This window comes from Carcharodon carcharias, chromosome 9, assembly GCF_017639515.1.
Source record: "Carcharodon carcharias isolate sCarCar2 chromosome 9, sCarCar2.pri, whole genome shotgun sequence".
NCBI classification, from domain to species: domain Eukaryota; kingdom Metazoa; phylum Chordata; class Chondrichthyes; order Lamniformes; family Lamnidae; genus Carcharodon; species Carcharodon carcharias.
In genome coordinates, this window is record NC_054475.1 from 165390077 (window position 1) to 165462165 (window position 72089).

Genomic DNA, 72089 nt, shown 5'->3' on the forward strand with positions numbered 1-72089 from the left:
CATTGTCTGTAACCATTGTCAAAAAAAATGAACTGTTAAATTTTATCTCTATAACTTAAACTTTACCCCTTCTTAACCTCTATACACAAACACACAAATACACACACACATACCCCCACACAAAACATGGATTTTAAGGGTGAGGTAAAACAGTTCAATCACACCATTCCAGAGTTCAGGATTAGATGGGTTGACTTTCATTGCTTTCTTCCAAATTCCTTGCAGGTTGTTGTGGCTGACATGAGGTGGTCTCCCAGCTCTTGCTGTCTGTGGTTCTCTGGTTGAAACTTGCTTTTAATGTTTCTACTGGTGATTTTCCCACTTTTCTTCTTGACAGGGTTTTCTCAACGAAAGCAGGATGCAGCGATGTGAGGTATAGCCAGCTTGCTGCTATGGCAAGATGACTGGAGTCTTACCAAACACAGGAGAGAAAGGTTTCAGGTCTTTGCTCTTTTCAGGCTAGGAGCTGATCTACTGCACTATCTTCACACAGAGCCTGGCCACTTGGTCAGGAGCCAATCAAACGCTGTTTCCTCTTAAATCAGGTCTCCTTTCCAGCACCATTCTGTCCAATCTGGCGCACACTGTTCCAGGAGATTTCAACAATGTAGATTTTCTTTTTACTGCACTAGTGAGCGTCTCTTTTAAACTGCAGCCATGGTAGTTTTTAAAGCCACAGTCCAATCTGAAAGCCATAGTCCAAGAAAACAGAAAAATATATTCTTTACAGTCCATTGTGTTCTTCAGATTGCAAGGCACGATGGAGGAGTCCACCTGCCTTCAGGCTGAAGTGATAATGCTGGCATGGCAATGCACCGTGGTCAACACTGGTAGGATGGAGGCTGCCATGGGGGCCTTGTCCAGGATGTCGCTTCTGCACTCAACTCCATTGCTGATGCCACAGTTGGCTTCCTACAGTGTGTATGTATGAGGGGAGTGGGGTAGCTCGATCGCACTCCAGCTACCACTTCTCCTCAAGGAGTCAGCCAAGGGCCCTCGGGCACCCATAGGGAGGAGGATCAGCAGGTGTACACCCTGGGGCCATTCACCCAGGTTACTCCAGGAGCATCCGGCCCATCTGAATCCCCTCTTCCTGTGACATCAGCAGCTCCAGCTCCACAGCCAAGGAGGGTGCCACTGCCACACAGCAGGACTCGAAAGGAGGCCGGGGGCCCTCCAGGTCTCGGCCCTCCAGAGGACACTGGCCAAGGTCATCACAGACAGGGTGTAGCAGTCAGCAGGCTGCCTCTGCCTCCATGGTGGATGTCTGGGGAACACCAAGACGTAGCGCAGTGTTAGGAAGGCTCAGAAGATGCAGATGCACAGCCTGGGCATGGGTGTTAATCACTTGTACATATTGTTCACTATTGCCAATAAACTCCCAAGAATGTCTCCCTGTCTATGGCTCCTTGTTCTGATGAGCAGTGTTCGTGTCACTCAGATGTGAAACCTTTCTGCACAAGATAAAGGCAGGTGTCTCAGTCCAGGGCCTCTTCCCTGTGCTCTGTGCAGCCTTCATACCACAGTGATGGTCCAGCCTCACACTCCCTATACACATTACTGACGCCTGCACCTTGATGGTGCTGGTCATTGCTCCCAGAATGTAATGGGCAGGCGTCACGGAGTTCCGTCATTCTCTCTGTGTGCTTTCAGCACCTTTAAGGTGGGGCTGGCCCCATCTCTTCAACATCTGTGACCAGTGATGCTGTGCTCCTGAAGGGGTCAGTTGCTGAAGGTGGACAAAGATCAGATGCTTTTAAAGTTTCATGGCTGCGTCTCTGATCACAGAGCGCAAGCGAGCTGCCCTCAGCCAGACAGGAGCTAGACATTCTTAGGGACTGTGTGAAGATCTATGAAGTGTCCTCACATCCTCCTGCAATTCAGTGACTATTAGGGCCTCCACTGTGCCTCAATGATAGAAGCATTCTCACAGAGGGTGTAAATGCACCCCTCCACCCTGCATGTGCTTGTGCACTACATTCAACCGCAAGGCAGCCCCACCCCCCCTCCACCCCACCCCCCACAACATGCCTCAACCTCAGGACAGCCCTTACTGCTATTCCCCTCGCCCCTCCACCTCCCAACGCACCTCAATATGGAAGTCCAACTGGCCAACCCAGGAGAGCACTCTGCAACATTACTGTGCACTCACCTCCAATGTTCCCCTCAAAGTGCAGCCTGCCAAGCGTACGCCTTTTATATGTTGTTGTGAAACATGTCGGCGTGTGGGTGGGTGATCCAGCGGGGGTGGGGGGATGAGTCCTGCGGACTGGCCTTATAACGCTATGCAATGGTATTACAGTGAGGTGCCTGATGTCTGATGGTGGGGAATGCAGCCCGCCATCAATGGGCTGAGTGGACGATCACAAACTGGTTTCATGGCGTCGTCAAACCGATGTTTGACCTTGTCGCCATATTGTCCGCTCACGTCACCAAACATGACCACGCCACGGGCCATGAAAAATCCTGGCCCTAGTCTAACTCCTGGGTAACTGTACAACTGAACCCACAATCACTCACACTGACTTCCCCTCGACCCCCCGACTCCCCCACAACTTCTCCTGACTGCCCCCAACCCAAGCCAACTACACTCCCTGGCACAACCTGACTAACCCCCAATTTGACACACCCCACAACCCACCATCCAACCACCTGCTCCCAGACATGACGAGCCCAGCACCACCCGATTACACCCCCTCCGACCTGACCTGAGTAGCCGCCTAGCCATTTTGACGCTCCCACCAACCAACTGTCCACCCCACTCCTGACCAGGCCTGACTAGACCCCGACCTGATAAACCCTCCTGACCCAACCCAGCTGTCCTCTCATCCTGCTACAGACCTTGCACTTTATCCACCTGTCACCCCGCCCACCTGTCATTCTACCACCCTACCCACCTACCTCCTCACCCACCTGCCACACTATCCCCTTGGTCCCTCTTAGATGTGACTCCAGGTTCCCTCTTGCTCTGGCTCTTGTCTGCAGTGCTCAGACACAAAGCGATGGAGTGCAGGTCAAAACACAAACCCTTCCGTAATCTGCTGGGTTTGGCCCTTCATGACAGTCATCAATCTGCCAATGGAGCAGGTCGTGAATTACAGTAGAGTGGGTGATTGCATCACTCATGGCCTGGATGGACTCCTCCAATGTTCATACCAGAACACGCAACCCCCCCCCCCCCCCCCCACCACCCCTGGAATCTTTGCCACATCTCCACAAACCTTGAGCCATACATCCAGCATCTGCCATCTGAAGGACAGTTCCAGAGGCTCAACATCAGCCTGGGGCTCAGCACCTAGGTTGCCTCCAGAACTCCTCCAACTGTCAGAGGCCCTCTCCATCTCTCTGACAGCTGTTCCTGTGACTGTAAGGTGCTCTCACCAGTGTGCGTATTCATTCTTCCTGAAACACACATACCCACGTATCTGTATAGGTACTCTGTTGTAATGTAGGAAACTCAGCAGCCAATTTACACACAGCAAGAGCCAAAAACAGTAATGTGATAATGACTAAATCACCTCTTTTTTTCGTGATCTGGATTGAGGGAACAACATTGGCCAGCGTATTGGGAAGAACTCTCCAGCTCCACTCCAAAGTAATGCCAAAAAGAAATCCTCCAGAGAAGACAGATGGAGCCCTGGTTTAACATTTCATTCAATAACTGCTGGCCCTGGCCAGTGATACCCACATTCCCAAGGACAAATAAACAGAGGTTTTTTTTTATACCAGCAATCCTCTGGTTTGTAAAAACAGCTGATCAGAAAAAAAGGAGAGACGGTTCCACAGGATCAGAAAGAAAAGGCTGAAGACATTGGAGACTCACGAGGATTTGAAAGGGTCCACACCCAGATAAGGTGGAGCCTGCAGTTTCCAATGGGAGCAACAGGATCTCTCCTTAACCAAAAAGATTTAAGAACAGGGAAATGAAGGCGAAGGAAACAGAACGACTTGGAGACAGATCGGGTACAGAAGGAGAAACAAAGAGAGTGAAAGGAAAGTCAGATTAAAAGAAAGAAAGAGAAACAGAAAGAAAAAGTGAAATAATTTTTTGTTTGATATTCTTAAAATATCAACTTTATCATCTGCAAGAATGGGATGGAATGGTTTCAATTGTTCAGGTTCTCAGTGACAGGCAGATTGATTGGCATTGTGTTGATAATTATTATAGTGCTAAAATGATATGCTGATTTGCAACTACTAGCTTCTCTCTCACTCCCCTGAACTTGTTAGCTGGGTTTCACACGCATGTCATTAAAACAATTATTCTTTCAGCAAGGCACAGCCCTTTACTTCCAATGCAGTATATTTTTTTATCAGATGCAGTTGATCAATATTCTATTTGCATCATGGCCTCTAACTTCCTCCTTATTGTGCTGCACAGTCAGGATTAGTTCAAGATGGTTTCAGATTCCAGATTGCTAATCAGCAAAGATAACTCAGTATCACACTGACGTGCACACAGAAAATGTGGCTAAGCACTTTGAAGAGACACAAGGCCAACACAAAGAACGTTCTTTAGAAGATACCACTGCTATTGGCCTTTAGTATCTGTCATTAAAACAAAAGCTCTCAATTATGTGCAACACTGGCAAGTGGCTGACATTTACTGCCTATCCCTAACGGCCAGGAGGAGGCGGGCTTTCTCCATGAATCATAGAGGTTGTTACAGTGATAATACTGATGATGTTGGGCAAGTATTTCCAGTATTTTGATCCATTAGTAATTATAGAAATGGAAATATCTATCAGGATAGTGAGTAAGTTGGTGTGGAACTTGTAGGTGCTGGCTTTTATTTTATTCTTTCACGGGTTTGGGCGTCGTTGGCTAGGCCAGCATTTATTTCCCATCTCTAATTGCCCTTCAGAAGGTGGTGCTGAGCTGCCTCCTTGAACAACTGCAGTCCACGTGGTTAGGTACACCCACTGTGCTGTTAGGGAGGGAGTCCCACAATTTTGACCCAGCGACAGTGAAGGAAAGGCAATATATTTCCAAGTCAGGATAGTGAGTGGCTTGGAGGGGAACTTCCAGGTTGTGATGTTCCCATCTGTTTGCTGCCCTTGTCATTCCATATGGTAGAGGTCGCAGGTTTGGAGGATGTTGTTGAAGGACCCTTGGTGAATTACTGCAGTGCATCTTGTAGATGGAACACACTGCTGCTACTGTGCATTGGTGGTGGAGGGAGTGAATGTTGAAGGTGGTGGACGGGGTGCCAATCAAGTGGGCTGCTTTGTCTTGGATGATGTCAAGCTTCTTGAGTGTTGTTGGAGCTGCACTGATCCAGGCAAGTGGAGAGTATTCCATCACACTCCTGACTTGTGCCTTGTGGATGGTGGGCAGGCTTTGGGGAGTCGGGAGGTGAGTTACTTGCTACAGGATTCCTAGCCTCTGACCTGCTCTTGTAGCCACAGTATTTATATGGCTAGTCCAGTTCAGTTTCTTATCAATGGTAATCCCCAGGATGTTGCTAGTGGTGGATTCTGTGATAGTAAGACATTTGAATGCCAAGGGGTGATGGTTGGATTCTCTCTTGTTGGAGATAGTCATTGTCTGGCACTTGTGTGGTGGGAATGTTACTTGCCATTTGTCAGCCCAAGCCTGGATATTGTCCAGGTCTTGCTGCATATGGACATGGATTGCTTCAGTACCTGAGGAGTCACGAATGGTGCTGAACATTGTGCAATCATCAGCGAACATCCCCACTTCTGACCTTATGATGGAGGGAAGGTCATTGATGGTTGGGCTGAGGACACTACCCTGAGGAACACCTGCAGTGATGCCCTGGAACCGAGACGACTGGCCTCCAACAACCACAACCACCTTCCTTTGTGCTAGGTATGACTCCAACCAGTGGTGAGTTTTCCCCTTCATTCCCATCGACTCCAGTTTTGCTAGGGCTCCTTGATGCCACACTCGGTCAAATGCGGCCTTGATGTCAAGGGAAGTCACTGTTAATTCACCTCTAGAGTTCAGCTCTTTTGTCCAAGTTTTGACTAAGGCTGTAATGAGGTCAGGAGCTGAGGGACCCTGGCAGAACCCAAACTGAGTGTCAGTGAGCAGGTTACTGCTGGGTAAGTGCCACTTGATAGCACTGTTGATGGCCCCTTCCATCACTTTACTGATGATTGAGAGTCGACTGATGGGGTGGTAATTGGCTGGGTTGAATTTGGGCTGCTTTTTTGTGTACAGGACATACCTGGGCAATTTTCCACATAGCTGGGTAGATGCCAGTGTTGTAGCTGTACTGGAACAGCTCGGCTGAGGCTGCAGCTAGTTCTGGAGCACAAGTCTTCAGTACTATTGCTGGAATATTGTCAGGGTCCTTAACCTTTGCAGTATCCAGTGCCTTCAGCCGTTTCTTGATATCATGTGGAGTAAATTAAATTGGCTAAAGACTGGCATCTGTGATGCTGGGCGTCTCAGGGTGGTGTAGTTCTTTTGAGGGCAGACGTTTAGATCACGAGTATTTCTATACCTATCACAGATGTTTAGTGTAAATAAAAGTCAAATACTGCAGATGCTGGAAATCTGAAATTAAAAAAAAACAGAAAATGCTGGAAAAAGTCAGTAGGCAGGGCAGCATCTGTGGAGAGAGAAAAGAATTAACATTTTGTGTCAACCTATCTGAGTCCACTTATTAATCAATCAGCACCTCATACAGTATAAATAGTTGTTTCCCCTTATATTGCTATCCTTGCAAAGTGTCCTGATGAGTGCCAGACAAAAAGCTTTGACATGTCTCTTTTTTTCATCAATACTCAAGTTCTGTACTTGCAAATGGCTATTAGCTATCACAATATTGTCTCAGTCTTTCCCTCGGCCAGGACCATGATCAGCTGTCATGTTCTTTCTTCTGGATGATAATTGACTAGTTTGACACGTTTAATTCCAACTACCTACATGGGTTAAACTTGAAAATACCTGAAAATCCCAAAGAAGTATAGAGTGGGGTCATTAGCTATATCCCAAAATGTTATTATCCCCACTGTTGCAATCTGAAAGGGTGAAAGTTTGCTTCAGTAAAAGTTTTCTTTCTATATCATTCATCTGAAAATTTCTATTCGCCACATGTGGACTACTTATCAGAGTGGAGAGTTTTTATTTTCTGCTAGAGATGTTAAACTATGATTATTTCAGCTGATCGCTGTGTTAACTTAAATTTCTGCTCATCGGGAAAAGCTAGTAATTAAAGGCATTTAACATCACACACCTTTCTAAAGGGACCAAATGGCTGATGGACAGAAAATAATGGCCTACATTTCGAAGTCAGAACATATATTAATCGACCCTTTTGAGCAGCTTCCTTTAACCTTACTTTTCCATGCATCTGGTTTTATTGACTAAGACACATCTCATTTTGTATTAATAGATAGCTTGATGGCCTACAGCATGTGACTGAGCTGCGGAATTGCATATCAGAAATCCCAGGCCTCGTTGGGAGTCTAATGTTGGGAAATGATCCTTCATGCCTTCCTTTGAAACTGATGGATGCAAATTTAACAGTGTATCATCTTGTACTTTATTGTAAATCAATAAGTATATCAGATGTGGCTGCTCTCTTAATCAATCAAGATTTTTGTTTGACAATTGGTATTGTCTCTCAAGGACGATCTAATTGAGGTGTGTAGAATTATAAAGGGACTAGATAGAGTAGATACAGCAAAACTATTTCCTGAGAAATCAGAAGTTCTCTCCCCACAATAGGCTGTGGATGCTGGGGTTTACAAGGCTGAAATCAATAGATTTTTCTAGTTAAGAGTATCAAGGCGATAGGAAACAAAGGTGGTTAGGTGGAGTGACATTCAGATCAGCCATGATGTAACCGAATAGTGGAACAGGTTCAATAGGACAAATGGTGCTCTTCCACTACGATACTCATCGATTCCGAAATGCCAGGAAAATATGCAGCAAATACTATTTATTAGGCACCATGGCTTTTACATAGGCTTTCAGGATTATTAATAGAGCATCTGCCTTTCAGACACATCTCATGTCATTTATTGTGAGAAATTTAATCAGTTTGAGGCTTGAGTGAAAGTCCAGAGAATGGTCTGAATTATTTGTTTGTTTAATTTTCTCATAAGCTCTGGAATAGTGTCACCATGTCACGCTTGAAGGAGAGTGGGAATCCAGATAGGGTAAATTGGAACAGGGCGAGCATCTAGGCCGGAATTTTACAGGCTGGGGACGAGGCCATAAAATGCGGGAGGCCATTCTAAACTCCATTGACATCGGCGGGAATGTAAAATCCCGCTGTCCTAAAATTCCGCTCTTAATGTGTGGAATATGTTGCCCAGAGATTCAGATGGAATAGAAGGAATGCGGCCCAGGTATTTGAGGGAGTAGGCAATTGAGAGACATTTCTGAGAAGATGAATTGGAAATTCTTCTCTGTCCTGCACTGTCCTAATAGCCAATCCCATGTAAATATTACACAAGATTACTGATGTAAATGAGGATGGAGGGCCTGAGTCAAAAACACTTGGGAGAAAATTTAGAACAAAAGTGTAGTAATTCTGGTTTTATTTAGTGTGTAATGTATTGCTGACAGGATTCATTGAAAAAGAGCATTTGGGAAACTTAGGAGTCTTAAAAGCTTTCTTGCAAGCAGGAGTGCATTTTTTAAAGAAGTACTTGTTCCAAGCGAGGGAGGTAAGCTATCTGGTCACTGAGTAGATTCACAGGGCCTCCACCTGGTTGAGGAGAAAGTGAGCGCCAGAAGAGAGACACTTTCGCCAAAGAACACCTCAGAGCTCAAATCATCCTAAGAATGATCAACTATTATGGGCAGTTCTTAACCAACTTGTCTACAGTGCTGGGCCCCTGCATCCTAAGACCATAAGACCATAAGATATGGGAGTAGAAATTAGGCCATTTAGCCCATCGAGTCTGCTCTGCCATTCAATCATGGCTGATAAGTTTTTCAACCCCATTCTCCTGCCTTCTCCCCGTAACCTTTGATCCCCTTACCAATCAAGAACCTATCTATCTCGCTCTTAAATACACACAATGACCTGGCCTCCACAGCCTTCTGTGGCAATGAATTCCATAGATTCACCACTCTCTGGCTAAAGAGGTTTCTCCTCATCTCTGTTCTAAAAGGTCTTCCCTTTACTCTGAGGCTGTGCCCTCGGGTCCTAGTCTCTCCTACTAATGAAAACATCTTCCCCACGTCCACTCTATCCAGGCCTTTCAGTATTCTGTAAGTTTCAATCAGATCCCCCCTCATCCTTCTAAACTACATCGAGTATAGACCCAGAGTCCTCAAACGTTCCTCATATGTTAAGTCTTTCATTCCTGGGATCGTTCTCGTGAACATTCTCTGAACCTTCTCCAGGGCCAGCACATCCTTCCTGAGATACGGGGCCCAAAATTGCTCACAATATTCTAAATGTGGTCTGACCAGAGCCTTATAAAGCCTCAGCAGCACATCCCTGCTTTTATTTTCTAGTCTCTCGAAATAAATGCTAACATTGCATTTGCCTTCCGAACTATCGACTCAACTTGCAAGTTAACCTTAAGAGAATCCTGGACTAGGACTTCCAAGTCCCTTTGCACTCCAGATTTCTGAATTCTCTCCCCATTTAGAAAATAGTCTATGCCTCTATTCTTCCTACCAAAGTGCATGACCTCACATTTCCCCACGTTGTATTCCATCTGCCACTTCTTTGCCCATTCTCCTAACCTGTCCAAATCCTTCTGCAGCCTCCCCACCTCCTCAATACTACCTGTCCCTCCACCTATCTTTGTATCATCTGCAAACTTAGCCAGGATGCCCTCAGTTCCTTCATCTAGATCATTAATGTATAAAGTGAAAAGTTGTGGTCCCAACACTGACCCCTGCGGAACTCCACTATTCACCAGCCGCCATCCTGAGAAGGACCCCCTTATCCCCACTCTCTGCCTCCTGCCAGACAGCCAATCTTCTTTCCATGCTAGTACCTTGCCTCTAACACCATGGGCTCTTACCTTACTGAGCAGCCTCCTGTGCGGCACCTTGTCAAAGGCCTTCTGGAAGTCCAAGTAGATAACATCCATTGGCTCTCCTTTGTCTAACCTACTCGTTACCTCCTCAAAGAATTCTAACAGATTTGTCAGGAATGACCTCCCCTTGATGAAAACATGCTGACTTTGCCTGATTTTACCATGCACTTCCAAGTATTCTGAAATCTCATCCTTAATAATGGACTCTAAAATCTTACCAATGACTGAAATCAGGCTAATCGGCCTGTAATTTCCCGTCTTCTGCCTCACACCCTTCTTAAACAGGGAAGTTACATTAGCGATTTTCCAGTCCTCTGGAACCCTCCCTGACTCCACTGATTCCTGAAAGATCACCGCTATCTCCTCCACTATCTCTTCAGCTATCTCCTTCAGAACTCTGGGGTGTAATCCATCTGGTCCAGGTGATTTATCCACCTTCAGACCTTTCAGTTTTCCTAGCACCTTCTCCTTGGTAATGGCCACCATACTCATCTCTACCTCTCGACTCTCTTGAACTTTGGGGATGTTACTCGTGTCTTCCGTCGTGAAGACTGACGCAAATTACCTATTCAGTTCCTCCGTCATTTCTTTGTTCCCCAATACTACTTCTCCAGCGTCATTTTCCAGCAGCCCAATGTCCACTTTTGCCTCTCTCTTACCCTTTATATATCTAAAAAAAACTCTTGCAATCTTCTTTTATATTAATGGTTAATTTACCCTCATATTTAATCTTCTCCCTCCTGATTTCTTTTTTAGTTGTCCTCTGTTGGTCTTTGTAGGCTTCACAATCCCCTGGTTTCCCACTGCTCTTCGCCGCATTGTATGCTTTCTCTTTAGCTTTTATACTGTCCCCGACTTCCCTTATCAGCCACGGTTGCCTCGTCCTCCCTTTAGTTTGCCTCTTCTTCCTAGGGATGAATTTTTGCTGAGTCTCCCAAATTACTCCCAGAAACTCCTGCCATTGCTGTTCCACTGTCTTTCCTGCTAGGCTCATCTCTCAGTCAATTCTGGCCAGCTCCTCCCTCATGCCTCTGTAGTTGCCTTTATTCAACTGTAATACCGTTACATCTGATTTCCTCTCAAATTGCAGGGTAAATTCTATCATATTATGGTCACTTCCTCCTAAGGGTTCCTTCACCTTAAGCTCCCTTATCAAATCTGCCTCATTACACATCACTAAATCTAGAATTGCCTGTTCCCTAGTGGGCTCCACCACAAGCTGCTCCAAAACGCCATCTCGTAGACATTCCACAAATTCCTTTTCTTGGGATCCACTACCAACCTGATTTTCCCAGTCTACCTGCATATTGAAATCCCCCATGATCACTGTAACCTTGCCTTTCTTACACACATTTTCTATCTCCTGGTGCATCTTGTGCCCCACATCCTGACTACTGTTCGGAGGCCTGTACATAACTCCCATTATGGTTTTTTTCCCTTTGCGGTTTCTCAATTCTACCCACACAGATTCCACATCATCTGAACCTACATCATTTCTTGCTATCGATTTAATTTCATTTCTTACTAACAAAGCAACCCCACCCACTCTGCCAACCTGCCTATCTTTTCGATAGGATGTATATCCTTGGATATTTAGCTCCCAGTCCTGATCCCCTTGCAGCCATGTCTCCATGATGCCCACCACATCATACCTGCCAATTTCAATCTGCGCCACAAGCTCATTTACCTTATTTCATATACTGCGTGCATTCAGATACAACACCTTCAGTCCTGTATTTCCTGTCCCTTTTCTCATTGTCGTCCCTTTATCTGATGTGCTTGAAGTTAGATTCCTAGCCCTTTCCAAACACTCTGTCCTATTTTGTGTTCCGGTCAGAGATGTCCCTCACCCTGGCACTGGGCAGGAAACATACCATGTTGGACTCTTGATCCTGCTTACAAAGGATGCTATCAATTCCCCTAATTATAGCCTCTCCTGTGCTCGCCTTTCTTTTAGTTTTTCATAATTTTCCATGAAGTTGAATTCACTCCCCACACGCTAACCTGCTGCTTGGTTTCCCATTACTCATACTTCTTGGAGTTTTATCCTTCCCTTCCCCCCCCCCCCCACTTTCTAGTTTAAAGTCCTGTTGACCACCCTATTTACCCTTTTCGCTAGAACATTGGTCCCAGATTGGTTCAGGTGGAGACTGTCCCAATGGTACCGATCCCTCCTGCTCCAATACCGATGCCAGTGCCCCATGAAATGGAACCCCTCTTTCCCACACCACTCCTTTAGCCACGTGGTTACTTCCCTTATTCTCACGTCCCTATGCCAATTTGGACGTGGCTCGGGTAGCAATCCGGAGATTATAACCCTTGAGGACCTGTTCTTTAATTTAGTTCCTAGTTCCTGATAATCCCCAAACAGGTCCTCTTTCCTAGTCTTACCTATGTTATTTGGCCCGACGTGGACCACAGCAATTGGATTCCACCCCCCCCCCCCTCCAATATCCTTTGAAGCCGGTCAGAGATGTCCCTCACCCTGGCACCGGGCAGGCAACATACCATGTTGGACTCTCGATCCTGCTTACAAAGGATGCTATCAATTCCCATAATTATAGAATCCCCTACAACTACCACTTATCTTTTTGCTCCCCCCTCTTGAATGGCCTCCTGTGCCACGGTGCTGTGGTCAGCTGGCTCATCCTCCCTACAGCCCTGTTCCTTATCCACACAGGGAGCAGGTACCTTGTACCTGTTGGACAAGGTCAAGACCTGAGGCTCCTCTGTTCCTGAACACAGGATCCCTCTACCTGTCTCACTTGCAGTCACACCCTGCTGACCCTGACCACTGACCGAGCTTGAGGTACTTAATCTACCGGGTGTGATCCCTACTGAAAAGGAACCAACGATGGTCTTGGGAGGCGCCTCAGAAAGACGCTTTCATAAAGGTGAAACAATTGTTGCACTGGCCCAATCTATTAGTGCATTATGACCAGACAAAAGAGCTGTTGCTGACATGTGACTCATCTCCCTATAGACTGGGAGCAGCGCACTCTCATTGGATGGATGACAGCACGGAACGGCCAATAGGTTACATATCAAGAACGCTCAGCACAGCGGAAAAGGGATACTCACAGATAGAAAAAGGCCTGTCCATCATTTTTGGTTTCAAGAAATTTCACCAGTACGTACATGGCCGCCATTTTACATTCATTTCAGACCACAGACCATTGCTAGGATTGTTTAGTGAGGACAAGGTCAGTAAGCAAACAATGATGGGCTTTAATTCAGGCAGCATACAAATACACTTTCATACATAGATCCGGCAATCAGATCACAAATGCCGATGCCCTTAGTCGTTTGCCTTTACAAGAAAATGATGAGCATGTCCCAGTTCCACAGGAACTTGTTTTACTGTTAAATTTCTTAGATACCTCACTGGTCTGTGCTCGACAGATCAGAGACTGGACAAGTCAGGACCCAGTTGGTCATTGGAACCCATATCTGGTTACATGAAATCGTACTTCAACAGAAGACATGAAATAACCAGCCAAGATGGCATCTTATTGTGGGGAGCACGAGTGTTACTTCCTCCAAAGGGAAGGGAGCCCCTGTTAATTGAACCACACACTACCAACCCAGGAATTCCCCGAATGAAGACCATAACATGCAGCTATCTATGGTGGCCTAGGATGGATGGCAAAATAGGGAGTTTAGTAAAGCACTGTGTGCAATGTCAGCAACTGCAAAAGTTGTCAGTGACAGCTCCATTTAACCCATGGGAGTGGCCAGATAGACCCTGGGTGCAGTTACACGTTGACTACATGGGACCTTTCCTGGGAACAATGTTTCTGCTCATTGTCGATGCCCATTCAAAATGGTTGGATGTATATGAGGTGAAGTCACCAACGTCGGCCGCTACAATTAAGAAACCATGTCAGAGTTTTGCCATTCACAGACTACCAGAAGTAGTCGTTTCTGATAACAGCACAGCATTTACGAGTGCTGAGTTTCAATGGTTTACCAGCCTCAATGGTATCACTCATGTGAAAAATGCACCGTACCAGCCTTCCTCAAGCGGACTGGCTGAAAGGGCAGTTCAAACATCCAAGGCAGGCATGAAAAGGCTAACTGGTGATTCTTTGGCAACCAGGCTAGCACCCATCCGTTTTCATGACAGGACCACCCCTCACACAACAACAGGTGTCACACCTGCAGAGTTACTGTTGAAACGGCGTCTCAGAATGAGATTAAGCTTAATAATGCCGAATTTAGAGGGGAAGGTGGAAAGGAGTCAGGGAAGCCAGAAAACCAGACACAACTAGCATAGTCGTGAGCGGAAATTTACCGTGGGAGAGCCAGTATACGTGACGAAATTCAGGGAAGGACTGAAGTGGTTACCAGGTGAAATAAGTGCGGTGACTGGACCTCTATCTTGCCACATGAAGGTGGAAGGCTGGATCATCCAGAAACATGTGGAGCATTTTTGAAGAGAAAGGCAAATCACCAAGATTTGGTTCCACCAGTGACCATGACCGTGTCTGCCTTTCCTGTTGAGGATACTCAACCCAGGACTAACATGCCTGAAGTTCCCGTAAGAGTTGAGGACAAAGGACTGCTAGTGCTCATCGAAGCACCTGATCTTCAGGCAACACAGGAAAAGGAGGTTCCTGACAAAGAATCTGAAGTTGTGGAGCTGCGACATTCCAGACGTACCAGGAAACCACCTGAAAGACTGAACTTGTAAATTCCTTACCCAGTGTAAATATTATGTTATCTTGAAAAATATGTACTTGTAAATATCATATGTATATCCAAGTTAAAGGGGGAGGAATGTAGTAATTATGGTTTCATTTAGTGTATATTGTACCTTTAAGAATAATACTTGTTAGGCAAGATCACCAACAGGAGAGTAGCGTGGGCTACCTCAGAGTCAGTCAAGAGAGAGAGTTGGAGTTGAAAGCACATATGTAGTCACTGTTGAGTACATTGTAAATAAGCTTAATGTTTCCACCTAAGAAGTGTCTGTTGATCAACTCTATCACTAATAGTACAACTCAGCCACACTACAACAAAGAGGAAAAGCATGAAAAAGATGCACGGGTGATGTGATGGAGGACCGTGAGGAACATAGAGAGAAAACAATAAACTATGGTTCATAACATTAGATGTGAGTGAGCCAATATCACAACCTATGGAGGTGGGAACTTCACAGAGCCCATGAACAGCAAGAGGAATGCACAAGGTCAAGCAGGTTTGAAGCAGATGTTGGCAAGATTGGCATGACAGAATAATTAACAGTGTGCGGAATATTCACAATCTCATTAGCTATAAATCTCAACTAAGTTCAGAAACTGCTGTGAAATTGATTCCAATTAGAAAGTCTGGAAGCTATCCAGTATTCCTTCTCAATTATAGAGCCATGGAATCATAGGAATGGAAGCAGAGGAGAAGGGTCTTTCAAATATCACTTCCATGCTGTCTCTTCTAATGGATATGCTCAGTTTTCAATTTTATGGTAACCTACAGTGCCCTTTACAAATTGTTGAAGGGTGAACATTGCACAGCACAGGAGAAGATGGTGATGGGGTGTAGTGGTAACATCACTAGACTAGCATTACAGAGGCCCCAGCTAATTCTCTGGGGATATGAGTTCAAATTCCACCAAGACAGTAAGTAGAATTTAAATTAAATTAATAAGTCTGGAATATAAAGCTTGTCTCAATGATGGTGACCATGATGACTATCATTGATTCTTGTAAAAACCCATCTGGTTCACTTATGCCTTTTAGGGAAGGAAATCCACTGTCCTTCCCTAGTCAAGTCCACATGTGATTCCAGACTCGCCACAATGTGGTTGACTCTTAACTGCCCTCTGAATTAGCCTAACAAGCAACTCAGTTCAAGGCAATTAGGGAGGGGTAACAAATGCTGGGCCTTGCCAGTGCTGCCCACATCCCATGAAAGAATAAAGGAAAAAGAAACTGCGGTGATGATGTGAAAATCATTATTTTCCTCCTCTCTTTCCTGAAGCTCGTGCTGAGATTCCACAAGTAGAAAGTCTTCCAGTAAATTGCTTAGGTGACCATATTTAATTTGCGAGCCATCAGTGAGTACAGCACTCCAAAGAAAATCTGAAAAATAACATCATGACTATAACATAATTTTGTTTCTTTAAAGAAATACCAATGATGAACTCCATTAACCTGTAGAGCTCTACAAGCAAGTCTCTTAAGACGAAGAACGACTGTGTTGATATTAGTGAAGACATTGCTTAAAAGGGTCATATGACGATACAACTGTTAGTTTAACGTTACCTCAAGAGAGCTACTTAGAATTCCATTTGGCCCAAATAGCCCATGCTGGTGTTTTCTTATTCATTCACAGGATATGGACACCGCTAGTTAGGCCAGCATTTATTGCCCATCCCTAACTGCCCTTGCGAAGGTGGTGGTGAGCTGCCTTCTTGAACCGCTGAAGTCCATGTGGTGTAGGCACACCCGCAGTGCTCTTATGGAGGGAGTTCCAGCACATTGACCCAGCGACACTGAAGGAACAGCGATATATTTCCAAGTCAGGATGGTGAGTGACTTGGAGGGGAACTTCCAGGTGTTGGTGTTCCCATCTATCTGCTGTCCTTGTCTTTCTAGATGGTAGTAGTCGTGGGTTTAGAAGGTGCTGTCTAAGGAGCTCTGGTGAGTTTCTGCAGTGCATCGTCTAGGTGGTACACATTGCTGCCATTTTGCGTCGGTGGTGGAGGGAGTGAATATTTGTGGCAAGGTTGCCAATCAGGCGGGCTACTTTGTCCTGGATGGTGTCGAGCTTCTTGAGTGTTGTGGGAGCTGCACTCATCCAGGTAACTGGAGAGCTTTCCATCACACTCCTGACTTGTGTCTTGTAGATGGTGGACAAGCTTTGGGGAGGCAGGAGGTGAGTTACTCAATGTAGAATTCTTAGCCTAGTGACCTGCTCTTATAGCCACAGTATTTATATGGCTAGTCAATTCAGTTTCAGTCAATGGTAACCCCCAGGATGTTGATAGTGGGGGATTCAGTGATGGTAATGCCATTGAACATCAAGGGGCAATGGCTGGATTCTCTCTTGTTGGAGGTGGTCATTGCCTGGCACTTGTGTGGCATGAATGTTATTTGCCACATGTCAGCCCACTTGCAGGTGGTAGTGTTAGTTTATGATTCTCCTTACACCCTACTTCATCCAGTCTAATCTGAATATTCTGCTATTCCTTTCTCCTTCATGTGTTTAACTAGCTTCCACTTATAAACTTCCACGTATTCACCTCAACCACTATGTGAGTTCCACATTCCTATCACTCTGGGTAAGGAAGTTTCCCTGAATTCCCTTATGGATATGTGAGTGGCTATCTTACATTTATGGCCCCCAGTTCTGTCATTTCCAAAAAATGGAAACATCTTCTCTACATCTAACCTATTGAAAACCTTCATCATTTTATAGGGCTCTATTTGTCACCTCTCGGCCCTCTCTTTCCTAAAAGGTCCCAGATTGTTCAATCATGGGTGGATTTTTATAACCTCTAGTCCTAGTTATCATCCTTGGAATTATTCCTTGCACCTCTAACTCTAAAGTTAGCAGCTTTACTAAACAAGTAGGCAGTCATACCAGCATATTAAGTGTCGGTTTGTTAATACATAACAATAATTTGTAGCCTTCAGTGTTCTTTCATAAATCATTTTAAACTACACCCTATTTTTCTCTTAAAATTTGCACGAAAAGGAGATGCTATAATAGTTCATCAAATTAAAATTCAGATCCAATTCCCACAACTATTAACTGGTTGATTCATCACCAGATTTTTAAATTTTTCATCTGTGCTTGCTTCCAATTTATGCTGAATTCATCCTGATACCAGTCGTTAACTACATTGCTTTAGTCATAGGTTCTTGCTAATGAGCTCATTGTAAAGTAAACCAACAATTAACCCACATTTCTTTTTACAGTTATCCCCAGGTGATGCTTTTGAATCTAACACAAAAAACAAACATGTAATTTAAGAAGCATTTTGGCAAGAGTCAATTCAAACATATCTTTGGAATCTGTTTGCCAAATGTCGTAGCAGGCCAATGGGTGGAAGATGTTTGCAACAGCACCTTCCAAACCTGCGACCTCTATCATCTAGAAGGACAAGGGCAGCAGATGCATGGGAACACCATCACCTGGAAGTTCCCCTCCAAGCCACACACGATCTTGACCTGGAACTATATCGCCATTCCTTCACTGTATTTGGATCAAAATCTTGGAACTCCTTCCCTAACAGCACTGTGGGTGTACCTACACCACATGGGCTGCAGCAGTTCAAGAAGGCGGCTCAGCACCATCTTCTCAAGGCATATTAGAGATGGACAATTAATGCTGATCTTGCCAACAATGCTTGCATTCAGGAATGACTTAAACAAATGTCTCAGATTTCCCCTCAAATTAGCTATTGTCCTAACTGAACTTCAAAGCATAAATGTGCACCTTGGGCCACCTGGAGAGATTGGTGCAGTTCACCTTTCCTTCTGCAATTATGTTGAGTCCCCACCTAAGATGTGGAACCATTTCTTAGTCATACCCAACCCTGGCCCTTGCACACCCACCTCCTGCATTGCTCATTTAGCAGGGGGCAGAAGGACCAACCAGTAACTGAAGTGAGCTGGAATTTTCTGTTAAATCCCTGGGGACACTGCAAATTGACTCAAATATTTAATCAAGTGGAAAAAAAACTCTCTGGAAGATAAGGAGTTGAATCTTTGGGAATAGTTTGAAATGTGAAAGAAAAAACAAAAGGTGTTGAGTAACTTAAAAATGTAACAGCCTCTGTGGGGTAAATAAGTAGAAACTATTTCTTCAGATGTGGGATGGGGGGTGGGCAAAACAGGGGGACATTAAACTTAGAAGTAGGCCATTCAAGGGTGATATTGGGGAGCACTTCTTCACACAAAGGGTAGTGGAATCTGCAACTCTCTCTTCCACCTAAAAGGCTGAAGGGGGTGGGGAGGAGGGGTGTAGGGACAGGGGGTCAATAAAAGTTTCAAAGCAGCAATTGATAGGTTACTGTTAGGCAACGATAAAAGGATTATGGAACCAAACGAGTAGATAGAGTTAAGATGTAGATCAGCCATGACCTGGTTGAATGACGGGACAGGTTTGAGGGGCTGAATGGCCTTCTATCTTGCCTATGATCCCATTATGACCGTTTGAAATGTGTCCATCCATTATGCCATTGCCAGATCTGTCCCAGAATCAAATACTCAATTTTCAGTTCCCCTTTGCACCTCCTGCCAGTCATGGATCAGTGGGTAACATTTAAGTCCCTGACTCAGAAGGCTGTGGGTTCAAGTCCCATTGCAGGACTCGAATATAAAAATCTAAACTGATGCTTCAGTGCAGTACTGAAGGAGTGCTTCTCGGTCGGAAGTGACATCTTTCAGGCAAAACGTTAACCCAAGCCCTGGTTATCTCCTTCAGGCGGATGCAAAAGCTCCCATGATACTATTTCGAAGAAGATCAGGGGAGTTATCCACAGTGTCCTGCCCAATTTTTATCCCTTAAGCAACATCAATAAATTAGATGATAGATGATCTGCTCAGTGTCACTTTGTTGTGGGAGACTTCTGTGTGCAAATTGGCTGCTGTGTTTCCTACATTGCAACAGTGACAATGCTTCAAAAGCATTTCATTGGCTGACTTTGAGACAACCTGAAGTCATGTAAAGTGCTATACAAATGCAAGTCTTTAGTATGTTTCATTTCTAAGCTCTGATGTATCTTGGTTAATTTACAGATTAACAACCAGTTGCTGCCAACATCTGGGATCAAGCTACATTTTGAGGTTTGATATTGAAAGATCTTCCCCTCCTAATGATCAAAAAGTGCAGAATTTACTTTCTTCTTGGCAGAGGATGAAAAGCTTGCTATAGTCACAGCCATAAATGGTTTAACTGGCAACTCCTAGGATAGCTGGAACAGGTTTTTCTAGTCAGTATAAATGATAGACTGTACAAACTGGGAAGTTCAATGGGAATTTCCTGGTAGGAACCAGACACAGAATTTATGAACAGATAGGAGATTTCTCTCGATCTTTTCACTGAGAACTGTCGGCGCGACATTAGTCGTCTCAATTTCTCTGCTCCTCTCACCCATTCTAACCTGTCTCTCTCTGAACTTACTGCACTCCATTCTCTCAGGTCCAACCCTGACATTGTCATCAAACCCGCTGACAAGGGTGGTGCTGTTGTTGTCTGGCGCACTGACCTCTACCTCGCGGAGGCTGAGCGTCAACTCGCAGACACTTCCTCCTACCTCTCCCTGGACCATGACCCCACCACTGAACATCAAGCCATTGTTTCCAGGACTGTCACTGACCTCATCTCCTCTGGGGATCTCCCTCCCACAGCTTCCAACCTGATAGTCGCCCAACCTCGGACGGCCCGCTTCTATCTCCTACCCAAAATCCACAAACAGAACTGCCCTGGTAGACCGATCGTCTCAGCTTGCTCCTGCCCCACAGAACTCATTTCTCGTTATCTTGACTCCCTTCTCTCTCCCCTTGTCCAGTCCCTTCTCACCTACATCCGTGATTCCTCTGACATCTTACGTCACATCAACAATTTCCAGTTCCCTGGCCCCAACCGCTTCCTCTTCACCATGGACGTCCAATCCCTCTACACCTCCATCCCCCACCAGGATGGTCTGAGGGCCCTTAGATTCTTCCTCGAACAGAGGCCCGAACAATCCCCATCCACCACTACTCTCCTCCGTCTGGCTGAACTTGTTCTCACGCTGAACAATTTCTCCTTCAACTCCTCTCACTTCCTTCAAATAAAAGGTGTGGCTATGGGTACCCGCATGGGCCCCAGCTATGCCTGTCTCTTTATGGGGTATGTGGAACATTCCTTGTTGCAGTCCTACTCCGGCCCCCTTCCACAACTCTTTGTCCGGTACATCGATGATTACTTCGGTGCCGCTTCATGCTCTCGTCGGGACTTGCAAAAATTTATTAATTTTGCTTCCAATCTCCACCCCTCCATCATTTTCACGTGGTCCATCTCTGACACTTCCCTTCCCTTCCTTGACCTCTCTGTCTCAATCTTGGTGATAGACTGTCCACCAATATCCATTACAAACCCATCGACTCCCACAGCTATCTCGACTACAGCTCCTCACACCCCGCTTCCTGTAAGGACTCCATCACATTCTTTCAGTTCCTTCGCCTCCGTCGCATCTGTTCCGATGATGCTACCTTCAAAAACAGTTCCTCTGACATGTCCTCCTTCTTCCTTCATCGAGGTTTTCCACCCACGGTCGTTGACAGGGCCCTCAACCGTGTCCGGCCCATCTCCTGCGCATCCGCCCTCACGCCTTCTCCTCCCTCCCAGAAACATGATAGGGTCCCCCTTGTCCTCACTTATCACCCCACCAGCCTCCGCATTCAAAGGATCATCCTCCGCCATTTCCGCCAACTCCAGCATGATGCCACCACCAAACACATCTTCCCTTCACCCCCACTATTGGCAATCCATAGGGATCGCTCCCTCAGGGACACCCTGGTCCACTCCTCCATCACCCCCTACTCCTCAACCCCCTCCTATGGCACCACCCCATGCCCACGCAAAAGATGCAACACCTGCCCCTTCACTTCCTCTCTCCTCACCGTCCAAGGACCCAAACACTCTTTTCAAGTGAAGCAGCATTTCACTTGCATTTCTCCTAACTTAGTCTACTGCATTCGTTGCTCCCAATGTGGTCTCCTCTACATTGGAGAGACCAAACGTAAACTGGGCGACCGCTTTGCAGAACACCTGCGGTCTGTCTGCAAGAATGACCCAAACCTCCCTGTCGCTTGCCATTTTAACACTCCACCCTGTTCTCTTGCCCACATGTCTGTCCTTGGCTTGCTGCATTGTTCCAGTGAAGCCCGACGCAAACTGGAGGAACAACACCTCATCTTCCGACTAGGGACTTTACAGCCTTTCGGACTGAATATTGAATTCAACAACTTTAGGTCGTGAGCTCCCTCCCCCATCCCCACCCACTTTCTGTTTCCCCCTTCCCTTTTTTTTTTCGAATAAATTATAAAGATTTTCCTTTTCTCACCTATTTCCATTATAAAAAAAAACCCCCACTAGAGCTATACCTTGAGTGCCCTACCATCCATTCTTAACTAGCACATTCGTTTAGCTAATATCACCAACTTTAACTTTAACACCTATGTGTTCTATTGTACTATTGTCGTTGACATCTTTTATTGATCTGCTTCTATCACTGCTTGTTAGTCCCTACAACCACACCAACCCCCTCCACCTCTGTGTCTCTCTATCTCTCCGCCCCCCACACACACACCTTAAACCAGCTTATATTTCAACTCTTTCTTGGACTCGAACTCAAGTTCTGTCGAAGGGTCATGAGGACTTGAAACGTCAACTCTTTTCTTCTCCGCCGATGCTGCCAGACCTGCTGAGTTTTTCCAGGTAATTCTGTTTTTGTTTAAGAGATTTCTGTGCTGTCTATATCCACCCATATCCAGCAACATGCTCACAAAAAAACTTCAATAAATTTGTAAGCTTTGTCTTTAATAAAAGCAGGTTAGCCTGAATGTCTTACATTAAATTTTAATGCATTCGGTTGAGATCCTCCTGCTTTGTCTTTAATAAAACCAGGTTAGCTCGGATGCCTTAACATTTAATTTTACTGCATTGTAAATTTAATAAGTAAATAAATAAATTTACTGCATTTACAGTTGAGTCACGCCTCAGGACACACAGGTCCTGCTGCATTTGTTAGAGATTACAGTCATGTTTCCAAGCTTTCAGCCCAGCCCCAATGATTTTTGAAAAGAAGTCACTTACTTTCATCATCTTTTCTTTCCTGGTGTAACTTCAATCTTCAAGAGGTTGTGGGATGAATTTTAAGCCGAGATGAGATGGACATTGATCGGTGCAGTCACATTTTCGGGAATGATTGATGTTTGGCTGTCAGCTCTGCCTCATCCAGCACTACTCCTGCCCCAAGGGAGAAAATTGTGGCTTCAGGCTTCACTCCCGAGAGCTGAGCGCAACATCCCGGCACTTCCAGTACCACGCAACACCTTAATGTGTTGGGCTGGTGGAGATGCTGCCATTCAGGTGAGATGATAAACTTAGGTCTCCTCTGCCCTGTTCGGTAGACGCAAAACAAGCCAGGTGGGAGATGGCGGCATAGTGGATAAGATCACTGGATCGAAAACCAGGGGGGGCACAGTTTTAAAGTGTTTTGCAAAAGAAGCAAATGGGGGGATGAAATTTGTTTTTATTCACACAGTGATTAGTTAGGGTTTGGAATGCAATGCCTGGAAGTGTGGTGGGGGCAGGTTCAACTGAGGCATTCAAGAGGGCAATAGATGATTATCTAAATAGAAGCGATGTGCAGGGGTACAGGAAAAAGTCAGGAGACGGGCACTAAGTTAAAATGCTCAGAGAGCCAGTGCAGACACGATGGGCTAAATGGCCTCCTTCTACACCGTAATAATTCTGTGACGTTCTGTAATTCTGTGACCAGTAATCCAGAGGCCCCAGGCTAATATCCTGGGGACAGGGCTTCGAATCCGACCCTGGCGGCTGGTGGAATTTAAATTCAGTTCATAAACCTGGAACTGAAAGCCTGGGCAGGCTTTTTCCGTTCCGGCTGGCATCGGGCGGGGTAAGCGGCGTGAGCGGGCGATATGGCGAGAAGGCTAGAAATCGGTTTCACATTGCCGTGCGAACAGTTTGCGACGGTCTGCTCAGCCTGTCGATGGCTGGGCCATGTTTCTCCCCACCCCCCCCCTCCTTATTGGACATCAGGGGAACCTCATGGCAGTACCTCAGCCTATCATGACAAGGCCTGCCCATTGGACTCATACACCTACCACCCCACCCCCCCCCCCCCCACCCCACCCGCTGGATTGTCCGCCACATCGGCAGGAAAAGACGCAGTTGAAGACCACGTCTTGACAAGTGTGACGTGCAGAAATCTGGACTTAGCGCCAGGGCCTTGCTCACATTGCGGACAATCCGAGGAGCAGAAGATCCTGGAGCCCAACAGCTGGAGGGAACGTCCATGGCAACCTGGGTGGATTCTCATGGACATGGCTTTGCTGCAAAAAGCAGCTCACCGATGTTGGAAAGTCACCGTTGAGGGTCTGCTCACCACAGATGGTGGTCGAGGGGGTGGAGAGGAAGGTCCAGCTGTGTTTGGGAGAGGAAGATGTACCGGGAGGGGGGGTTGGGAGAGGAAGGTCTAGGATGGACTGGGAGAGGAAGAGGTGTCCAGGGTGGGGGTGAGGTTGGGAGGGAGGAACAAAGGTTTCAGCGGAAATATTGGGAGGGGGGAGGGAGTATTGGGGGAGAAGATGGCAACTGGGGAGGTAGGTGTAAGGGGTTGGTGGAAGGTGTGAGGGAGGGGGGAAGGAGTGTGTAGAGGGGAGGGAGTCCAGGGAGAAGAAGGAGTGAGGAGAGGGGAGGGATTAAAGATGGAGTAAGGCTGGAGGAAGGAGTCAGGGGGTGGAAAGGACTAAGTGTGGCAGAAGATGTAAGGGTATCCGACAGAGAAATGAAGGGGGAAGGACTGGTAAATGGGATCAGGGTAGGTAGGTCAGGTGTTTCTCACATGTCGGTGCAGATTCAATGGGCTGAAGGGCCTCTTCTGCACTCTGTGATTCTGTGACTAGGTGGGAGAGGGGGGGAAGGGCCAATCGGGAGAAGGGGCTGCAAAGGGGGAAGGGTGCGGATTGGGGGGGCATGTCTAGGTGAACGTGCAAGGGAGGGGTCTGATGAGTCAATGGCTGCCTCCTGGGGAGTGAACTGAGGGTGGGCGCGGTATGAGAGAATAGTGAGAATGACTGAAGGCAGAGTGAGGCGGTAGGGTGGCAGGGTGAGGGTTCACTGGTAGCAGTGGTAGGGACGGCAAAGGTGATTGGTGGGAACTCGACGGCAGACACAGAGCCTGGGGGTGGGAAGGAGGAGGTCGGGGAGGTGAATGTGGATGGAGGTGGGTTTTTCAGGAAGGAAAGGAACGTGCACGTTCACCTGGACATCCCCAAAGGAAAAGGGTTGTGGCTGGTGGGTCACGGAGGGGAGGTGGAAGGTGATGGTGGGGTGGTCAACTGTGATGGGAGAAAGGAAATGGGTGACTGGGGGAGGGGAAAGGACAGGAGAGCGAATGAAATACTGTATCACCACCATGCTGTCTAAATCGAAAGTGAAACGAGAGTCATGAGCGAGATCAGGGAGTGTGGTCAGTGGGTGGGTGGAGATGCAGCTCAGCTCAGATGGACAATTGAAAGTGAACCCCAGCAGGCAGCACTGAAAATACTCAGGACATTGAGGTGAGTGTGATATGTGTACGATCCACGTACATGGGACAGTTTTTGCACGAGGCTCCAACAGACCCTGCCACACACACACACACTTCTCCCTCCAGAATCACTCATTGTCCAGCTGCTCCCTCTGCGGTGACAGAGGACGAGGGTAAGGGGCTCACAGACAAAGTGGACTCAGAGTGGGAGGACAGCCTCTGAGATTCCTGAGTGGATGACCCAGGAGTGTCCAACTGCCCCTCCTCCTCCCTTTGGGTGCCCGGGGGTCCTGATCTGACTCCTTGAGGGGAAGGGGCAGCTGGATTGAGGTTGAGGTTGCCCTTTTCCCTTTCATATTGCCACTGCAGGAACTCACCCATGGCTCCCGCGATGGAGCGCAGGTCTGTACACATCTGCTGGACCAGGGTCTTCATTGCGTCCACCATCCTTCTCATGGAGACCTCCAGATGTGCACATGTGGGCACCACTTCATCAAAGTGCAGGCAGACGCTCTCCTCCGACTCGTGAGCTACTCTGTTGAGCACTTCCAACAGCTCTGCGTGATGTTCCTACACCGTCTGCTGACTCTCCAGGATGAGTTGGAAGGCCAAATCTAGAGGCTCGTCATTTGACTAGGACCTCACAGATGCCTCTTCCCCAGCAATCCTCCAAGTGCCGGGGAGCTCACACAGACCTGCCTCCTCCTGCTGTGGACACGTATCTGTGCGGTGATCACCAGATTGCCAATCTGAGCCTGCTCTAGATCTAGGTTCCACCGAGATGTGTGTCTCTGCACTGGTGGGGGGTGTGGGTAAGCGCTGTGATGTGCCTTCCAGGCTGCTTATTTCCAGCTCTTCAATGGATGAGGTGTCCTCTTGGCTGAAGGTGAGGACATGGATGGAGCTCAGGGACTGGCTGACTGAGGGTGTCAGTCACTTGGCAGAGCTCCCTGTGAACCAAAGTAGAGATAATTAGTGCATGGCAGCAGAGTCAAAACACACAACCATACGAACATAGGAATTAGGAGCAGGAGCAGTCCACTCAGCCCCTCGAGCCTGCTCTGCCATTCAATAATGTCATGGCTGATCTGAATGTGACCTCAACCCCACATTCCGATAACCTTTCACCTCCCTTGTTAACCAAGAATCTGCCTTAAATGTAGCAGAGAGAGCACTCACATTTGCATGGAAATTCAGATAAGGTGGTGTAGGATCCTCAGGTGGGTGTTCGCTGCTGACCTGACTGTCACCAAAAGCATGGTCCTTACCAGTCAGTGCGATAGCACACTCCTCAAAGCGAGTGAGAGGCCTAATGTGGGCCACTCCACCCCTGGCCTGGGACCTCTCCCTGCTGATGTGAGCAGGCTTCTCCTGAATGGAGACAGATGGAGAGAGTGAGAGCAGAACACATGGCACTGCCTGGAATGATTGTGTGGTGAGCGGAGACATGGACAGGGTGAGTACACGAGCTCGAGAGGGTATGAGCCTGATGGAGATGTGAGGGTGTGTGTGAGAGTTAGTGGTGTTGTCCCTTGAGGTGTGAGATCCCTGTGGATGAGTGATGGGTTTGTGAGAGTGTGAGTTGAGAGTGACGAGAAGAGTGACTTACACTGGAGGCACAGGGTGGCTGTTCTCTTTTGCAGTGCATTGGCGCTGACCACCACTGCCAACGCCTCCCATGCTGGATTGGTGATGCAGCTGCCCCTCCTGCGGCCAGAGCAGGGGTAGAGGACATCACAGTGAGCCTGCACTGCGTCCAAAAGGATGCGTCACTAAACCTGGGGGATGCAGTCTCTTTGCCTTTCTGGACCATCCTGCCTTCTGTGCAGCAGTTGTGGGCTGGAAGCACTGAGAGGTGTGTGCATGGTATGTGCTTTAAATGTGTCACCTGGCCTGATGTGGCAAAGTGACAGCATGGCAGACGAATGAGCGTGCGCCTGCCATTGAAATGGCTTGTTTCCCGGGAATGCATAATTGATGCGATGAGTTTGGGACAATACAGAGTGAGAAGCTGCCATTGCAGCCAGCAGGTAAAATATCATTTACCCCGCCCGCTACTGCCCTTGGTGCAAATCTGGGATGATTCTGCCCCTAGTCTTAGTAACGGTGATCATGAAACTATCACTGGTCAGGCAGCATCGGCGGAGAAGAGCAAAGTTGACGTTTCGAGTCCTCATGACCCTTCAACAGAACCGGGTTCTGTTGAAGGGTCATGAGGACTCGAAACGTCAACTCTTTTTTTCTCCGCCGATGCTGTCAGACCTGCTGAGTTTTTCCAGGTATTTCTGTTTTTTTTTTGGATATCCAGCGTCTGCAGTTTTTTTTTGTTTTCATGAAACTATCACTGATTGTTGTAGAAATCCATCTGGTTCACTAATGTTCTTTAGAGAATGAAATCTGCCATCCTTACCTGGTCTGGCCTACATGTGACTCCAGATCTCAGCGATGTGGTTGATTCTTAATTTGCCAAGCAAACAATTCAGTTGAAGGGCAATTAGGGATGGGCAACAAGTGTTGGCCTTGCCAGTGACACCCACATCCTAAGAATGAATAAAGAAGACATCCCTTCTAAAAGATTGATGCCCAGCTGACGTAGAACAAGTGTTTTCTAATGGTTCATTTTAACAAGAAGAGTTCATGCTGACACTATAAAAACATAACACAAACTGACATTTAACGGAATTGTCTGCAGTGATGTCTCTACTGGCTACTGATACACCAAAACCTGGTACTAATGGCTGGAACGCACACCTCACAGGTTCCATCCAATGGTAAAGAAATGTTATTTTGGAGTCCTATGGTTGTTATAGGCCCCAATTAGCATGTCAGAATGTGTCTCCCGGCCAAAAAAGAGGCCACCAGGACCATGGCACCATGTTTGAATGTGTCATCAAATCTCACCGTGCAGGAGGAGCCTATTTAATCCATCAAGCCCTCATCACCAGCTCCTTGAAAGTGCTGTCCGATTAATCGCACTCACATGCTCTTTCCCATAATCATACAATGGCTTCCTTTCCAAGTGTTTATCTAATTCTCTTCTGGAAGTTACTATTTGGAATCTGCTTCCACCTCCTTTCCAGGTTCACATTCCAAATCACGACAAGCCACTGAATATAACATCTCCCTTCTGGTTCTGTTATCTTAAAGCTATGTCCTCTGGTTACTCATCCTGAAACCACGGGAAACAGTTTCTCCTCTTTCCACACCTCTCATAATTTTGAACATCTCTACTAAATCTCCCCTCAACCTTCTCTGTTTGAAAGAGAAGACTCTCAGCTTCTCTGGCTGCCATGTAATTGAAGCTGCTTCAGGGAATTATACATTAATAGATTCCTCAGGCCTTTTCTTCAAGCCCCCCTCCCCCCAGGTTCATGTGCAATGAAGCGACTGACTGACACTCAGGCCCCCCGTTATTTAACAAACTTTTAATTGTAATTATTATTTCCACAATTCAATAAAATCATTAGGGATGACTACCAACAACATTTGTATCTCACTGATTTGCATTAACATAGCATTCTTCACAGAGGACAATAGAGTAATTGTGACTCAGAGAAAGTGTAAAGCTGGTGCTCGTGAGTTGGTGACCATTTTACCTCCTTGTTTTTTATTTCCATTGAAGCCAAATTCCACACATGGAGTCAAAATTACTCTTGAGATCTCAGGTAAAGTATGAAATTGCTTTCAAAAAGACTTGTAAAGTGGCTAAAATGTAGAAATTAACATTGCTGATTTTAGTGGGCAAATATGTCACATTGTTGTAGGGTGGCCGAGTTGTACGATTAGTGATGGAGTTGATCGGGAGACACTTCTTGGGTGGAAACGTTAAGTTTATTTACAATATGCTCAGCAGCAACTACACGTGTGGTTTCAACTCCCTCTGTCTCTGCACTGACTGCTGAGGTAGCTCGCGCTACTCTCCTATTGGTTACTACAGATCATGTGATCTTGCCTAACACGTATTATTCTTAAAGATTCATTACACACTAAATAAAACCATAATTACTACACATACTCATTCCTTTGTCTGCTAATTCTGTGCTATATGGCATCAGCAGCGGCTCAGTTCTAAAATGTTTACCTCTGAGTTGGATTGTTATGGGTTCGTAGTTCCACTACAGGGACTCTGGCATGCTATCCAGGTTACTCCAGTGCAGTACTGAGAGAGTGCAGCACTGTTAGAAAAGCAATACAGTGGGCTGGCTGCATGGGGCAATGTTGGTGCAGTGGTGATGTCACTGGACCAGTAATCCAGAGTCCCAGGCTAATGCTCTGGGGACATGGGTCCAAATCCACCACGGCAGCTGGTGGAATTTGAATTCAGTTAATAAATCTGGAAACTATCATCATTGGTGTAAAAACCCATCTAGTTCACTCATGCCCTTGAGAGAAGGAAATGTGCCATCCTATTGAATCAGCAGTACTGAAGGAGTGCTGCATTGTTGGAGGCTAAGGAAAAACCAGTTCAAAATGTTCAAATCACAGTTAAAACCTGTAATACTGGCACCAGTAATACTGGAGTTCAATTTTAAGGTATACATGACCAGTTCAGACAAGTTTTACTATTTTTTTTTTCCTCCTTGGGGTACAGGTGTGGGGGAGGAGGGCCAAGGAGTGCTCCAAAGACAACTGTGCTCTCTTTTGGATGAAATAAATGCAATCCTTTCTTTCCTTTATTTTAATGATGCAGCCACACAGGCCTCTGTTAAATAGGAGGCCAGAGTGTCACATCTCTTCAATTCACAACCCTGCATTAAATGTTGTTGGCCCTGTAACAGCTTTAATTACATCTATCACGCACTCTCCTGCTCTAGTACAAGAGAAAGTTAGAAACAGGGTCATGGGGCTCTGTACATTATATTGATTGTATGATATGTCTGGTGTGTATGAGAATGCAGATGATGTAGTAAATGCAGAGAGCTGAAAGAGTACAAGGCAGTGTGGAGTCAGTGAAGGTATGAAGGGGAAAACATTCTGACCACACAATGTGTTCCAGTGGTCAGAATGTGTCAAACTGATGTGCAGTATTTATTATTTCATTGTCTACGTGGCATCAGGAATTACAGCTGTTGAGAGGGAAACAATCCCCTTTTAACTTCTCTATAATCATCCCATCCTTCTGTCTCGAACCACATTTACTACATCAGAGGATCCCACTGAACATATGGCATCTTCAGACCTAAAGAATTTTTACCTTGCAATCCGCATGCTCTGCTCCTGCCTTGGCTCATTGGCAGCAATCTCACCCCTGTGTTAGAATGTCGTGGGTTCAAGATTCACTCCAGCAATTTAAAGATAACATCTGCATCTGACTTTACTGTGGAAGTCAACAAAGAATACTGCTGAAAGGAGAAACACGGTGCCAAAGCTTTTCATCTTGCACCCATCAGGACAAATGCAAGAATGCCAAATTTCAAACAATCACCACAATTTGTACTACAGGAAAAAAGGGGTGCTGATTGGTTGGCAACTTGGTTCTGATTGGCCGAGGCCTTGCCATAGAGAAAGTAAAGAATAACATAAACTTCCAGTAAAACTCGAGTTCCACCTGATCCCATGGGTTTTTGACAGGAAAGTTGCCCCAAGGTGAAAATACATCCACAAATGAGGCAGTTTTACTCTGTCTATGGTCCGTGTGCTCCCTGCTAACAATAAAAGCAGAAAATCATTGTAGCAGAGAGGAGGGTATATAACCCATGCCAAAAATCTTGAAAAAGAAAAATGTTAATCTTATTCTGGCTTCTACAGTGACTGCATGAATTTGTATTTTTTTTAGTTAATTCTTTCAGGGGATGTGGGTGTCACTGGCTAGGCCAGCATTCATTGCCATCCCTCATTGCCCTTCAGAGGGTGGAGGTGAGCTGTAAAGAATACTGGTACATGAATCACATAAAGTTATTATGTAGGTACAGTGAGTGATTAGGAAGGCAAATGGAACATTGGCGTTTATTGCAAAGGGAATTGAATATAAAAGTAGGGATGCTTTACCTCAGCTGTATTGGGCCTTGGTGAGACTACATCTGGAATACTGTGTACACGTTTGGTCTCCTTAATTGATAACAGATACAATTGCGCTCGAAGCAGTTCAGACAAGGTTCACTCGACTCATTCCTGGGACGAAGGGCTTTTCTTATGTGAACATGTTGGGGCTACACCCATTGGGGTTTAGCAGAATGAGAGGTGTACTTATTGAAATATATAAAATCCTGAGAGGACATGGTAGGGTGGATAGCCGGAGAATGTTTCCTCTTGTGAAGGAGATGAGAACTGGGGGACACAGTTTAAGAATAAGATCCTTTCAGAGGATTGTTAGTCTATGGAATCTCTTCCCCAGAGAGCAGTGGAGGCTGGGTCATTGAGTTTATTCAAGGAAGATTTAGACAGATTTTTGATAGACGAGGGAGTTGAGGATTATGGAGGGCAGACAGGAGAACGGAGTTGAGATCAGCCATGATCTTATCGAATGGTGGAGCAGGCTCGAAGGGCCGACTGGCCTAGTCCTGCTAGTAAGCACTATGGCCTGAATTCTACCCTTGGGGTGCGCCTGAAGTTGGTGTGGTCAGAATGGCCCGTCTAGTGCCCGGGTGGGAGGGCAGGTGAGAACCAGGAAAGGACCTTCAGGGAGATGGAGCAATAATGATAGGCTATTTTTTCCTGTCAGCAGAAGAGTGTTCACAATGCTGTGGAGCGCTGCAGAATGGGTGGAGCAGTGCCAAATCTGTGCATCCTCACTAGGCACGAAAGTGGTGCACTGGAGCCGGAATGCCACCGGCCAGCTTGCGGTGAGGCAGGGGTATGGGTGAAGGTAAGAGCGCAGGTGACAGGTGCGTGTGCAGTGGGTACTGAAAGCATAACGGGCTCCTCTCAGCAGAAGCTGAACTGTCGTAGCCAGAGAACCCACTGAAGCTCCAATGCAGATGTCACCATGCAGCAGGCCTCCACTCTCTCCTCAGCCCGCCCAGCATAGTGACTATGATGATTGAATGCACTGAGCTTTTGCCTTCCTCCTGTAGATACGCTCTCCTCAGGAGCTGCCGGCGACCCTGAGGACCTCCCATTGAGCTCATACCTGCACCAGCGTCACACCTTCTCTCTGAACCAGGCTCCAGCGCAGACACTCACATACCAGCAGGCATTAGTTATTCGGCTCCGCGGGTAATGCACAGCGGTGAGGGCACATCACACTCTCATGAGCAGCTGGCAGAGGCAGAGAGGTCCCAGGTAGCCGACAATGGGAGGACAGCTGGATACCAGGGCCATGCTGGGTCTGAGACAGATGTTGAGCCTCCGCCATCAGGCGGCAGATGCGTGGAGAGAACTGGCAGAGATCCATGAGGGTCTGCTTGCCATGTTCTCTGTAATGGATGAGTCTACGCGGAGCATGAATCCTGCGTTGACCCTTAACACCGAGTGCACAGCCTCCTCCACTGGAGAGGCAGCTTCAGGAGCAGATACAGGGGTTCCTGGAGTTGCACTCGGACTGGCAAACCCTCACACAGGCAATGACCTCAGGAGGTCACTGCTGTCTCCCTGCTAGGTCCCTGTCCATCAATGGTGAACAGGGAGGTGCAAATGCACCTCACGCTAGAAGACAAGCTGTCTGTCATCTCTAGGGGCTTCTCTCAGGCTGCTCTGGACGAAGGCACCAGCTCCTCCAGCCCTCTGCCAGTGGCCGCTGCACCTGATGATGCCGCGATGACAGAGCCCAGCCATGGGGCTGGACGCACCTTCCCAGACGGAGCCTGCTCAGGACCCGGCGGCCAGGGGACGACTGCTAAGGTCATCAGGGCCACAAGAACAGCAGAGTCTGCAGGATTCCACCAATGTCACTGTCAGCGAGGGGGGACACAGCACCGGCAGATGTAAGCTGAAGGCACCTCGAGCATAACAGAGGTGTGTTACGGGTGACATTTTTTTTGCGTTAATTATTTTGACTCTTGCGTTAGGGTTGGACTGTTTGTTCTTTGTTGGTTCATGTGAAGTAACATATTTGACTTAAATGGGCTGAGTTGATTGGATGGTATGAAGAGGTAAAAGTGTGGCGTGTGTGGTACTGGTGTACTGGGTTGGGTTCTTCATCATTGATTTTTAGCAAAGGAGACAGTGCCATTGGCTGGAGGAGGCATTGGAGAGTTGGATGCCGAGCAGGAGGATCGCTGGTTCAAACCATCCCTGGTGTCCCTGCATCCATGAGGGTTCATGTCCTCTGCCTCGAGGTCTTCACCCTGTGCCTCCCTAGGCTCTTCCTCTGAGCCATCACTTGAGTCATCCTCCATGGCCTGTGGACCTGCCTCGTTTTTCACAGCCTCCAGTGGGTCCCCCCCTTGCCAGAGCCAGGTTGTGCAGGGCACAATATGCAATGACTATGAGGGAGACACGCTCTGGAGGATACCGCAATGCTCCTCCTGACTGGGACAAGTCTGTGTTCACACAACAAAGAACTGGCAATGGCAGAGGAAGAGCTGGTACCTCGGGGGCCTTTTATTCCACCCATGCATGGGTGACGTGAATTGTGGTCAATAGGCTTTTTAACAACCTTAGTTGGCCCTTTAATTGTTGGGGGGGGGGGGGGGGTGCTGCTCCGACTCCAGCACGCGCCCGCTGACCTCAATATTGCACACACACACACGATGACATCGGGACGCGCGCCTGACATCCTTTCGCACAATTTCATGTGCATTCGGGTCAGGTGTCTGACCTCTAAACGCATGATTCAAGCCTATGTCCCTGTTTGCATATTTACTGAGAAAAGACATTTTGTCAAAGCTTTTCATCTGGCACTTATTCGCTTATTTTGTCGCAGCGCAACCTGTCTTTTTTCAAAATATTCCTATTTTTTATGCCTTCTTGAACCATTGCAGTGGGTATATGTATGCCCATAGTGGTTTTTAGGGAGGGGTTTTCAGAATTTTGACCCATCAACAGTGAAGCAATGGTGATATATTTCCAAGTCAGGGTAATGTGTGGTTTGGAGGGGGGTGGGGGGGGTGGGGAGGGGGGGGGAATCTTGCAAGTGGTGGTGTTCTCATATGTCTGCTGCCCTTGTCCTTCCTGGTGGCAGAGGTGGTGGGTTTGAAAGGTACTGTCAAATGAGTGAATTGCAGCAGTGCATCTTGTAAGTGGTACACCCTACTGCCACTGTGCATCAGTGGTTTGGAAGGATTAAATGTTTAAAGGGGTGGATGGGGTGTCATTCAAGTGGGTTGCTTTGTCCTGGATCATGTCAAGCTTCGAATGTGTTTTGGGAGCTGCACTCAATCAGGCAGGTGCAGATTATTCCATCACACTTCTGACTTGTGCCTTGTAGATGGTGGACAGACTTCGGGGAGTCAGGAGGTGAGTTCCTCTCCGCAGGATTCCTAGCCTCTGACCTGCTCTTGTAGCAAGTGTCAGTTCAGTTTCTGATCAATGGGAACCCCCATGACGCTGATAATAGGTGATTCAGCAAGGTTAATGACGTTCAATGTCTAGGGAGATAGTTAGACTCTCTTTTTTTGAAGGTAGTTTTGCTTTTTGTGTAGAGGACATGCCTGGGCAGCTTTCCACATTGCCTGGTAGGTGCCCGTGGTGTAGCTGCACTGGAAATGCTTGGCTAGGTGTGCAGCTAGTTCTGGGGCACGAGGGCAGAATTTTATGCCTCACGGGTGTAAAATAGCCCAAGAAGACATCGGGAGAGTGTCCCAACGTCATTCCACACACGTGCAATCTTCAGTTCGATATGCACAGGGGTGTTGGGGCCATGCTCCACGTCAACTAAGAGGCCGCTTAAGGCCATTAAAAACCCAACTGAACCCGATTTTACATTGCCCGTGCGATTTTCCACTCGTTGCATGGGCAAGACTGGCAGGCGGGCAGCCTACATTTTGCAAAACCTCATCCAAGGGCAAGGGAAGGATCAAAAGGGTCAGCAGCTTTGCCAGTGTGAGCAGTGGGGAGTTTTGGAGATAGTTTGCTGCTGGTTGCTTATTTGAACTTGACACCTTCATCTCAGTTCTCAGCTTCATTCTTAGCATTTCTAGGCTTCATTTCAGGACTCATCGGTGTCTCCAAGGCCCCAGGAGGATTTTGACCATGTGGGCCCTTCCAGTCACCAGACAGCGTTCTGTCACCCTGGTAATGGGGACTGTGGTCTCTGCTGGAGGCACCTCCTCTGAGGAGGGAGAGAGGGGCAGAAGGGGGAGGAGGCCGGGTGTCCCTTTTCAGCTTCCAGGGGAGGGACCTGTGGGAGGAGAGACGCAGGCACAAGGGGCGCAGGACCAGCAGGTAGTTCAAGGCAAAAGGGGCCACACAAGATGCCACTATCCTGCTGCCAGAGTTTACAGACGGCAATGCAGCTACCTCAATATGTCTGAGATACAATGCCGAAGGAGACTCCGCCTCTCCAGGGAGACCGTAACCTCCATTTGTCAGATGATTGGGCCTGAGATCAGCTCCGACTGTGTGGGTGGACACCCCATGCCAGTGGCTCTGAAGGTCACAGTGGCCTTCAACTTCTATGTCTCCAGCAATCTGTGTGGAGTCTCCCAATCAGCTGTCCAGAGTTGTGTCAAGCCAGTGACAGGAGCTGTGATCAGGTATTGACTTTCATTCATTACCATACAGACGAGGCCAACCTGGCTGAACGAGCCAGAGGCTTTGCTGCGATTGCTGGGTTTCCCCTGTATCCAGGGAGCAACCGACTGCACACATGTGGCCATCAAGGTACCAGTGGGTCAGCCGGGTGCCTTTGTCAACAGGAAGGAATTCCATTTGATGAACGTCTAGATAGTTTGTGACCACAAGAAACAGATTCTGCAAGTCTGTGCAAGGTACCCTGGCAGCTGCCATAACGCTTATATCCACTCCCAGGTGCCGGGGCTCTTCAGTGCTCCAGCCCGATTGGATGGATGGCTGCTGGGTGACAAGAGCTATCCATTGAGAAAGTGGCTTATGACGCTTCTCCGCCACCGAAGAACAGAGACAGTAGTGTTATAATAGGGGTCATACCTCTACAAGGGCGGTGGTAGAGACGACCACAGGTCTTCTGAAGATGCGCTTCTGATGCCTGGACTGTTCAGAGGGAGCTGTACAATACTTGCCCCCGTGCTGGTGTCACTGGCAGTGGTTGCCTGCTGTGCTCTCCACAATCTGGTACTGGCAAGGGGGCTCACTGGCAAGAGGATCTTGCCACAGCTCCACAGGCGACATGGGGATGAATCCAGTAGTGAGTCAGAAGAGGAGCATGGTGAGGAGAATGCTGAGGGTATGGAGGCTGACCTCTGTATCCTTCAGGGAGGCAGGGCTGCCGAAGATCTGCTTCCCCTCATGTCAGGGCTGCAGCCTCCATTCTGGATGTCTGAAATGCCCCTTTCATTTGAGCCCAAAGTCCACTCAGTGCCCATGCAATAAAGTTCAGAGCCACTCACGTCCAGTATTACATACTGGCGTACCCTGCACCCAAAGATTATAAAGGTGAAGCACACTCAAGCCACTATGACAAAAACAAAATGTATGTCATTTTGACAATCCAAATAAATTAACAAAGCCTTTTCTGGTCTTCAAACCCAGGCCAGTAAACATAAACAAAACATTATAGAGCAAAAGATCACCTATGACCTGTCCCTCTTGTGCTAATGGAGACTTAAACTTAGGTTTGCAAGTGCAATGTCTTGGTGCCCACCCCCAACCCCCACTCCCGCTGGCAGCAGCGTTGGAGTCAGCTGCTGACTCTGGTGTCTTGTTGGCCTTGATGACCTTGGCAATCATCCTCTGGCCAGTGGAGCCTGTGCTGGCTCCGCCTGGGAGGGAGGGGCCAGTGTCACGGATGGCGAATCCCTAGTCATTGCAGCCTCATCAGATGCCACGGCCACTGGCAGAGGGCAGAGGAGCTGCTGCCATCACCCAGTGCGCCCTGAGAGGTGCCCACAGAGACGACAGGCAGCTCGTGTGTCAACCTGAGGTCGCTCCGAACCTCCCTGCTCACCTTTGATGGACGGGCACCTAGATAGGATACCGGGTGCCTCATCCATCTCCCACACTGGCACTGACCACCTGAGGTTATTGCCTGTGTGAGGGCTTGCAGGTCCGAGTGCAGCCCCAGTAACCCCTCATTCTGTTCCTGGAGTTGCCTCTCCATGAGAGTCACTACTCTCTCAATGGAGGAAGCAGTGCATTCAGCCATGAGAGTCAACACAGTTCTATGCTCCGCATGGACTCCTGCACAACAGAGACCATGGCACGAATACCTCATGGATCCCCGCAAGATCCTCCCACATATCCCGCTAGACATCCAGCATCTGCTACCGAATAGACGACTCCAGAGTCTTATCTGCCTTCGACTCAGCATTGTCCTGGTCTCCACCAGCAGTCCTCTGACTGCCGGCGCCCTGGACACTCTCTGCCTCCGCCTGTTCCTCGATCAAGTGTGAAGTGCCCTCACCGCTGTGTTCCGACATTCTAGCCAAAGATCTAATGCCCACTGAGGTGCTGGTATCAGTGTTGGTGCCTGGTTCAGAGAGTGAGTGTGGCGCAGGTGCTGCTGAAGTCAGTGGTCCTTTGGCATCAGGGGTGGCTCTTTGGTGTCCTGGGAATAAGTGAGCGCTGGTGAATCTAAGGGATAACAATGCCATGTCATTAGTTTAAGTCATCACACTGTCACTGTGCATGCCAGGCACCCTGGTGAGACAACTGCATCATGGTGCCATCATCTTCCAATGATCAATGGGGACTCCAGATTCGAGGCTCCCATCAATGAGGAGACTACACAAGAATGTTTGCATCATCTGAAACTCTCACCTCTGGGCACTGAGCTCTTACCTTTGTCTGATATCAGACCTTCTCTGCAGCCGGCTGACCTCTCCAGCTCCAAGGTGTCCGGCTTGAATCTGGATAGGATTAGGAGGTTTGGGGGGCCTCCGCCTGTCCACGACCTTTCAGTGTTGTTATGGGTCACCTTCTCCTGAAAGGACAGAGGAGCGTGGATTAGTCCACTCTCTACCTGCAGCACCATTGCAACCTGACCAACTCCACCTGAGGAACACCTTGCAGGGAACATCCGAGTTGTGACCTTTGAGCCACAAGACACTCAGTCCAAGCAGCCAGGGCTCACCCCCTTGTCCGGCTCCGGCATCATTGACAGATGACACTCAGGCTCTAACACCCCTGAGCTCCAAGTGGGGACGGCCAGACCTTAACACTTCTCCACACTGATCCATGCCAACACGGTAACTCACCCTTGCTGAGCGTAGCAGGTCATTAAACCTTTTGCGGCACTGCAGCCATGTGCGCTGCACAATGTTGTGGCTGTTGAATTGTGCTGCCACCTCCTCCCAGGCTATATTCGTTAAGTACAGTGGCCTCCTCCTTCCATCTCCAGGGACAAGGGTGTCCCTCCTGGCAGCCACCTCCTCCAGGAGTACCACGAGGCACTCGTCCAAAAACCCGGCGTCCGAGTGCCCACCAGGTTTGCCCTCCTGCCTGGCATCTCCAGCCTCATTTGAGGCCATGTCTTTGGTCTCCAGCAAGCAGAAGATATGTTCTTCCCCGGCAGTCTTCAAGGGGCTGCCTGTGTGGTTTTTAAACCACCCCCCAGGTCACTATTGGACGCGGTGGCCGACAGGCTCCCACCACCGCCTGGCCCTTCCTGACCAATGGGAAGATGCCTTTCCTGCTGGGCGGGCCTTCATTGGCTGACTGTGGGTGGCGGCCCGTTTTCCAACCGGTCGTGAGCCAGCCTTTCACGCACACCCGTCAAGGGTAAAATTCACGCCCAAGTCTTCAGTGGTATTTCCAAAATGTTGTTGGGGCCCAAAGTCTTTGTTGTATCCAGTGCTTTAATTTGTTTCTTGCGTTCATGTGGAGTGAATCGAATTGGCTGAAGACTGGCACCTGTGACACTGAGGGGCTCAGGAACAGGCTGAGTTGGATCTTCACTTGGCACTTCTGGCTGAAGATAATTTGTTTCTCTTCATTCTTTCATGGGACCTTGTGGTAACTATGGTTTTATCTGATATGTAATATACCTTTAAGAAGAATGGTATAAAGGCAGATCACATGATCTTAGTATCCAATAGTAGAGTAGCGTTGGCTGCCTCAGTAGCTAGTAGATAGTAGTGTAGAGATAGACTTTGAAGTGTAAGCACATGTTTAATTGCTGCTGAGTACCTTTATAAATAAACACAGAGTTTCTACCTAATATGTATCTGCTGATCGACTCTATCAAAAGTACCAACTCAGTCACCACTCACAACAAATGCGTGACGAGTATCCACAGATTCCAACAAAATAGCGACTGGGATAAAACGAGTTTAATAGAAGAAATCAAGAGAAACGAAATCAGCACCATAACTCGCACAGTAATTGTAAGTAGAGGTTCCATTCAAATCATCAAAGTAATTCCTTCACTGAATGCTGCAATTCTGAAGAATTGAGCCTTTTGGCCTAGCAGCAGATGATTGGTCTCATTACATTGAACATCTCACATTCTTTTTCCAAGCAAGCAAGATTATGGTGGAAGAGGAGAGGTGGCGATCCTCTTAAGTACATGGGGAATAAAATCTATGGCCGGTTTGATGTTGGACGGCACCCAGATTCGAAACATTTTGAGGAACTGGTGGACCTTATGAAGGGCCATTATCAACCAAAGCCCCCAGTAACAATGCAAAGGTTCAAGTTTAACTCGAGAAACAGAGCCTCAGGGGCAGCGACAGTTGTAAGCTATGTGGCAAGTTTGAAGCACTTAATGGAACTTTGTGAGTTTGGTACATCTGTAAAACGACATGTTCAGAGATCATTTAGTGTGCGGCGTGAACGAGGACACGATTCAGAAGCGATTGTTATCCAAAACGAGCTTGGGTTTTAAGAAGGTGCTCAAGATTGCACTGGCAATGAAAAGTGAAGTTAGAGATTGGAAACTGGCGCCATCCTCCACCTTGACCGGGAAGGCCCACCCAAGAGGGGTGCGAAAATGCAAGACTTTGCCGAGAGGCTGGATACAGTCCCCGCGAGCAGGAAATTGAGAAAAAAATGACTTAGCAGCGAAAACAAGGAATAATTTTAATAGAGGAGGAAACAAGTAGTCTTTTTACAATTGGCCATTTAAAAAAATAGAATGTTTTTATTGTCATAGAAACGATCACATAACGAGGCAGTGCAAGGAAAGAGTCAAGCAGACTTTCAGACAAAAGAAAAAGCCCAGTGAGATCCACAATGTAGAAGAGCCTGAAGCAACACATTCAGATATTTACTCATCATTTAATTTAAAGGTTGGAAAGACAGAACCAATATATGTAACAATGAAAGTGAATGGTGGACGTGTTAGAATGAAAGTGGACACAGGAGCTTCCACTACAGTAATTAGGGAACATACCCAGATATCTGAATAATGGGGAACATCAATTAAATTTAGTCGAAACAACAGCCCAGTTAAAAACATACATGGGTGAAGACATTCAAGTCAAAGGCATAAGTAGAGTAACTGTCCATTATGGAAGCCAATCAGTAGAGCTACCCTTGATGGTGGTAGCAGGCAAGGGGCCAAGTCTCCTGGGGTGAAACTGGCTAAAGGAAATTAAGTTGGCATTGGCTGAAATTTTCCAGTTAAGATCAAATGGGTTACCAGAGCTACTACGAAAGCATACCACAATCTTCAAGGACGAACTTGGGAGGATTGAAGGGCTGCAGTTAAAAATCCATGTGGATCCAGAGACAAACCCCAATTCATGAATGCGAGGCCAGTACCTTACACACTGCGAGAAAAGGTCGACAGCGGATTGGACAGATTGGAAAAACTGGGCATTATACAAACTGTGCAGTTCTCAGAATGGGTAGCGACCATAGTCCATGTCCAAAATCCCAGACAAAGCGTCCGAATTTGTGGAGCCTACAAATCGACAGCTAATAAAGTGGCTAAGCTAGACAGACACCCCATACCAAAAATCAAAGCTCTGTATGCTAAGCTAGCAGGTGGAACCATCCACACAAAGCTTGATATGAGTCATGCTTATCTACAATTAGAGTTAGGGAAGGCCTCCCAGAAATTTGTCACAATTAACACACACAAAGGGTTGTACCAATACACTCGATTGCCTTTTGGCATCTCCTCAGCTTGCATCATCTTCCAGAGAACTAGGGAAAGTTTACTGTAGGAATCGCCCCAGGTTGTAGTCTATTTAGATGATGTTTTGGTGACAGGATTCATGAAAAAGAGCATTTGGAAAACTTATGTCTTAAAACATTTCTTGCAGACTGGAGTGTGTTTAAAAAAAGAAAAGTGCACATTCCAATGGAGGGAGATAATCTATTTTGGTCACCGGGTAGATTCACAGGGCCTCCAACCAGTTGAAGAGAAAATGAGAGCCATAAGAGAGGCACCTGCACCAAAGAACACCTCATAGATCAAATCATTCTTAGGAATGATCGATTATTATGGGCGGTCCTTACCCAATTTGTCTACATTGCCGGCCCCTCTGCATTCTCTACTCAAAAAGAACCAACATTGGTCTTGGGAGGCAGCCCAGAAAGAAGCTTTCATAAAGGTGAAACAATTGTTGCACTGGCCCAATCTATTAGTGCATTATGACCAGAGAAAAGAATTGTGACGCATCCTCCTTTGGATTGGGAGCACTGCTCTCCCATTGGATGGATGATGACCTATAGGATACATATCAAGAACGCTCACCACAGCTAAAAAGGGATACTCGCAGATAGAACAAGCAGGCCTGTCAATTATCTTTGGTGTCAAGAAATTTCACCAGTATGTTCATGGCCATCATTTTACCATCATTTCAGACTATAAGCCATTGCTAGGATTGTTCAGCGAGGACAAGGCTACACCACCCATAGCCTCAGCAAGAGTACAATGATGGGCTCTAATCCTGGCAGTGTACAAGTATACTGTTATCCATAGGCCTGGAAGTCAAATTGTAAATGCTGATGCACTTAGATTACCTTTACAAGAAAATGATGAGGAAGTCCCAGTTCCACAGAAACTTGTTTTATTGCTAAATTTCTTAGGTTCCTCACTTGATGCGCTGTACAGATCAGACACTGAACAAGTAGGGACCCAATCCTATCTCAAGTACTAGAACAGATCCTTCATGGTTGGTCACAGGAGCCCGAATCTGATGAAATGAAACCGTACTTCAACAGAAGACATGAAATTACCAGCCAGGATGGCATCTTATTGTGGGGAGCACGAGTGATTGTTCCTCCAAAGGGAAGAGAGCCATTGCTAATTGAACTACATAGCACACATCCAGGAACATCCAGAATGAAGTCCATGGCCTGCAGTTACCTATGGTGGCTTGGGATGGATGGGGAAATAGAGAGTTTAGTGAAGAATTGTGTCCAATGTCAGCAACTGCAAAAGTTACCTTCAACAGCTCCACTACGCCCTTGAGAGTGGCCAGGAAGATCATGGGTGCAGTTACACATTGACTATATGGGACCTTTCATGGGGACAATGTTTCTGCTCATTGTTGATGCCCACTCAAAATGAATGGGCATATATGAAGTGAAGTCACCAATGTCTTCTGCTACAAATGAGAAAGTTTTGCCATTAACGGACTACCAGAAATGGTCGTTTCTGATAACAGCACGGCATTTACGATTGCTGAGTTCCAGATGTTTATCAGCCTCAATGGCATCAATTATGTAAAAACTGTACAGTACCACCCTTCCTCAAATGGACTGGCTGAAAGGGTGGTTCAGACATTCAAGGCAGGCGTGAAGAAGTTAACTGGACATTCCTTAGCAACCAAGCTAGAACACTTTCTTTTCCATTATAGGGCTACCCCTCGTACAGCAAAGGTGTCAAATCTGCAGAATTATTGCTGAAACGATGTCTCAGGATGAGATTGAGCTGAATAATGCTGAATCTAGGGGTGAAGGTGGAAAGGAGTCAGGGAAGTCTGAAAACTAGACACAGCTGGCATAGTCATGAGAAGAAATTTACCGTGGGAGAAACAATGTACATGAAGAACTTTGGAGAAGGACCAAAGTGGTTACTGGGTGAAATAATTGCAGTACAAAAACAGAATTACCTGGAAAAACTCAGCAGGTCTGGCAGCATCGGCAGAGAAGAAAAGAGTTGATGTTTCGAGTCCTCATGACCCTTCAACAGAACTATCATGAGGACTCGAAACGTCAACTCTTTTCTTCTCCGCCGATGCTGCCAGACCTGCTGAGTTTTTCCAGATAATTGTTTTTGTTTTGGATTTCCAGCATCGCAGTTTTTTGTTTTTATCTCTGTGAAATAAGTGTAGTGACTGGACTTCGATCTTACTACGTGGAGGTGGAAGGCTGAATCATATGGGGACATGTGGGGCATCTAAGGAAGAGAGAAACAAATCGCCAAGAAATGATTCCACCAGGGATCACAACCGGGTCGGCATTTCCTGTTGAGAGAACTTAGCCCAGTTCAGACACACCTGATGTTCCTTCAAGAATGGAGGATACAGACCTGCAGATGACCACCGAAGTACCTGATGTTCAGACAACTCTGGAAAGGGAGCTCCTGGCAAGACATCTGAAGTTGTGGAGCTGAGATGCTCTACACGCATAAGGAAACCCCCAGAAAGACTGAATTTGTAACTTACTTATCAGTGGAAATATTTTGCTATTTTGAGAAAATTGTAATTGTAAATATAAGATGTATTTCTGAGCAAAGTGGGAGGGATGTGATAATTATAGTTTTATTTGATTCGTAATATACCTTTAAGAAGAATGTGACAAAGGAAGATCACATGATCTTAGCATCCAATAGTAGAGTAGCACGGGCTACCTCAGTATGTTAGCAGTGTAGAGGTGGAGTTTGAAGTGTAAGCACGTGTTTAGTTGCTGTTGCGTATCTTTGTAAATAAACTAAGAGTTTCTACTAAGTGTCTGCTGAACAACTCTATCAACAGTACCAACTCAGTCACCTCTTACAACAAGCGTGCGATCCACAGGATCCAACAAACATGGGCATCACAGCAAGACCAGTATTTGTTTCCCCACCCTAATTGCCCTTGAACTGAGTGGCTTGCTAGGCCATTTCAGTGGGCAGTTAAGGGTCAGCCACATTGCTGTGGGTCTGGAGTCACATATAGGCCAGACCAGATAGGGACAGCAGATTCCCTTCCCTAAAGGGCATTAGTGAACTAGGTGGGTTTTTTTTTAATGACAGTTGACAATGGGTTTCATGGTCACCATTACTAACACCAGCATTCCATTCCAGATTTTTGTTTTGATTAATTGAATTCAAATTTGACGAGCCGCCATGGTGGGATTTGAACACATGTCCCCAGAACATTAGCTTGGGCCTCTGGATTATTGGTCCAGTGACATTACCACCACATCATCCTCCCCCGAAATGGTTCAACCTAGTCTTTTGCACTGATGTTCTGGTCTTCCCAGTCACCGAGAGTAGGGATATTTATGAAGCCTCCTCCTCCAATGAGTTGTTTAATTGTCCACCACCATTTACCACTGGATGTGACAGGACTGCAGAGCTTGGATCTGATCCATTGGTTGTGGAATCACATAGCTCTGACTACCACTTGCTTCTTCTGCTGTTTGGTACGCAAGTAGTCCTGTACTGTAGCTTCACCAGGTCGACACCTCATTTTTAGGTATGCCTGGTGCTGCTCCTGGCATGTCCTCCTGCACCTACATGGAATCAGTGTTGATCCTCTGGCTTGATGGTAATGGTAGAGTGGAGAATTTGCTGGGCCATGAGGTTATAGATTTATGGATTGTGTTTGAGTACAATTCTGCTGTTGACGATGGCCCACAACTGGTCTCATGTATGCCCAGTTTTGAGTTGCTAGATCTGTTTGAAATCTAACCCATTTAGCACAGCAGTAGTGCCACACAACACAATGGAGCTTATCATCAATGTGAAGGGGGATCTTTGTCTCCACAAGGACTGTGAAGAGGTCACTCCTACCAATACTGTCATGGACAGATGCATCTGTGACAGTAGATTGGTAAGGCCAAGATAAAGTAGGTTTTTCCCTCTTGTTGGTTCCCTGCCACAGTCCCAGTCTAACAGCTATGTCCTTTAGGGCTTGGCTAGCTCAGTCAGTAGTGGTGCTACTGAGCCACTCTTGGTTATGGACATTGAAGTCCCCCAACCAGAGTACACTCTGTGCCCTTTCCATCCTCAGTGCTTCCTCCAAGTGGCGTTTAACATGGAGGAGAACTGATTCATCAGCTGAGGCGTTTGGGGGGGTTAGGGGTAGGAGGGTGTGTTAAGTGGTAATCAGCAGGAGATTTCTTTGCCCATATTTGCTCAGTGTGTTGAGACTTCATGGCATCTGAGTATTGTTGAGGATTCCCAGGTCAACTCCCTCCTGACTGTATACCACTGTGCTGCCAGCTCTGGCGGGTCTGTTCCATCAGTGATACAGAGCATTCCCAGGAATGATGATGATGATGATGATGTTTGGGACATTGTCTGTAAGACTTGATTAAGTGAGTGTGACTATTTAAGGCTGTTACTTGACTTGGCTATGGGACAGATCTCCAAATGTTGCTGTTGTTTTTTTCCGGTGCCTATAGGCCGATGGCAGATGGTCTGTCCGCTTTCATTCCTTATTGACTTTACTATACTGGTTTGAAACAACTGCGTGGTTTACAGTAATGATGCCTGAGAGAGACATTTACAAAGGGACAGTTATTTCTACAATGATGTCTATTTTGGAACAGGCTTAAATGTAACATTTGAAGCCATTACAATAGCGTCACGCAAACACGGTAATTTGCTTTTTTGTGAATGCTTTAAGCTTCAAATATGATTAAGCAAATAGAGGCAATGGTCCCTGGAGATAAGAATGCAAGTTCTATCGAAGAATAATGCAGTTGAAAGCATGTACTGTATGAATTGGTTAAAGCAATTTTTGTAGTGCAATCGCAAGTGTGTTTTCTGTATCTACGTGTCTAGGTTATCAAATAAGACACAACAGAAAATCCCCCTCCATCATGGGCCTTATTGTGTCTGGATACAATATACGATGTACATTAAATGACAGTTCATCCTTGCAAATCTTCCCAGATATCTGCGTTTCTCCAAATCTGGCCTCTTGCAAATTCCTGGTTTTATTCATTTCACCAATGGCGGCTGTGCCTACAGCTGCCTGGGCTCGAATCCCTGGAACTGTCTCCTCCGCACCTATTCCTCTCTCCTCCTTCCAGGTGCTCATTGAAACCTATTTAAACCATAAGACCAATTTAAATCTTTCCTTAAGCTTTTGGTCATCTAACCTGCTACCTGTTTATGTGACTCAATATCACATTTTGTTTGATAACACTCTTGTGAACGACCATGGAGTTCTTCACTACATTAACAATGCTATATAAATGCAAGTCATTGTTGCTACTGTTCATTCAATCCTTCTCCTTTTTACTCTGCCCATTAATTTTCCTGAAGAGTACGGTGTAGATTTTGGCTTGCGCCCACTAATAAGCTGGGGTAGTGAATCGTACGCCCTTAATAGAGCGTACAGAATTATGATTTGTTTGCTTTCAGCAGAACAAAATAAAGGTGCATTCTATAATCACACACACTGACCAGGAACCGACAACAAAGATCGACCCCTTGGGTTTTGCTGTCACTGGAACTTGCATCTCAGATTGTCACCATCATCTGATTTTCATGCTGAATGGCGTTGGTGACCTTGGTCTTCCAGACTTTCTGATCGCAGCAAAAGTAGATGACCTGGTTGTTGGAGTTCTGGTTAAGCCAGCCTTTAATGTTGCTTTCTTTGCTGTCAGCCTCTTGCTCTTCTCCCATTAATGCTCTTCGAGCCTTTTGAGAGTTGTGCAGTAGCATGATGACAGTCCAGGTCCACCTGCGGTTCAGGGACACCAGTGCCAAGCAAGATGTTGACACGAGTGTTGCCAACCCCACTCACACTGTTACCTTGGGAAGAATTGTTTGTACTGACTATTACCATGTAACACATATGCCCTAAATGCAATTGAAAGAAAGAACTTGCATTCCCATCACACCTTTCACAATCTCAGCACTTTACCAATGATCAGGTGCTTTTGAAGTGCAGACACTGTTGCAATTTAGGATGCTGTGGTAATCTGAGGTGCAATACACCTTTAAGAGAATGTGAGCAGATTGACCACGTGGCTGTATGGCCCAATCGGTGTGTAGCGCGGGCTACAGTGTTAATGTTAATCTAGAGTCGGGTCTGGTTGGAGAAGCACACATCATGTTAGTGCTCTGTGGTTTGTGTGAATAAATAGTATGTGCTTCATTTCACATTGGTCTCTGCATCTGCAGTAGATTGTTATTGACTCACCCACCAACAGATAAGCATGCAATAGGTTCACGAGCAAAGCGACCCCACAGTAGAACATAGCAGAAACACAGCACCTAATTTGTGCACAGGAAGATCCCAGAAATAGCAATGTGAGAAATGACTGTTAATCTGTTGCAGTGAAGTTGATTGGAGCTTAAATTTTGGCCAGGACAACAGGGAGGACTCCCCTGATCTTCCTTGAAATGATTCGGTAGGATCCTTTTCATCCACCTGAAAGAGTCCGTGCCACAGCTTAATATCGCTTTCAAAAAGCAGCACCTTCAACAGTGAAGCACTCTCTCAATACTGCACTGGGCGAATCAACTTAGATTTTATACTCAAGTCTCTGGAGTGCGACTTAGAACCCATAATATTTAGATTCAGAGGCAAGAAAGCTACCAGCTGAACCAAGTATTATACCCACTCTGATTTCTCTAACACCAGCAGACCTCCCATGACTGCTCAGGGATATGGAACATTAGGCTGATGTCCAGCTGTTAACTTGCCGTGTCCCTTTAATGTCACTGCATTGATCCTCCTGTGTGACCTGTAGCCCAAATAGGCACAATTTGAAGTGAATTAAAGGTTTATTTCATAATTGCTGTTTGAAGCATTTGAATGACTGTCTTTCATTTAGTTCTGCTAATGTTGTTCAGTTGTAACTTGCTGGTATTTTTTTACAATATATGACACGGGTGATGTGAAGTTTATATGTGGCACCTGCACAGATTTGAGTTAAACACAAGAGCACGTTCACTTCGATTTAAAATTGAGTCAAATGGGGAATTAAATGGGTCCCTAATCAGATTCAATCAGGTTTCTAATTAGGAGGATTAGATTCAAATTGTTGTTGTCAATTCGAGGATGACGTCTACTCAGGACCATGAGTTTCTGCCATGGGCCTTCATGTGACTGATCCCGCTGATTTTCAACCCACAGGTCTTTGGCCATTTGGGCACGATGCCCCGTGAGGTGGTGGGTTCTGGAGAACAGGATTTGCTTCCTTTTCTGTCCTTCTTTACTGCTGCTCTGCCTCATCACGAAGACGTTGTGACTCAAAGCGTGATGCGGCTTGATGGACAAATTGTCGTCATTCTGAGTGAACAGTCATTAGTGTCAATGCTTCTGTGCTTAAAGGAGAGCTTCAGAGTGTCTTTGTAGTGTTTTGTTTGTCCTCCTCTGGAACGCTGCCCATTTGAGAGCTGAGAAAACAGGCCTATTAGGGGCCACCCGGGCACAGTGTCCAGCCTTTCGAAATTAATTTTGCTTACGTCACATCAACAATTTCCAGTTCCCTGGCCCCTACCGCTTCCTCTTCACCATGGACGTCCAATCCCTCTACACCTCCATCCCCCACCAGGATGGTCTGAGGGCCCTTAGCTTCTTCCTCGAACAGAGGCCCGAACAATCCCCATCCACCACTACTCTCCTCCGTCTGGCTGAACTTGTTCTCATACTGAACAATTTCTCCTTCAACTCCTCTCACTTCCTCCAAATAAAAGGTGTGGCTATGGGTACCCGCATGGGCCCCAGCTATGCCTGTCTCTTTATGGGGTATGTGGAACATTCCTTGTTCCAGTCCTACTCCGGCCCCCTTCCACAACTCTTTCTCCGGTACATCGATGATTACTTCGGTGCTGCTTCATGCTCTCGTCGGGACTTGGAAAAATTTATTAATTTTGCTTCCAATCTCCACCCCTCCATCATTTTCACGTGGTCCATCTCTGACACTTCCCTTCCCTTCCTTGACCTCTCTGTCTCATTCTCTGGTGATAGAATGTCCACCAATATTCATTACAAGCCTACCGACTCCCACAGCTACCTCGACTACAGCTCCTCACATCCCGCTTCCTGTAAGGACTCCATCACATTCTCTCAGTTCCTTCGTCTCCGTTGCATCTGTTCTGATGATGCTACCTTCAAAAACAGTTCCTCTGACATGTCTTCCTTCTTCCTTAACCGAGGTTTTCCACCTACGGTCGTTGACAGGGCCCTCAACCGTGTCCAGCCCATCTCCCGCGCATCTGCCCTCACGCCTTCTCCTCCCTCCCAGAAACATGATAGGGTCCACCTTGTCCTCACTTATCACCCCACCAGCCTCCGCATTCAAAGGATCATCCTCCGCCATTTCCGCCAACTCCAGCATGATGCCACCACCAAACACATCTTCCCTTCACCGCCCCCCTGTCAGCATTCCATAGGGATCGTTTCCTCCGGGACACCCTGGTCCACTCCTCCATCACCCCCTACTCCTCAACCCCCTCCTATGGCACCACCCCATGCCCACGCAAAAGATGCAACACCTGCCCCTTCACTTCCTCTCTCCTCACCGTCCAAGGGCCAAAACACTCCTTTCAAGTGAAGCAGCATTTCACTTGCACTTCCCCCAACTTAGTCTACTGCATTCACTGCTCCCAATGTGGTCTCCTCTACATTGGAGAGACCAAACATAAACTGGGCGACCGCTTTGCAGAACACCTGCGGTCTGTCCGCAAGAATGACCCAGACCTCCCTGTCGCTTGCCATTTTAACACTCCACCCTGCTCTCTTGCCCACATGTCTGTCCTTGGCTTGCTGCGTTGTTCCAGTGAAGCCCAACGCAAACTGGAGGAACAACACCTCATCTTCCGACTAGGCACTTTACAGCCTTCCAGACTGAATATTGAATTCAACAGCTTTAGATCTTGACCTCCCTCCTCCATCCCCACCCCCTTTCTGTTTCTTCCCCCTTCCTTTTGTTTTTTCCAATAATTTATATAGATTTTTCTTTTCCCACCTATTTCCATTATTTTTAAATCGTTTATGCCCCCCCACCCCCACTAGAGCTATACCTTGAGTGCCCTACCATCCATTCTTAATTAGCACATTCATTTAGATAATATCACCAACTTCAACACCTCTGTGTTCTCTTGTTCTTTTGTCTGTGACATCTTTTGATTATCTGCTCCTATCACTGCTTGCTTGCCCCTACAACCACACCACCCCCCTCCACTTCTCTCCCCCCACCCAACACCCCTCCCCCCCACCCTGCACCCCCCTCCCCCCCACCTTAAACCAGCGTATATTTCACCCCTCTCCTTGGATTCACCCAGTTCTGCTGAAGGGTCATGAGGACTCGAAACATCAACTCTTTTCTTCTCCGCCGATGCTGCCAGACCCGCTGAGTTTTTCCAGGTAATTCTGTTTTTGAAGTGTATGTTAAGGCCTGCAATTCGAGTTTACTTGACTAGTGAACTCATTGACTGAAGACATAAAAGCAATGAAGCAACAGGCCAGAGAGCACTCCCAGGTTCTCTGATGTGATGTTAGAGGCCTTAGTGATGGAAATGGAATGAAGGAGAGAGGCCATGTTGCCACAAGCAACCAAGGGGCACTCAAGCACACACTATAAATGGAATGAGATTGAGTAGCTAGGGAGTTAAATTCCTGGTGCCTGGCCCCAAGGACCTGGCTGCTGTGCCAGAAAAAGTTTAATGACCTCATAGGAATAGTCAAGGCCAATTACTGTGTCTTCAAATGACATCTCCTACCTACCACATCACCAATAGCTCACAATGCTCAATGCACAACACCCCCATCACTAGCCCAGCACTAGTCCCTGGTACTCAGGACTCAAAGCTAATATCAAGATACTCCACCTCAGACTCACACACTTAGCAGTGCTGCCAACCTCACATTCACTTCTCACAGATTCCACCTACTTCCAACTATTCAGCTCTGGCAGGCATATCACCCAACACATTGGAACAAACGCATTGACATTCATCCCCCTCTGCTAAAGCTCACACATTACCACAGGAAGAAGCAGAGAACTGACAGGGGACAGGGACACCTCCATTTTTTTGCCATTTGAGGGAGATCATGTTCCACACTATAGGGCCACTGAAGCTGCTGCCTCCAGCAACACCAAAAACATTCCAGATGACAGTATGTTCCTGCCCAATTATGCACCTTCTCAAATATCCCTGCACCCTCATCCTGCATCTGCCATGATAAGTGAGCTGCAAAAGGTGTGACAATTTTAAATTTTTATTCATTCATGGATTGGGCATCGCTGGCGAAGCCAACATTTATTGCCCATCCCTCATTGCCCTTGAAAAGTTGGCAGTGAGCTGCCTTCTTGAACCGCTGCAGTCCATGTGGTGTAGGTACACCCACAGTGCTGTTAGGGAGGGAGTTCCAGGAGTTTGACCCAGCATCAGTGACAGAACGGCGATATATTTCCAAGTCAGGATGGGAGTGACTTGGAGGGGGATTTGCAGGCGATGGTGTTCCCACACATTTGTTGCCCTTGTCCTTCTACACGGTAGCAGTCGTGAGTTTGGAAGGTGCTGTCAAAGGAGCCTTGGTGAATTCCTGCAGCGCATCTTGTAGATGGTACTCACTACTGCTACTGTGGGTCGGTGGTGGAGGCAGTGAATGACTGTGGATGTGGTGCCAATCAAACGAACTGATTTTTCCTGGATGGTGTCAAGCTTCTTGAGTGCTGTTGGACTGCACTCATCCAGTCATGTTGGGAGTATTCCATCACACTCCTGACTTGTGCCTTGTAGATGGTGGACAGGCTTTGGGGAGTCAGGAGGTGAGTTACTCGCCACAGGATTCCTAACCTCTGACCTGCTTTTGTAACCACAGTATTTTTATGGCTAGTCCAGTTCAGTTTCTGGTCAATGGTAAACCCCAGGACATTGATAGTGGGTAATTCAATGATGGTAATACCATTGAACATCAAGGGGTGATGGTTAACTTCTCTCTTGTTGGAGTTGGTCATTGCCCGACACTTGTGTGGTGCAAATGTTACTTTCTACTTGTCAACCCAAGCCTGTATCTTGTCCAGGTCTTGCTGCATTTTGTCATGGACTGCTTCAGTATCTGAGTAGATGCAAATGGTGCTGAACATTGTGCGATCATCAGCGAACATCCCCACTTCTGACCTTATGATGGAAGGAAGGTCATTGATGAATCAGATGGAGATGGTTGGGCCGAGGACACTACCCTGAGGAACTCCTGCAAAGATGTCCTGGAACTGAGATGATTGACCTCCAACAACCACAACCATCTTCCTTTGTGCTAGGTATTACTCCAACCAATGGAGAGTTTTCCCCCTAATTCCCATTGCCTCTAGTTTTGCTCAGTCTCCTTGATGCCGCACTCAGTCAAATGTTGCCTTAATATCAAGGGCAGTCAATCTCCGCTCGCCTCTCGGGTTCAGCTGTTTTGTCCATATTTGAAACAAGGCTGTGCTGAGGTCAAGAGCTGAGTGGCTCTGGCAGAAGCCAAACTGGGCGTCAGTGAGCAGGTTATTGCTAAGCAAGTGCCACTTGATACAGCTGTTGATGACCCCTTCCATCACTTTACTGATGATCAAGAGTAAACTGATGGGGCAGTAATTAGCCGGATTGGATTTCTTGGGTACAGGACATACCTGGGCAATTTTCCACATAGCTTGGTAGATACCAGTGTTGAAGCTACACTGAAACAGCTTGACTGGGGGTGTGGCAAGTTCTAGAGCCCAAGTCTTCAGTACTATTGCCAGAATATTGTCAGGGCCCTTAGATTTTGCAGTATCCGGTGCCTTCAGCCAGTTCTTGTTATCAAGTGGAGTGAATCGAATTGGCTGAAGACTGACATCTATGATGCTGGGGACTCCCGGAGGAGGCTGCGATGGATCATTCACTCGGCACTTCTGGCTGAAGATTGTTGCAAATGCTTCAGCCTTATCTTTTGGAATGGACTATTGTATTCCAACCCTTCCACCGTCCCTCATCCCAAACCTCTTCTTCTGCATTTTTGCTTTCAGATGTTTGCCACCTGGAAAGCCAGTGCAGGCAAGAGTGACAGCAAATCTCTGATGAGGAAGCACTGACACTTGACCTGACACTTACCGCCATCAGCTCAGATATTGGTACCGCTCATACTTTGGAAGGTAATGGACATCTGCCAGCTCCCCGGAGGGTGGGATCGCTGATTAAATCAGCAGCAGAGGATCAGATGAGGACCCCAGAGGGTGGGGGTTGTTGCGTACATGAGAATGCTGATGGGCGTGCACACAAAGATGACTGGTGCAGAGACAGGGCTGATACAAATCCGGTTCTCATCGTCAAGCAGCATGGAGGATTCCAGCTCCAAATTGGCACAGGGATTCCTGCAGAGCTTGGAACCCATCCTTTCCTGGATGGGAATGGTGGCCAACTCCATGAAAATACTCACAGACCCAAATGTGATGCAGTGTCTGATGATCAATATCTCTGTTCCATTTCAGCACAGACGGAATCTACTAGCGGGACAGTGGAAGCTTTGATTCATATTGTGAGATCTGTCCTTGTCGATATGCAAGACTGACGATTTCAGTGTTCAAAGGGATTTGCAAACTCTCAAAGGAATCCAGCAGTCTGCCCTCCAACAGATTACTGGGGTTGCTGAGGTATTATGTCAGGGGTGTAGCAGTGGCCCCTGTGGAACATGAACCTGCTGTGCTCTCTCAGGAATGACATTTGTTTTCCCGCCACTGCCACCCCACCAGTACCCATGCTGTTGCCTCGCAGCCAGCCAGCCCTGGCTGTTGCCACCCATGCCCAGGGTGGTGAAGTCTGAAGCCAGACCCTCAAAGCTCAGAGCTACTCAAAGTTGAATTGCTAGTCTATGTGCAGCCTCCCTCAGTGAAAGTCAGCAGCCATTCACCAGCCATCCTGCAGTCACTAGGGTTGCGTAACATGGGAACGCTTGGCCAGGGGAAGTACCTGCAAGGCAGGGATCAAGGGAATGCACAAGGGTGAATACATAAGCACAGCTTTGACTGTAATATTGAAGTATTGTTGAATAGAAATAATGCAGAATGGCGGTGGTTTACATTTCAGGATTTTGTCCAAGATGACGCAGTGGTGACCCAAAGCAGAAGGATTCAAATAAGGGGAATTGTGTAACTGGGATATGGCAAGAGGATTTCAGGGGAACCGGAGTCTGAGTATCCAGTCTTGGAAGCTTGCCTGGAAGAAGGAATACCGGAACTCTCCTTCCATTTCCTCTTCCTCCTCCTCCTTCTATTCATTGAGATGGTGGCATGGTGTCTTTTTGACATGCACCTGAGAAGCTAAATGGGGCTTCGGTTTAACATCTCCGACAGTGCAGCACTTCCTTTTGACATGAATGAGAACACTGCCTCCCATCATCACTGGGTTATACACCAACAAGGTAACACAGACACAGTCGCCTCCACAACTGACTGGATTGTAAGCAATTATCCCCAATAAGGAGGTTTAAATCTCGACCGTGAAATTAATTTGAGCAAACTCTCCTGTGCTTTGCACCATTTTCATTCACTTCCCAGGGACACCTTCCAATGAACCCGAGCATCAGTTATTTGCAGTTGTTTATAATTTTTGATGAGAATTCCAGGCGCATAGTTTCAGTTTGCTTTTGTCTCACTGAAGAAGGTGAAAAAAATATTGTTTATGAGTCTGCGGGTGATGCATCTTAATTCGTGTTGTGGTTGCAACGCTCAAGTACATCATTACCCACGGCAATTAATACCTTTCACAATTGTGGAAAGAAGGTTTCACCCTTCAGTGTGCATGTGATGTTAGAAGAGATTTCAAGAATCTCGCTTTTAAAACTAGGATTGCTTGAATGTATGTTAAGCTTAAAGTGATAGAACAGTGGGGCTTGGTGAAAAGCTGGAAACACTTGACACTTGAAAGCCCAGGGTCATTAAAATGTCCTGAACAGCTACAGGAAATAATCAAAAAGGCGAGTGGAATGCTGGCCTTTATATCTGGAGAACCAGCATACAAGGGAGTAGGAGTCATGCTTCAGATATTCAAAGCTCTGGTTAGACCACACCTGGAGTTACTGTGAACAGTTCTGGGCAGGTCTATTGGCCTTGTAGGGAGTTCAGCAGAGGTTTAGGAGAATGCCAGATGGAATCCAAGGGTTAAACTATGAGGATAAATTAAACAAACAGAGATTGTATTTCCTGGAAGTTAGAAGATTATGGGGTGATTTGATGAAATATTCAAGATCTTAGGGAGAACAGATAGGGTAAATTAATAGAAATTATTCCTGTTCTTGGGAACTCTAAATCTAGGAGTATAATCAAGATATTAGATTGAGATCTTGTAGGTGAGTAATTAGGAAAGGGAGGTAGAAGATTTAAACTCTCTTCTGCAAATCAGCTGTTATTTTGAAAACTGAGATTGATGGATTTTTGTTATCCAAAGATATTAAGTAGTATAGGTCAAAGGTGTTATGAAATTAGGTCACAGATCAGCCATGATCTCATTGAATGGTGGAACAGGCCAGAGAGGCTAAATGGCCTCTTCCTTGCTAATTCTTGTGTTCCTGTGTTCCTTCTGGAGTCTATAGTCTATGATCCCATTGGCCAATGGAGTCTATCACAGCACCACCATTTAGGCTCTCTGCAGCCAGATGGTCTAGGAGAATGATTCTGACTTAGAGAATGTCACTGATCAAAATTTGAGGTTTGGGGTCAAATCAGAGAATTATCAGAGTAAATGTGGCACCAGTCCACATGAGGAGATTTTAGGGCAAGTGGCCAAAAGGTTGGTCAAGAAGGTAGGTTTTAGAGAGCAGGTTAAAGGAGGAGAAAGAGGTGTAGAAAAGGAGACGCTCAGACAGAGAATTCCAGATTTAAGGCCTAGGCTGCTGATGGCTTGGCCATGAGTAGAGGTCCTATTGAAATTGGGGAAACTCATGGTGGGAAGAATTGAAGGAGATCTTGGAGGCGTGTCCGGCTGCAAGGGGTGACATCCTATATTTTGCATTTTCTATACAACCTGTTCTTACAAAGAACAGCAGCTAATTTAGCTGGAGCATCTTAGTCCCTTCACAAAAAAACCCTTTAGATTTACATGTTGGTTTAGATTTGCAAAGCAGAGGCATGCCCAGGTGCAGTTATCAACTGAGAAAGCAAGTATTACAGGATCTGTGAATAAATGGAAGCTGGAATACTCTAATAGCAGGTAACTGGAATGATTTGATAATGGATAAATTAAGAAATTATCCTATATAATCTACTTGGGGAGGTGAAGACATGGCTGCTAACAGAGATGTCATTAAAATTGGGGGTGGTCACCAGGAGGGAGCTGGGGGACTGCAAAGATCTTAGAGGGTTATGAGCTGGAGGAGTTCATCGAGGTAGGGAGGAGTGAGGTCATAGAGAGGCTTGAAAAAAAGAATGAGAATTTTAAAAATAAGGTGTTAGCGGACCAGGAGCCAATGTAAGTCAGCGAGCAAAAGAATGATGGGTGTATAGGACTTGGTGCAATTTAGGATATGGGCAGCCGAGTTTTAGATGAGTTCAAGTTTACAAAGTGTAAAATGGGAGAGGTTGGCCAGGACTGAGTTAGAATAGCCAAGTCTTCAGGCAACAAACAGGGATTAGGTTTTCAGCAACAGAAATTAAGGGCAAAGTCAGATGATGTTACGAGGTAAAAATAAACAGTCTTAGTGATAGACCGGATAAGTGGTTGGAAGCTAAACTTGGGGACAAATATGACACCAAATTTGCAAAAGGTCTGGTTCATCCTCATCGGGTTGTCAGGGAGCAGGTTGGAATCAGCAGATGGGGGGTGGAGTTTACAATGGGGGAGTGAAGACATGGCTTCGGGCGTCTCAATATTTAATTGGAGATGATTTATTCTCATCCAGTATTGGATGTCAGAAAAACAAACTGGCAAATCAGAGAACTTGTTGGGGATGTGGGGGCGATGGGTAGAGGAATGTGACAGTGAGGTAGACCATGTTGTGTCAGCACACACATGGATCTTGATTCTGTGTTTATGGATGATGAGGAGCAACATATAAATGAGAAATAGGAGGGAGCCAAGGGTATATCCTTGGGGGACACTAGAGTTAACTATGTGGGTGCAAGGAGAGAAGCCATGTGATTTTCTGGCTACACAGCATAGACAAGAATGGAAGGGAGTGTAAACTCACAAACTAGAAGAACCAGATTAGCAAATGCTTAGGAGAACCGCCATCTGTAAATTTCCCTTTAACTCACACATTATCGCTGCTCCATCACTGTCACTGGACCAAACTCCTGAAACTCCAGCCTGAGCAGCACTGTGAGTGAATCTAAACCACATGGACTGCAGCGGTTCAAGAAAGTGGCTGGCCACCAACTTCTCAAGGGCAATTAGGGATGGGCAACAATTTCTGGCCTTGCCAGCAATGCCCACAAAGAAATTGCCGTACACATCTTTATAACAGAGGAGAGGCACTAGATAAGGATGCTGTGATTAACTATTTCATTTGCAGCATTCAGACCGCTCAAGGAGAAAATGTTGATATTCTTCAGATCAATTGTTGTGAAGGCAGAGACTAACAGATGCGAGGCTTCATTGCACTTTTGGCTCAATAATTATAAACTCAGAATGTCTCAAAGCGTTATACAGCCAGTAAAATGCTTTTTTTTTAAGTCTAGTCACTGTTGCCATGTAAGAGAATGTGATAACCAGTTTGCCTCAGGAAGATCCAACAAGCAGCATGTGAAAATCGTCTGATTCTAGGGGCTGGATTTTATGCCCCTCCCCACCCCATTGCCATGTTGTTGACAGGGGTTGGGGGGGGGTGGTGGTAAATAAAATACTTTGGGTGTCAGTCCACTGCCTCCTCACCCATCCCCAACCCAGACTCCATAATACAGGGAGTGAGTAAGGCACCCACTAGCCCACCCACCCTAAGGCCTATTGAAGCCCTCAAGTGGCCAATTATTACCCACCCTAAGACCTATTGAAGCCCTTAAGTGGCCAATTATTACCCACCCTAAGACCTATTGAAGCCCTTAAGTGGCCAATTATTACCCACCCTAAGGCCTACAATCCTCCACTGCCATAATATATTGGGCAATGGCAGGCAGGAAAAAGTGGAAAGATAATTTTTTAAACAACTTTGTTCAAAAGGTGGGAAAGAAGTGGGCCAGGTCATTCGGGAAATGCCCTTTGCACATCGGGGGCACCCCATCAAGATATTACTCCCCTTTGCTCTTCCTCGTTTGGCCTCCAAAAACCTTGACCCTCTCCGTAAGGGTCCACATGACTTCCCTGTCCAAAACGCAGACCTACCATTCTCTAGTCGCCATGTCCTTTTCATCCCAGGGCACGCTTGCAGCACCAGCAGCAGCCACTACGGTGTTCTGGTGCTGCAGGCACCACAGTTGCTGCTAGCCAATCAGATTAGCCAGCAGCTCGCAAGGGCAGGACTTCCTCCCAGTAAAGGGTGGAAGTCCAACGCTCAACTTGCTTAGGGCGTTGGCAACGCATTATCGCTGCTAGGCAGCCTTTCCTAATGTCGGTCGGTTTGGAACCAACTTTCATTCTGGGGCTGCAGGGTTGTGGGGAGCAGTAAAACTTAGGTATTACCCATCTTCTACAAAATAGGCAGAGCCTCTCATCCAAAATATGACACCTCAAAAAGCACAGCCACTCCTCAGTACAGCACGAGTCTCCGAAGTGGGACTTGAACCTTCTAACTCTGAGGCAAGCATTGTTCTCACCGAGCCATGCTTAACACAAAGTGACCAATGAAGCCGACACTTTGTAAGCAAAAGGAATTCCTAAGGTCAGCAATAAATGCAAATAGAAATTATTACCGAGTCCAATATGGTAAATGCAAATTGTAAATCATGAGGAATTACATAACTAGTTGTGATAAATAGGACAGTGTTTTTTTAAAAAAAAACAGTGCTATTAATGGTATAATATGAAACAAATCAAAGCTAATAAAAGCCAATGGCAAGGGGCATTAAAGTAGATAATATTTCCTTTGGGGATGAAAGTATCACACAGTATTTAGAAGTAGGTCAGATTGAGGAGGAGTACACCACGTGGGGACAGTGCATAGCAACAACCACACCAAAAAGCCAGGAAGAAATAGAGGAGGAACGGTGGGATTGATATTGGCGAGTTAGTAATCTTTACTGCAACACTGAAAATGGCTGGGGTTACTGAGGACTATGCACATTCTAATACAGGGTTAATATAGCAGAAAATTATTATTGCTCCTGACCTATGATCCCTCCCCCAACACCACCCCCGCTCTGCTGAACCATGGAGAAGATCCAATTAATGTAAACAATGCTTCTATTTTAAAATGTTGACGGCACAGTCCTTATAAACCACAATTTACAATCACCTGTCTCTTTTTCTTATGCAGTATCATGTCTGTTTAAACTGCACTAATGGATTATAGTGCATTGTAAAGCAGTACTATCAGTTCAGCATTACTGCTGACTGCAATTTGTGCAAATGTATGCTTTTTGGGTTATATCACATGACTCCGTTGATCTCATCAGGACATATGAAGCAGACAAAGATACAATCTTGTGTGAAATGCGACAATAAATTGCATTTATATAGCACCTCTAACAATATTAGTGGCTCAAAATCCTTCACGGAAGCGATTATCAAGCAAAATTTAATATTGAGTCATGTAAGGAGATTTTAGGATGGATGGCCAAAGTTTTGGTCAAAGAAGTAAGTTTTAAGAAGTTTCTTAAAGAAGGAATGCAAAGTAGAGAGGCAGAGAGGTGTAGTATGGTGAGGTGGTGGTGGAGTGTGAGGTGGAGGTGTGGGGTGGGGGGTGGTAGTGATGAGGTGGAGGGGGTATTCCAGAGCTTGGAGCCTAGGCAACTGAAGGTATAGAGCCACTAAACTCAGGCGTGCGCAAGGGGCCACAATAGAAGAATTTCAGAGATCCCAGAGGGCTGTTAGCATTGGAGCAGGTTAAAGAGCTTCAGAGGGAACAAGACCATGGAGGGAATAAAATTTAAAAATGAGGATGATGCCAGATTGAGAGCCAATGTCGTGAGCACTGAGCTTATGGGTGAATAGACTGGGTGTGTCTTACGATATAAAGTACCAGGGCACAAAGTAAAATAAACTTCAGGTGTATACCATATATTTTCTTTGATTGACGTGATACATTTTATTACACTGATTGCACTTCAAAAATACTTCATTGGCTGTGAAGCACTTTGGGATGTGCTGCAGTTGTGAAACATGCTGTATCATTTCCGATTCTTTCATTCCTTATTCATGACTTATTTCAAAGCACTTCCCAAATGGTAGTGGGGGGATAAATCTCCCCCCAAACTTCCCCACATGAATCCTTTGGCCATTGCAGAATTTTCTATCATTTTAGTAACCGTGAGCTTCCATCAATATTCACTCAGAATAGGGTAACAGCTTAATTCTGTGAATACCCATGTGGTATCGAAGTCAGTAATGTTATAATGGAGATGTCTGATGATTATCTTAGATGCTGCCAAGAATCCTCCATAGTTTTTTCTTTGACTGTGTTACTCAATGTGACGACTGGCAGCTCAACAAAACATTCTTTTATTTTTAAACATGCATTGTCTCTTTTTTGACGGGAGACAAAGATTTCATCCTGCAGTCCTGCCCAAAGCTTCAGCCTCTAGAATATGGATAGAAATGGAAGAAATTGATTGTCAATGTCATAACTAACACCTCTCTATCTGTTGTTTATACTTCACTGTTTCTTTTTTAATTTTTTTCCCAAAACCGGAATTTATTACCCATACCTAGTTGCCCTGACATAGCGCTGGTGGGTCTGCTTGAACCAATGCTATATCAGTGTGATCCAACTGAGCGATTTGCCCAGCCACTTCAGAGGAGAGTTCAAGGTCAGCCACATTGGCCTGGGTCTGAAGTCATGTACAGGTCAGTTCAGATAAGGATGGAAGGTTTCCTTCCCTTAAAGGACATTCGTGAGCCAGATGGCTTTTTACAACAAGCTGGTAGCTTCTTTGTTAATATCACTACAGCTACCTGCAGGCTTTCATTAGGCTTTCATGGTGATTGATGGTCATTAGAGAGCCATTTCAGCACAGCACCCTCTCCAGGGGATATAAGAAGTATGTGACCAGGACAACCCACAGCAAAGTCCCCTCAGCCTTCCAGGTTGCACGATACTAATTGTGCCATGTGGAGTCAACCCAGGGTGTGTAAGTTAGGATATTTAATTCAATGCAAAATCATATAATAAAGTGAGGGAAGGAAAGAAAGAGAGGATAAAGGGAAGAATGATAAAACAGATAGAAAAGTTTACAGAAGTTTAAATTTAGTTTTTGATTTCTTTAAAATCTCCAACAATACTTGAAATATTTTTCTGTGCCAGAGAAGATTTTGGCAGCAATGAAGATTTAGCACAACATTAAACACTCATTTACAGTTATCCAAATTTTTTCTGGCATGTTTGGTGAATAACTAACAGAAATGTACTGCATCTTCTCACCCTGCCAATGTGAAGACTTTTTGAGATACTAGTGTAAGAAAGTTTGGGGAGGAGGTGGGCAAATCAGACTGATCTCCGCGCTTAACTGCACATGTGCTAATGTTGCTGCCCGATTAATGAAGCTGAGAGCTGATAGCCGATAGCCTCTCCATACTTGCTCTCATAGGGAGATGGTGGCATAGTGGTAGTGCCACTGGACAAGTAATCCAGAAACTCAGGCTAATGCTCTTGGGTACATGGATTCAAATCCCACTGTGGCAGTAGCTGGCATTTAAATAATCAATTAATAAAACTGGATTATAAAGGTAATCATAATAATGGTGACCACAACAAATATCATCAACTGTTGCAAAAACCCATTTGGTTTATCAGTGCCCCTTAGGGAAGGAAATGTGTCATCCTTACCTGGGCAGGCCTGTGTGTGGCTCTGGACCCCCAGCAAACTGCCCTCTGAAATGGCCCAGCAAGCCACTCAGTTCAAGGGCAATTAGGGATGGGCAACAAATGCTGGCCTTGCCAGTGACACCCACATCCCATGAAAGAATAAATGAAAAAAAAAAATCTGAGCCAGTATTTTTGGAAGAAACCTAATTTCTAATTTCCTGTTGACAAGTTACCAAATAAATTAGCATCAAGCTAATGCAATTAATATTTACAGAAATGTATCTAATTTCTCCAGCAGGAAAAATGAATAAAAGCAGTCCAATCTAAAGCTTAAGCAATGCTTTTATATATCATGACTCCACCTCCGGATACCATGCCCTAAGAGGGCTCAGATGACCATGGATTTCCATTTGATTATTCTTGGCAAAGCCATGGATTTTCCATTGGACTGGTCCGTGATTATGCTTGGCAAAGCAATGCAGTGGTTTGCTGTTGCCTTCTGCAGTATGGCTGACCAGGAGGCTCTCCCTCTCTTAGCACCTGCAATCAGACATATTGGAAGGATGCACAGGCTGATAATCATCCTGTTTGACCACATTATGAACACATCTTCCGTGCCCATCAAACCCTGAAGTGGGACTTGAACCCAGAGATAGGGATGCACCACAAGACTTGCCATACATCATCATTCTTTATGTATATTTATTTTCTCTCTTTTAATCTTTTCTGACTATAGGAGCTGGTGAGTCAACCTTAATCCTTCCTGTGAAGATTCCAGTCAGTTTGACTATGTTGTGTTAAATCACTTAATGAACAGATTAAATCCTTTGTACTTTGTTTCACAGGTATCCGCTGTTTATTTTGGATTTTCATAACTGCTGGATTCAGAAGCAACAGATGACTGAGTGTTTAGTTATTGAAATCCCCTCTGTAAGTAGAGGCATTAATCCATTTAAATTAAATGCTCTAATACTTCTGGAAAATAATATACAGAGGAAAAAAATAAGCGTTTGCTAAAATTCTAACATTAATAAAACTAACAGTAATTTCTAACCCATTGTTTTACTGCCAATCAAACGTTGCCAATCTCCATGATATCCATCTCCTTTGTATTATTCTCCTTTTCATACTATCCTTTCAGTGTTGAAATAACACAAGGAAATGCGTATCGATCAACAAAAAGAATAAACTCCGGCTCTGTAACCCTTCAAGATATCTGTGTTCCTCCAATTCTGGCCTCTTGCCCATTCTCCAATTTCCATGTTTTCAGCTACAAAGGCCCTAAGCTCTGGAAATACCTCATAGACCTTTCTACCTCTCTCTTTTCTATTAAGAAGCTCCTTAAAACATTCTTCTCCAAGTATTCGGTCACCTGTCCTAATATTATTGCCTCATGTAGCTCCATGCCTAATTTTGTTTCTTAATTGAACCTGTGATGTGTTTGGGGATGTTTCACCATATTAAAGGCATTAAATAAATGCAAGGTGTCGTTGTTGAGGAGGCAGAGGTGATTTAGTGGAATTATGTCAGGACTGAGGGACTTCAGTCGTGTGAAGAGACGGGAAAAAGCTGGGATTGTTCTCCTTCACACAGAGAAGGTTAAAAGGAGAATTAATAAGAGGTGCTCAAATTATGAGGGGCTTTGATAAAATGGACAGGGAGAAGCTGAGTCCACTGACAACAGACTCAGTAAACGGAGGGCACAGATTTAAGATCATTGGCAAGGGAACCAGAGGTGAGATGAGAGGTGTTTTTACCAGAATGAGAGATGATCTCATTGAAACGTACAGAAATCTTACACGGCTTGGCAAGGTAGATGCAGGAAGGCAGGTGGGTGGGCGGGAGGGTTGTGGGGGTGGGGGGAAGGGGTGGGGCGGGGTGGTCTAGAACCAGGGAACACAGTCTCAGAATAAAGGGAATTTAGGACTAAGATGAGGCCAAATTTCTTCACTCAGAGAATGGTAAATCTTTGGAATCCTCTACCCAAGAGGGCTGCAGAGACTCAGTCATTGAGGAAGTTCAAGACTGAGATTGGCAGATTTATAAATAGTAAAGATATCAAAGCACATGAGGATAGTGCGGGGAAAATGGCATTGGGGTAGAAGATCAGCGCCAATCTGATTGAATGGTGCAGCAGGCTCAAGGGGCCGAATGGCCTACTCCTGCTCCTAGTTCCTATCTTCCTAGATAAATTAACTGGTACAATCTGGAATGCACGGCCTGAAAGTTCTGGAAAAAAATCTATTCAGGGATTCAGGAGAACCTTCTTTACCCAGACATTGGTGAGAATGTGGAGCTTGCGGCCACATGGGGTAGTTGAGTGATAGATACATTCAAGGGGAAGCCAGACAAGTACATGAGGGAAAGAGGAATGGAAGGCTCTGAAGTGAGGTAAGAGGAGGTTTGAGTAGAACATAAGTGCCGGCACAGATAACTTGCTGCACAAAAGCATTTCTCCTCATCTCCCCTCTGAGCCTTTGCCACATGTAAACATCCCACCTATGACAGTTCAATAGCATCTTTCAAAGGTGAACTGGATATATGTATGTAAAGCAAAAGAAAAAAAAACACAGGGCTTTGAAGAAAAAGCTGGAGAAGCTTAGATAGCTCATTTAAAGGGGCAGCACAGGAACGATGGGCAGAGTGGCCTCTCTTTGTGCTGTGTGATTCTAAATTAATGCATTTTAAGGCAAATCATTTAAAAGTTTTATTACAATGACGTGATTTGCGTGCTCAGGGTTTATCAGTGTGATTGAGTTGGAAGATATAGTGTTAAGGGATTTCTGCATTGAGTAGCCTCCTCTGTATTTTATAATCAGTTGCTGTTCTCAGCAGTTGAAGCCAGTCGCATAAAAGGACCCTGGCTATAACTCATCCCTTCACTCTAAACTAAAGAAAGTGAGCAATCACTGGCTGTGCAGTTGCACACACAGCATTTATTTTTTGCACTTCAGAGAGTCTGGCAATTGGTGGACAGATGGACTTGAGTTACGATGAGCTAGCAGTCAGGATGATAGGCACATAACTCTGATAGCGGGGAGGATGGGAGATTCAGCCTGTGATTCTCCACATACAGGTCCCAACTTTCAGCTGGTCGATAGCGAAGAGATGGACAGAGGTCAAGAGAGCCTGGAGTTAGGTGGGGGGTGGGGTGTGGGGGGGTGGGGGGGGGGGGGGGTTGCGGCGGAGGTGAGGTTGAGGGGGGAGGTGGGGGGTGAGGGCGAAGGGGGGGGTGAGGAGAGGGGAGGGAGGTGAAGATGGGGAGGGTTTGAAGAGGGGAGGGGTGAGGAGGGTGGAGGGAGAGGGGGTGAGGAGGGTGGAGGTGGAGGGGGTGAGGAGGGGGGAGGGGGAAGAAGGGGAGTAGGGAGGGGTGAGGAGGTAAAGGGTGAGTAGGGGAGGGGTTGAGGAGGGTGGAGGGGGAGGGGGTGAGGAGGGGGAGGGGGTGCAGAGGGAAAGAGTGAGGAGGGGAGGGGTGAGGAGGGTGGAGGGGGAAGAAGGGGAGTAGGGAGGGGGTGAGGAGGGAAAGGGTGAGGAGGGGAGAGGTTGAGGAGGGGAGAGGTTGAGGAGGGGAGGGGTGAGGAGGGTGGAGGGGGAGGGGGTGAGGAGGGTGGAGGGGGAGGGGGTGAGGAGGGGGGGAAGAAGGGTAGTAGGGAGGGGGTGAGGAGGTAAAGGGTGAGGAGGGGGAGAGGGAGAGGGGAGGGGTTGAGGAGGGGAGGGGTGAGGAGGGTGGAGGGGGAGGGGGTGAGGAGGGTGGAGGGGGAGGGGGTGAGGAGGGTGAGGGGGTGAGGAGGGGGGAGGGTGAGAGGGGGATGAGGGGGAGGGGGTGAGAAGTTGAGGGGGTGGGACTTGCACCCCCTACTGGAGCACTGAATTACTGGTGATCTGAGAAAATAAGAAACACATCTGTTCTCTCAAAGAAAGTAGCATCACATTGAATTTATGGGACAGAAATTGGCTATTCAGCCCATTCTGTGCTCCACACAAGCCAGCTCCAATCCCTCTTCATTTAATCTCAGCCAGATACCTTTCCCTTCCTTTCTCTCTCATGTTTTTATCTAACTTCCCCTTAAATGCATCAATATAATTTGCCTAAACCAGGAGTTTACAAACACTTTTGGTCACGTCCCCTTATTCAGATTCATCAACTTTTTGCATTTCTCTACAGGCACTTCCTGTTACAGCTACTCCCTGATGACCACACATTCTGCAAATCATCATAATTACACACAGGTAAACATTTATCAGTTATAATAATATTTTTTTCTCACCAAAAATGTGACAGATGAGCTTATTTATTCATTACATGATGCCATGTTGGATGCTCACTGAATGCAAAAAGTGCAATTATTTTCTGCGTTTGCTGTACTCTCAAAAATAATTTCAATACTCTACATTCTTAACAATTCACTGAAGAAGCTAATTACACAATTTTAATTAGCATATTGTGAAAACATTTGCTAGCTCATAGATACATCAATGGATGGAGATAAAGTGCAGTTATTCCTTGTTTTACGCTCCTAATACAATTTTTTTTTTAAAACGGTGTGCTAAACGAAAATGTGATAAAATTGAAAATCACTTTCCCATCAGAAACCATGTTTTATGGGTTGTGTTTCTGTTCTGTAATTTCTGCATTAAATACTTATTGGCTGCCTTGAACCTAACTGGTCCAAAAATCCCCGACTAACTCTTATTAGCTTAAGAGCTCTTTAAAAATTACTAGCACGTTTTGCTTTCCTCCAGCTCACAGCTTCATGTCTCCGATTCGCCTCTTCCAGCTCGTCCTCCTGTTTGCTGTTCCCTTTTGCGTGCCTTCAAATGTTCTTTCCTTACTGAGTTGGCCAGTTTGGTGCTGACCGAAACACGCTGCGTACATTTCAGTTGGCACTCTGGCCAACTCAACCTTACTTCAGGCTTCAACAGCTTTGGGTACAGGCGACGTGGAGCTGTGATCCTGCCTGGAATGCGTTGTTGTCGGTGAGCTCTGCATGCTCCATTGTGGTCGGGATGTGAATTACGTTGACCTCATCGGTTATCGTAAACTCTGGTATGACTTGTGCCGTTGTCGATTCTAAGGCATGTTTTTTTTTATAATTGCCCTGAATAAACATTGGGAACTGTTATTTTGGGTAAACTTTGCGACGTCTACAAGATGGAAGCAGGCAGCATGATGGATTGAAGAGACGTTGCCCATAGAGGATTTTGATGTCCTGAACTTTCCAGAAACTTTACTCATGATATATTTGCAAATCTGCCTTCAGTCCCAATTGATGAGGAGATGCTCTGTAGGTCAATCATCGAGCGGAAATGAAAACCGATTTGCTAATCAAAACCTTCGCCAGGAGCAAGGGTTTGGGAGAGGGTCAACAAGCAAGGGCAGCGAGTGCTGAAGCCACAAGCAGGCAGGTCAGGGATAGAAGGGACGAGTAAAGTGGCAGTTTGTTTTTCAAAAAGATTGGGCATGCACAGAAGCTGCATGAAAATGAACATGGTGGCAGTGCTACTCAGGAAATGTAAGCTCACTTTAAACAGGCAATGCCTCTCATTACAATATTTCTAAATATCCCCTCCAGGCATCTGCAGTATTACCAGAGGTACACATAACCCACTGTGAGAACCATTGGCCTGAACTACTCCATATTGTAGGAAGTTCCACCGTCTCACCACCCTAAGGATAAAGAGGTTTCTCTAGACTTCCATATAGGTTTTGTAAGAGACTGTCATATTTATGGCATCTAATTTTGGATGACCCCACAAATGAAACCTTATTTTTATTCTTTCACGGGATTTAAGCTAGCTGGCCAAGCCAGCATTTGTTCCAATCCCTAATTGCTCAAACCACTGCATCTGGTGTAGGTACACCCCTAGCGCTGAGTTCCACGATTTTGACCCAGAGACAGAGAAGGAACAGCGGTATAGTTCCAAGTCAGGATGGTGAGTGGCTTGGAGGGGAACTTGCAAGTGGTAGTGTTCCCATGCATCTGCTGCCCTTGACATTCTAGGTGGTAGAGGTCATGGGTTTGGAAGGTGTTGTCTAAGGAACCTTGATAAGTTCCTGCAGTGCTTCTTGAAGATGGTACACACTGCTGTCACTGTGCGTCAATTGTCGGGACAGTGAATGTTTAAGGTGGTGGATGTGGTGCCAATCAAGCAAACTACTTTATCCTGGATGGTGTCAAGTTCCTTGAGTGTTGTTGGAGCTGCAATCATCCACGCAGGTGGGGAGTATTCTCTACTCCTGACACACTCCTGACTTGTGCCTTGCAAATGGTGGACAGGCTTTGAGGAGATCAGGAGATGGGTTATTTGTCACAGAATTCCCATGGTTCTTAAGTGGCTGGTCGATTTCTGGTCAATGGCAAATCCCAGGATGTTGATGCGGTGGATTGGTGGGGCCAGGTGGGGGGGTTGGAATTTAAATATGGTAATGCCATTGAATGATGTGTACATTCGTTCTTGTTGGACATGGTCATCACTTGGCACTTGCATGGCATGCATGTTAATTGTCAATTATCAGACCAAGCCTGAGTGTTGTCCAGGTCTCACTGCATGCAGGTACGGACAACTTCAGTAGCTGAGGAGTTGCGAAAGATACTGAACATTGTGCTATCATGAGTAAATGTCCCATTTATGATCTTATAATAGAGGGAAGATCGTTGATGAAGCATCTGAAGATGGTTGGGCCTAGGACACTATCCTGAGGAACTCCTGCAGTGATGTCCCAGGGCAAGGAAGATTGACATTCAACGATCACTGCCACTTTCCTTCGTGTTCAGTATGACTCCAAACAGCAGAGAGTTTTCCCGCTGATTCCCACTGACTTCAATGTTGCTGGGGCCCTGTGATGCCACATGTAGTAACTAAGGATATGGCCCCCCCTGCTGGCTATCAGGGGTCACATGATGTTCTGTTAAGGCTCCGAACAATGAGCCCTAAACGCGGGCAATTTGGGGGTTGGAGCTTCCTGGCAAGAGTCCTGATCGAGCGCGTAGCACCTGAAAAGCTCTCTGTAATAAAGTTTACCTGTTTCTTGTTGAAACCTGTCTGCTCCGTTGAGTCATTACATTTGGCAATGAGGGTGAAATTAGCTCTGACTCTGCGCCTCATCCTATTACCATGATTACATCAAATCTTAAGCAAAAGAACCTACTCACCAGTCATGCCAGTCTTCAACAGAATCGATCCATATGATGCGACTATGGAAGACCAGAGCTAGTGTGTAGAGCGCCTTGGAATTTATTTCGTAGCGAGTAAAATTACCATGGAGGAAAGCAGAAAGCCATCCTTTTGGGTGTATGTGGCAGTAAAACATACAACCTCATTCACAACCCAGCAGCCCCGAGCGCACCCAATTCTAAGTCCCACAATGAATTAGTTGAATTTGTGAAAACACTCATCCAGCCATAGCCATCCATAATAACACAGCACTTTAAATTTAATTCCAGGGTTAGGGCCCCGGGAGAGTCCATTGCAACCTACGTAGCTAGCCTGAGGCAGTTGACAGAATACTGTGACTTTGGGGACACTTTAAATGCTATGCAGTGGCACCGGTTAGTTTGTGGAGTAAGGACGACACTATACAAGTGTTGTTTACTTGAAGAGTTTGACATTGACTCTAAGCGCACCCTAGAAATCTCCCTCTCCATGGAAAGTGCTGTGAGACACTCACAGGCTTTGCAAAATCGTGCTGTACTTTGTGTGGGCAGGAACCTACCGCCAAGTGTGGCGTGAAAAGCAGGCCCACAACATTGAAGCAAGAGGCAATGTTTGCTGTTAGAAATGTGAAAAGGCCTAATAGAAACGCACCTGCTGCTACTTCAAGATTAAGTTGTTATAGAATGTGGAGGTGACCAGGGACCAGGCATCTGTAAATTCAAGGAGGCAGAATGTTGTTACTGCCATAAGAAAGGGCATGCAGTAAGGCAATGCCAAGCAAAGTCAAAACAGCCCACAAAGCAGCAAACCATTATGACTGAACTGAAAAACACAGCAGAACCTGAAGCTGCCGATACTAACATCTGTTCCCTGTATCACGACGCCATTATAAAAACCGAATCCATCACTGTCACAATTCAAGTTAATAAGAAGCCACTAATAATGGAGATAGATATGGGTGCCTCACTACAGTGGTGGGAGAGCACACTTTCAAATACTTTACTGAAGGTACTCAGCCAATAAACCTGGAATAGACAACCACTAAATTAAGGAGGTACACAGGAGAATCTATTCAGGTACAGGGCATCAGCACAGTACTAGTGTCTTACAGGCAACAGATAACCCAGTTTACCTGCGATAATAGAGAAAGGAGAAGGACCCAGTCCTAGACTGTTTACAAAAGATCAAACTTGACTGGACTGAGATTTTTCACCCGAAATCAGGAGTTCTTGAACTGCAAAGGAAATACACCATGATTTTTCAGGATGAATTAGGGAAGTTAAAAGGCATGCAGGCCAACATATTTGTGGATCCTCAGGTGACACCATGTTTCTTTAAGACCAAACCTATGCCTTATGAATTAAAGAAGGAGATACAGAATTGTGCCAGTTAGAAAGCTGGGCATCATCCAATCTGTCCAATTCTTGGAATGAGCAGCAGCCATGGTTCCAGTGGTTAAGCCTGACCAAACTATACATATTTGTGGGGACTATAAATTGACCGTAAATAAGGCAACAAAACTGGACAAGTACTCTATTCCAAGGATAGACAACTTATATGCAAAGCTGGCTGGAGGCAAGTCCAATACAAAATTGGATATGAGCCACACCTACAAACAATTAGAACTGGATAGCTCATCAAGAGAATACATGACTATTAACACACACAAGGGTCTTTATCAGTACACTCGCCTACCCTTTGGAGTATCGTCAGCATGCACTATTTTTCAGAGAACAATGGAGAGTCTCTTGCAACGACTTCCCCGAGTGGTAGTTTACCTGAATGATGTTCTGATCAAAGAGTCAACTGAGACCGAACATTGAGCTAACCTGGAGGAGGTGCCAAGATGGTTCATGGAAGATGGCAAAGGAGTAAAGAAGGAAAAATGCACATTTCAAGCACCAGAAGTTACTTGGAAAAACTCAGCAGGTCTGGCAGCATCGGCGGAGAAGAAAAGAGTTGACGTTTCGAGTCCTCATGACCCTTCGACAGAACTTGAGTTCGAGTCCAAGAAAGAGTTGAAATATAAGCTGGTTTAAGATGTGTGTTGGGGGGGCGGAGAGATAGAGAGAGAGAGAGGTGGGGGGGGGGGTGTGGTTGAAGGGACAAACAAGCAGTGATAGAAGCAGACCATCAAAAGATGTCAACGACAATAGTACAATAGAACACATAGGTGTTAAAGTTAAAGTTGGTGATATTATCTAAACGAATGTGTTAATTAAGAATGGATGGTAGGGCACTCAAGGTATAGCTCTAGTGGGGTTTTATTTTTATATAATGGAAATAGGTGGGAAAAGGAAAATCTTTATAATTTATTGGAAAAAAAAGGAAGGGGGAAACAGAAAGGGGGTGGGGATGGGGGAGGGAGCACACGACCTAAAGTTGTTGAATTCAATATTCAGTCCGGAAGGCTGTAAAGTCCCTAGTCGGAAGATGAGGTGTTGTTCCTCTAGTTTACATTGGGCTTCACTGGAACAATGCAGCAAGCCAAGGACAGACATGTGGGCAAGAGAGCAGGGTGGAGTGTTAAAATGGCAAGCGACAGGGAGGTTTGGGTCATTCTTGCGGACAGACCGCAGGTGTTCTGCAAAGCGGTCGCCCAGTTTACGTTTGGTCTCTCCAATGTAGAGGAGACCACATTGGGAGCAACGAATGCAGTAGACTAAGTTGGGGGAAATGCAAGTGAAATGCTGCTTCACTTGAAAGGAGTGTTTGGGTCCTTGGACGGTGAGTAGAGAGGAAGTGAAG